This window comes from Gordionus sp. m RMFG-2023, chromosome 1, assembly GCF_954871325.1.
Source record: "Gordionus sp. m RMFG-2023 chromosome 1, tfGorSpeb1-WG-v2, whole genome shotgun sequence".
NCBI lineage: Eukaryota > Metazoa > Nematomorpha > Gordioida > Chordodea > Parachordodidae > Gordionus > Gordionus sp. m RMFG-2023.
The window spans coordinates 44,368,820-44,440,908 of NC_088775.1; the positions used below are offsets into that span (position 1 = coordinate 44,368,820).

The window sequence follows — 72,089 nt, forward strand, 5'->3', positions numbered from 1 at the left end:
TATATATCTTCCGTAATCTATATATATCATTTTCATATCAAATTCATGTTTAAATTTTTACATCAAATTAATTAACTAAGCATATGCCGAAACGAGTAAATTATGAAACCGTAGAAATAATTATAAACTGGCAAAGAATTATATTGATTAAAAGAATCTTCGTCTAAAAATAAAAAATATTGATCTACAAAAATTGAAGGTTTTTTTTAAAAAAATATAATTTTGAGCATGTTTAAAAAGATTTTTGTTCAAAATTTAAAATCTTCTTTTATAAAAAATTTTTGTGAGTAAATCTTTTGAACTACCCCTCATTCATGCGCGAATCACGGCGAATTATAAAAAATATGCTGTATTTTTGGATTCTCGGCCTCGAATTTGCGTTAATTGAAAATATTAATGGTGAAATTATGTGAACATAATTTAAAAGATCTATGATCAAAAAGTCTTTTATGAAAATTTTTTATTTTTTTGATCTTCAAATATTTGTCGTAAAACAAATATATATATCTTTATAAATATTCATAATCTCCATTTACCATTTTTTCTATGTGAAATAAGTAAAAACAGGGGCGTCTCTAGCTTTTATAGTTTCAGAGGGCTCAAAAAAATTATAAATTATTTTCAAAATTACCATTCTTAAGCGTTATTTTAAAAAATCCAAAATTTTAAGTAGGCTCTTCATATTTTTAATTGGCTCGAACCCCTGCACTCCCCCCCCCCTAGTGACACTACTGAGTAACAATGTTTATTTTAAAGGTGTTTTGATAATTACAATGCATTTAAAAACTATTGGCTAACGTTTTAATATTCATAAGGAGCTAAATATTACTATTTTACCGAGCACCAGAATAGGCATTATCCATCTCTTAAATTGTTGAATGATCCTTCTCAGAGAACTTTTGGAGGATCAATAATGGAATGCTTCTTAAATTAATTAAGGATGGATATGGGAAATATAGAATTCCTGTTTTGAGATATGCAGAAATCTGACCATAGTTTGATTTTATTAATATCAGCCAAATCTGAAAGTGTGAAATATCTTTTTTAAAGCAGAAGCAATATCATTACCAGATCTGACAGGTACTCTTTCACAACATATGCTTAGTATATCTATTTGATTCTACTGCAACAATAATGTTGTAACAGTTTAATTTTCTTTTGTGCAAAATGAATATATTTGATTGAAATAATGCAGTTACATTTTCTAAGTCTAGCATATTATTGCATGAATAGGAAGTTTATTTTCTCTATCTAATTTCCTTTCTTTTTTAGTTTTATTTATTTATTATAATCTGATATTTTTTTTATCTTCACATGTATCACATTGATCCTTTTTTAGTCTGGCAAATCTAATGTTAATAGGAAATTAAACATATGTCTAAAGATAATATTCAGGATCAAAGTGATGATCTTTTCAATAATTTAAATATGGATCATACATCATTTGTAAATTCAGTTGGAATTCTAATTACTCCCTTTAAGTATTGGATCTACTTCAATGAGATTGAAGGGTCAGTGAAGCTGTTAATTAGTTGTATAACAGCTTATTTTTTTCAAAACAAGGTATTCTTATCTGACTAATATCTGACCTGGATTAAAAAAAATTTTGCATACTTTATTATTATTGACATAAAAATGATAGCCATATGAATAAAATAATTACTTTTGAAAGACCAGTAGATTTGTTAAATTATATAAATTTGATTTTTATCATCATCTATCAAAATTTATTTTTCCCTTTATGGCTGATAAAAGACCTAGCCATGTTCGTTGTATATGTTAGCGTCAATGTGTTTTTCCCAGCAATGTGTTATTTTTTCAACTATTATTTTTTGAGCGCGTTTTTTTAAATTTAAAAATCTTATTTTACCTGAAATGTATGCCGTCATGTTTGGAATACCTACCCTTTGAATTTCAGACAATTTTCCCATGAACTTTTAAAATAATTTATATTAAATTATACATATATTTTTTATATAAATTATAAATGATTCAAAGGTGTAGGTATTCTAAAAATGATAGAATATATTTCCAGTAATTTCCGATTTTCATATTTTAAAAAGCGCGCTCAAAAATTGATTTAAAGTTGTAAAAATATCACATTGCCGGAAAAAACCCATTGACGCTAACATATATATTATAACAATGCGTAATTTTCTTAAAAAACTCGTTAAACTGGGAAACAAAATTAAGGGATATAATTATGAGAAGGACGGTCAACGTTTTTTGCTAGCCGCAATTACCTATACGCTAAACCTATTTACATAAACAAGGTGGGAAATAATAAGACAGATAAAAGGTCTATGCCCGATTAAATTGATTATGGGGAGTTTTGGCTAGGTTATTTTTACTATTTAACAATGCAAAGCAGAAATTGAGTTCTTAGAATAAAAATATAAGGTTAAATAAAAGAGACCTACGAAGACAATCACTAACTTCTCAATTAAATTAGTGCTTATATCCAAACTTTGAAGATAATCAATAATCCATATTATAGATTCAATATCCATTTACACCGAGGTAATCCTAACCCTTTATCATATTAAAATATTCCATTTTATAAAAAAATCATATATTTCATGTATTGATTAATTTTTCTATATGGAATATTATATTTACAAATAAGAAGAAATAATAGATTGAATAATCCTATATTGGATATAATTTATTTTATATTTAAAAGTTTAGATTTTTTAATGTATAAATAGATAAATAAATTCTTTACAAATAATTGTATGAAAAAAAGTCATTTTTTGATAAAAATTGGATGGAATAAACTAACTCTCAGGCGTCGATACATAAATTATTGGCTTAAATATATTTGATTAATTAAAAACGAAAAGAAAGATTTGCCTTAGTAAATTGATATTTACAATGTAATGTATTAACTTTAAATAAATATTTTGCTTAAGGATACAATTTATGGTAATCGATTGATTATCGTAAAGGTACTATCGATGAAGATATAAACATATTATTGTTAAAGTAATATCTTTTAATCTTTTCATTTTGTTAAAATATATTATATTTTATTTTTATAAAACCTCTTATATCTTAAACACCACATTGGCAACGATTGAGTTTAAAGAGACATATTATATTAAAAGATTAAAGAGGAAAAGGATATTAGACTATGCCTAATAAAGACTCGATAATTCTTAAGAAAAACGAAGAAGCATCAACATCTAGTCAATTCTAAATTCCAGAATTCTTTTAATCAAAAATTAACATTCAGGATTATATATATAATTTAGAACTCATCTTTAAATTAAAAAATATTGTCGATCATAATAATAAAAAAAAGATTTGTTACTAGCATACATAGGTAAAAGTAACCCCATTATCCAATTTAGAGAGCATTAATTACAAAACTTTACTTGATAGTTTGAAAGAAAATATTTTAGGATATCTAGTATTTTCCTACATCTTAATAATTTTTATACTATAAAAAAGGCGGAGAACTATTATAGATTTTTCGATCAAATTAGTATTTGCTTACTATGAAATTTCTTATGAACTGTTAAGAGATATTTTTATAGGATTAGGGTTGCCTGATGTTATATCTTATATATTTTAAAAGGTTATAATTTGAATATTGTATTTGTAACACAATATTATAACTTTCCTACATTTAATATTATATTATTAAGGTTAATCAAACTGCATACTATTAGAAGTAAAATTTGATAATTATATAAAAGTATATATAAAAAAGAATTACAAATAAAATTCAATATTGTTAAACGTAATCATACAATATTTGGCAACGAGGTATAAAAAAGTCTCGGTCTTCGGTCAAGTTGAATATTATATAAATTTTTTTTCTTATAAAAAAAATAAGTAATAGATCTGTTTAGAAATTATGGATAAAATTACAATACAAGAATTTAAAAAAGATGAGTGTTCTCTTGACGACTTTATCAAATATATTCTGAATGTTAAAAATATTCCTCAAACTGACGCAACTTTGAAAAAATTATTTATAGCTTATGGAGGAATAAATATTATAACTGATATAAAAAAATTACTCTTTCCAATAAAAATTGATGATGTGGAATGGGCAGATCTATATAAAATTGCAAAATAACTTTATAAAGATGAAAGAATGTTTTGGCATCGAGAATTATTTCATTAGATTAAGTCGCGGACCAACAGAATCCGTATTGAATTATTTAAAAACTATAAAGGAGCTACCCCGAAGATTCAAATTTGAAGATAATGTAGAACTAAGAATTCGCGATCAATTAATCGCCGGACTAAAGATGTCACAACTAGATTGAATTACGTTTAAGATACCCATATACTAGAGACGAAGACTAACCGTTAAGTTTAAACAAAGTTATAGAAATGGCTTAAATAAATAATACTACTAAAATGGTTTATAAAATCATAGAGACGGCCAAATATAATGTTAATATTAAACTATTAAATCAAAATGATAATAATAATCGACAGTATAATGATAATGATAATCGACACTATCAAAATGAAAATAAAACATATGTAAAAAGAGAACCAATGCAAGATTATAATAACTACCACACAAATAATAATACAAGAAAACTGTGCTATTGTAATCGTTTTCATGCTATTCGGAATTATCCATCATACGGAAAAACGTGCAACAAATGTAAGAAATCAAACAAGTTTGCCGTGTGTTGTAAAAATAGAGGAAAATTTTACGGTACAAATTACAATAGTAACGACGACGATTCAGATTTCTCAATAAGAAAAGTCTACAATTATGGACAGCACCCAACAATTACGGTAATAATAAACGATCACGAAATTAAAATGGAATATGATACAGGTTCCGCAGTAACCATCATTAATGCGACAATATGGAATAAAATTGTGAGGATAAAACTTAGAATGGCTAGAGCTCGAACTACATATGAAAATAATAGAATAAAAATTATAGGTGAAGCTTATGTAAAGTGCAATTAGATTATAAAATAAAATGACTTCCGTTATTATTACAAAAACAAATTATGCAGCACTATTTGGGGATTTCCATATACTACAGAATTTGATTTAAAGTTAGCAACAAATGTAAAAATCAATATGATCAACAATAAATATAATAATAATGATAATGGTAACATGAATATTGAAAAACTAAAAGAATTTGCTACGGTGTTAGATAATAAATTAGGATTAATAAAAAATGTCGAACCAGTAAAACTACATTTGGAATAAAATACAAAACCAATTGCACTGCCAGCTAGAAGAGTACCGTTGCCTTTAAAAGTAGAAATTGAAAATAAACTAGAACGTTTGGAAGAAAATAACATGATAAAGAAAATAGATCCACCAACAACATGAGTAACCCAGATTACTCTAATGGTAGTGGTAAGTAAAACTTCAGGTGAACTACTATTAGTGATTTCAAAGTAACATTGAATATATTTTTACTAAAAGACTATCACATTCTACCAACGTTTGAAGAATTAATCGCAAAGAACACTAATGGAAATAAATATACAACAGTAGATCTCAAAGGCGCATATCTACAAATGAGTATTGACGAAGAATCGCAAGAATTATTAACAATGGTAACACCAAATAGATATTACCGCTATTTACGATTACTTTTTGGTATAGCTACACTACAACACCAATAATATTTCAACGATATATGGACGATTTACTGACTGAATGTAAAGATATAGCAGGTTATTTAGATTATGTTATAATCACAGGAAAAAATGATACAGAACATATAGTGAATATAAAACAAGTCCTCAAAAAATGACAAAATGCGGGATTAAAAGTCAAAACAAGCAAAATAAATTTTATGAAAGAAAAAGTATCATATTTAGGATACATAATAAATCAAAATGGAATACACCCAGATAAAAATAAAATAATAACAACTCCAGATAGACATGACATAAAATCATTTTTATGTATATTAAACTATCATACACGGTTCACATCAAACTTACATGGAATCACCGCCGAATTACATAATAAAACTAGTAGAAATGTTAAATGGAATTGGACTAAAAAAGATGATACATTATTTAAAAAAGTAAAAGGAATAGTAACAGAACAAAATACTATATAGTTTTATAAATTGGATTTCGAGTTAATATTAGAAACAGATGCATCTAACCAATGATTTGGAGCTGTATTCATGCAGAAATTGATAATGGTAACGAATTTCCAATAGCTTACACCTCAAGAACTTTACAAGACGCCGAAAAGAATTATTCTACAATAGACAAAGAAAAACGGCGTAGAAAAATTTCATAACTATTTGTATGAACGTAAGATGAATTAGAAAATGATGACGGTACTTTATTTTGGAATGGCAAATCATTCCGTACTCACTTCAAAAAAGAGTTTACATATATTGCATACGAGACATCCGGGTATTACATCAATGAAATCCATTACGAGACATTATATATGTGGTAACAATTATATAAAAATGTCAAATTAGTTAATAGCTGTAGTGGATGTCAAAATGCAGAGATATACCAGGGGTTTCCGTATACCAGGGGAATCCGCCATCACAATCCTATAAAAGGGAAGAAGAAAATGAAGAAAAAAACGCACAAAATACTAAAAACAGTAGAAACAAATAGATAGATGAACTTGAACTTGGTAAACAAAAAGATTGATAGACGATTTTAACTTGGTGGGAAATAAGATATGTTATATCTTAATATCATATTTTAAAAGGTTATAATTTGAATATTATATTTGCAATACAATATAACTTTCCTACATTTAATATTATATTATCAAGGTTAATCAAATTGCATACTATTTGATGTTAAATTTAATAATTTATATAAAAGTATATAAACAAAAGAATTACAAAAAATATTCATTATTGTTTTTAAACGTAATCGATATAATACCTGAGTTGGAAGAGCTTCAGTCAAAGTCTACCGAAAACAATATCACTTATGAAAATTCCGTGCGTTAGCGATCGCGCTTTCTTCGTTGGAAAATGATATCCAAATAGAAGTTAACAAAATCATCAAACATTAGGACGCAAGGTTTCAAAAACACTTATTTTAGGAATAATAGGTATAATAATGGTTATTTAAAGAGCGAATTAGTGTGGTTGAAGAAGAATGTATTTAACACAAACTATAATTGTCATCAAGTCAGATTAAAAATATATAACTATAACTTTATTTAACATATTTCAAAATATATATCACTTCTTATAAATAATACATGGCTGTCTTTATATATATCTCTTTGTAAACAATTTAAATATGTTTAAATAAATCAATAAGTAAATAATCAATCATTTGAAGTTACGCAAAAATACAATAAAAATGTAATTTAAAAGATGATATAAACTGAATTTAAACTAAGCAAAAACTAATCGTGTCAATGATATCATCATTATTGCCATAAGACATTAAAATTTTAAAACTAAAATAAATATCATTAAAATAATACTAGAACTTAAAATAAATATATGACTCAATAACGGTAAAAAATTCAAAAATAATAATGGTTATAATGTCAGCAAATTCGATCATAATAATTATAAATCTGGTTTTAAACCTAACTTCATATAATAATAAGTCATCTGCTTTTGATGCGGTAAAGCAAACCACATAGCAAAAATTGTAGAACTCATGCCATGCACAGATGATTCTACCACGGACATCTCGCCTGTCGTTTCCTAATCAAGCTACCATAGTTACGAAGATAAATGGTTTGCGGTTTACAATTCGATACTGGTGCTACGTGCAGTATGATACATGAATTTGCCTGAAGGCGCATTGACAAACTATCACTATCGCCTGCGTATAAACTAGTTGGGTATAATAGTATCAAAATCGAAGTGTTGGATAAATGTACAGTTAGGGCTGAAGTAAAAAAAATTTCTAAATTTTTACTTATTTGGGTAGTTAAAGGAGAGAATTTATTTTTGAAATGCCTTTTCTTAGAGAATTTAATATAAAGCTTCAGAATTTCGGATAAATAATATAAATATGAATGTTCCCACTTTAAATGCTATTGCATCGAAATTTCCTAAAGTTCAAAAAAAACATTAGAAGGAATAAAACCGCAACAAGCAGTTATTCGCTATAACCGAACGCATTACAGATAGCTTTACCAGCAGGAAGAGTTCCCTTTCCGCTACGTCAAATGATTGAGACTGAGTTGAACAGACTTTTAGGCGAAGGCGTTATCAAAAAGGTGCATCCAACAACTCTAATCACTTGGGCTACCATCTATTAATATCTTAAAGAAATCCAATGCCATGCGGATATTTTCCTTTAACAATTAACAAATATTAGCGATAGATAACGATTTACTACCAACTTTCCATGACCTAACAAATAGGATCGCGGGTGGTATGATATTTAAGTCGTTAAATTTATGAGATGCATAATGTAAGGACTTTTTAGTAATATCCATCCATGTCAATTATTAACTATACCTAGGATTCGCTTTGGGTTGACTAGCTTTCCAATAATATTTCAACGCTGTATGCAAAGCCTAAAAAGGGAATTTCTATGCTTAGTATATTTTTAGATGACGTAATAATTGCGTGCGAAAAAATAGAAATTCTATTTATTACAGTATAAAATATTTTCGATTGTTGATATAAAATTATTTTGCGTCTAAAGAATAATAAATGATAAAAAAGGTTAATTAATTCATATATGCCTCAATTGATAATAGTTTTTGAAAACTACATAATATAATATAATTCTTAGCAAACTTACATTGACAAAAGGTCATTAAACTAATATAACTCCCTATTACCATTTTAGACAATGTTTTATAGAATGGACTAATAAGAAAAAATTTATAGACCACCTTACCAAATCTACAATTCTTGAAGAAGAGAATACAAACTACCAATCCAAATCATAAAACTATATGATGGATAGAGCTTCCTCTTAGATGACATGATGGAAGCTAGATAAGTAATCGAGAAAATTATTGTATGATATTAAACTTCTAAAAGATTATCTTCCATTTTCAATGTTATATAAACGACTACACAGTTGACCTATTGCTTATCTAAAATGTGCGATCATATGCTCTCAGCAGCTGTAGTAATAATCTTAAATTACATAGCCACACAAATAATAGATGCTGGTTAATTTGGATTCCTATCCATGACACTCACGATGGTAACCCATCACAATTTATTCTGTTAAATAAATTGATAAAACAAAAATATTAAAACCTTTAAAAGAAATTATGCAAATATATTGAAGCCTTGAGTTATTTACACGGTAAGGATGCCATATTAGAAATGAAACATAGACGACTACATAGTCGACCTATTGCTTATCTAAAATGTGCGATCATATGCTCTCAGCAGCTGTAGTAATAATCTTAAATTACATAGCCACACAAATAATAGATGCTGGTTAATTTGCAGTCCTATCCATGACACTCACGATGGTAACCCATCACAATTTATTCTGTTAGATAAATTGATAAAACAAATATTAAAACCCTTAAAAGAAATTATGCAAATATATTGAAGCCTTGAGTTATTTACACGGTAAGGATGCCATATTAGAAATGAAACATTTTGTAACTACAAAATAAGAACCAGAGTGATATCATGAAAGCAATTAAAATTTTATATATTATTGTCGCACTATCTCTAGTTGGCATATTATATCTTAAAATAATAGTAGTTTCTAGTTTGTAATAATATCAAAAATATATTTGTATTAAAGATTTAACTCAAATCTATTTTTCGAAGAAGAAAAATATAGCTTTTCTAAATACACGCAAAAAGAGAAGAAAAGATATCTGATTTATTACATCTATTGTGGGATGAATTTTAATTTTAATTATATTTTAAATAAATAAATGGCGTTAAATATTTGTAAGCAAATTGTTACTTATATTTATTATCAAAAGCATTTATTAGTAAAATTTTAAAAATATTAAATGTAATATATTATATAACTCAGATACGTCTGTAAAAGTGGCATTTTACCTAATATTTTATAAAAAATTATATATAATAGAGGATTATAAACTATATGTCTACTTACTTTTTATAAATAAATCTCTTATACTTATTTGGATTTGGACCTTGAAAATAATTTTAGTAAGAGACATGATAATTAAATTTAAAAATCAATAATATAGTTGATTAGTGATTTTGAACTCGGCTAAAATATTAAATTATTAATTTTCAATTAATAAATGATTATATTTATTAGGATTATATAATAATTTAAATAATAAAAGTCAATTAAGCTTCAACTGTTAAAGCTAAATTAATATTTGGTGAGTGATATTGTTATATTTTTAACATAGAATTTGATTGCAAGCTGACATAGTATTTTATATGTTATAATCCAATCTAATAATCAAAATAGTATTCATTTAATAAAAATTAAGATAGTCTTATTAATTTTTTTAATAAAATTAAATCTATATATTACTTAATAGAATTATAAAAGAAATTATTCAGAGGGCAATTAAAAAAAATTATTTTTAGCTCAAGTAAATATTTTTTTGCTTCAGGAGGCTATTCAAATTTTTCAGGGGCCTCGAGCTCCTGCGCCCCCCCCCCCCTCCACCAGCGACGCCACTGCATAACCTTCAAAATATTTATGGTTTTCCAAAATATTCGCCGAGGCCCAACCATTACAAAAATGACAATAATACCTACAACAGATCTTATAATTATAAAGATCGTGATTGTTAATCCAATACCAACTAATATTAACGTTTTATTTTATTGTATTAACATTATTTTAAAATCAATTTATTTTGACAATTGATATTTTTTTTTTGATATCAATTTTAAACGAATTTTCATTTTACATAATTGGTTATTATGTAAAATTAATTTATTGTTAAAAAAGATATAAAAGGAAAATTGTTTTTGGTTAAAAATAAAAATGTAATTTATAATAATAAAATAAAAGGAAAATTTGATTTATTTTAATATGAATATTGTAATAATATAAAAAAAGAGAATTAATAAAAATTATATGTTAATTCATCAGTTTCTTGGGATGGTGAATTATCATGAGTAGTAAATACAAAATTTACATTGACAAACTAGTAAAAATATATTTGTTTATCGTCATCCCAAGAAAATGACATATTTAATAATGTTAAAAATATATTATTAAAAGAGGAAACAATAATTCTTTATTCAACCGATATTCCTGTTATGATTTCCTATGACGCTTCCGAATATGGTATCACACAGGTTTCCTAGCATCGAGGACACTTACGGCGGCTAAAATTAATTACGCCAACATTGATCTTCAACGATCATATTTTCTATGGAGAAGTTCTATAATACATTAATGGAAGACATTTTATTTTGGTTACGGTCACAAACCTTTAAAATATATTAGGTGAAAAAGGGACCTAAAAAAATAACAAATAACCTTTTAATACGGTTAACAATGAAGCTATTAGATTACGACTATATAATTCATAGACCTAGTAATTAAAACAAATGCGCCAACGCTCTTTCCCTTTTGAAGTCCAAAATCGAATGGTTTGGCTGAGTGCTTTATACGTAAGACAAATATGAGTTTTTATGATGGAAAGAGATATGGAACTCCGGACCAGTTAATTTAGCGAATGTTTTAATTACTCACCGAAATACTCTAAATGCAACTACTCGTAAATCCCCTGCCGAAATGATGTATGAATGACCGCTCAGGACGAGGTTAGATCAATGGAAACTATCTACAAGAGTAGGGACTGAAAACGCATTAAAACAAAAATATTTAATGATAGGAACATTGAGCCCGGTGAATTTGAAGAGAAGCTAAAGGTTTGGGTAGAAATCAAAAGGACTACAGCATGGCATGAAGGGACCGTGTTTCAATGGAAAAGTGCTGTAATGTACAAGCTAAGGAGATACCCATAACAATGTCGGAAGATTTGGACAATGCAGAGCATAATGGGAATTCAACTCTTAAAATAAAAATTTTCGAAACCTCAATATGTTATCTTGACGAATTCAATTTTTAGTGGGGAGAAAGAGAACTGTAATGAATTAACTTTAAATTTATTGTATTTTGTTTGAATACAATTTAAGGTAATTCATATATTATCGTAAATGTACTTTCGATAATTTTAGACTTCGTACTACTGGAGATAAAAATAATTTATTCTTCAAAATTACAATACATTTATACATAATAACTTCTATTTACATATTTAGATACTAAAATATAATATATCATAATATAAAAAAATTCATAATCTAGTTAAAATATAAATTAGAATATAAACGTAAAACATAAGTTTTTAAGTAAAATAAAAATATTTTTCTAAGATGATGAAATATTTCGTGCAAGGCAAGTAATAATAAAAATATAATGTTTTTGAATATTTTTTGAATAATATATAAAATAAATATATAAAAATATTTTATATATAGAAAAAATAAAATAAACTATTAATATTAATAATATTTGACAATGAAGATGTAAACATATTATTGTTATGTAAAATTATCTTTTGATCTTTTCATTTTCTTAAAATTAAATTATATTTTATTCTTATAAAACCTTTTATATCTTAAATATTACCTACAACAAATTTTTAGCAACAAATATAATATGAAATATAATTTTCGAATCAAAATTTTTTTTTTATTCTAGTATTTTCTGAACGATACATTACTTATATAATTATTAAAGCATGATTAGTATTCTTTTCACATATGATTATTTATTATTTCGAATTCATATAAATATTTTGGTAACTCACAGAAACTTGGGAAATTTTTAATTTTTTTTTAAAATATTTTTTATATTTAAAAATAATAAATATGCCATCGTGTGGATATGAGTGGAAATTTTTTGATGTAACAATAGTTCAAAGTTTCATTACTCAAAATCAAAAATTTTAAGAATTTTATATTTTTTTTTTGTGAAAATTTTCGCGATTCTTTAATTTTACATTAAAATGGGAAAGACGTGTGCTATATTAAATACTACTAAGTTAAACTATGATTTTTTTTTGTGAAAATTATCCCAATTCTTTAATTTTACATTAAAAATAGAGTATATTATTTAAAAATTTTAAAAATGCTACTAGGTAAGGACTATTAAATTAAATACTAGATAATTAGGATAAATTTATTTGAATAAACATAATATATAAACTGATAATATATAGATATATATATATAATTTTAAGGAAAAACCTATATTGTTGTTCTATATAAATTTATATCATTTAAAAATTTAATTAATTTACTTAAATTTGCCATATTTATAATATTGAAAAATAAGAATATTCACTATAATTTTATTTCAGTTCTGATAATGCTTGCCTTAAGACCCCTCCATTAACGCTCAATACGTTGAGTATGGGTCGAAAAGTTTCTGCTGTGATTGACCTAGTATTGAATATACATTTACATTTTTTATAACTTGAAAAAAGATTAAATTTTAAGATTTGTCCTATAGCATATTTATTATTTTTTAATAAAAATATAAATAAAAAAAATATTTAAAAAATAAAATAATATTAAAAATTTCCTCGAGTTTCAGTGAGTTACCAATATTTTAAAAAATAAACACTAGTATATATATATATATACATGTCTTTTTGAATATGCCTCTACAAATTATATAATTATTTATAAAATTTTTAAAAAATTCACACGTATGGCAGATTCTATTAATAAACAATTTTTCCTAAGGAGACTTTAAAGTGTCAATAGTCGTATTGGCTAGTGAATGGTCTGATTTTTAAGGCAAAATGTCATCATGGTGAGTTAAATAATTATATATAAATCGGTATATTTTATATCCCTTTAACCCTTATTAAATTTTTTAAGAGTAATCCTTAATTAGATATATAAACCTTAATAAAATGTAAGTTCATTTGTTTGGACTTTTATCATTTACTACTAATATGGATTTATTTATTTTTAATAAGATTTTTCCGAAAAGTATTATGCTACTCTAAACCTCATAATCTAACGGTCTTGTATTATTAATTTGTTCCAAATAATATAGATATACTAATTTTTAAAATGCATATAATATAAAATTTTTTATTATTTTATAAAACTTTCATTTAAATTTTTTTTTTCAAATATAGCATTATTTTGCTTAGTATAAAACTATTTTATAATTTTATCCAACTAATATAATTTATCAATTTATTTAATATCTAAAATTATTTTTAAATGTATCTCTGCTTTGATATTTCCGCAAAATAATGTAAAAATGGTGTAGTCCATTATTTAATATGACCTATCATGGAGTCTTGTCATAAGAATTAAAGCTTTTTAAAATTTTAGAAACCCAACCAACATTGACTCTGAACCTGGGTTAAAAGAAATGTTGACCAGAATCGAACCCAAACTAGAGTCTAACCCAGGAAGTTGGAGAGCCTGGTTTTAATTTCATTAGAATTGCCAAGACTATCTTTAATGATATTACTTTAGGACCCAATGATAGGGGGATTAAAAATATTTTTGGGGTTTCACCCTCAAACCCTGTTTTGCCCAGCTTTCAGCTAGGTCCCTCCTATAAATAATTATTGATTTTTTGGTTGTCAATATATTATCTCCTTTAAAGTTGGCTGAACAAGCCATTATTCTAAAATATGGCAATGTTTTATACTTTATTTGTGTCTGACTTTAACCAATATCATTATAAAGGAAAAAATTATCAGTAACAGCCAATCTTAACATTAGCATTTATTCAGTAAATTTTATCAATGTTTAGATCATAATTATATAATAATTTAATCTGTTTGTAGACATATGGAAAAACTAAAATTGCCAAAATATTTAGTTAAAATTGAAATATAAAAAACTATATATATTATATGCATTAATATTTAATGCCTTACTAGTACTTACAGTTCCTAACTCAAATATGGGAACCACAAACAGAAACTGATCTATAAACAAAATGAAAATGATGTCATGAGTATGAAGTGCCAAGCTTTTAGAAATACTAATTTTGAAACTTTTGCTAAACCATTAAATATGGCTTTATTAGTATATTTTATTGCTTTATTCTCTTTGGAAGTTGGTTTAAAGAGGAAAAGAATTAATAGGTAAAAAAATAAAATTTGTCAATATTAACATCATAATATTTAGTTCATTAATTTCTTAGTCAATTTCACCAGCTAGTATTGTTAAACAGCTCTTGGCTATCAATATTTTATCCAGTAAAATATTACACAAGCCTAAAGATTTTTCTCATAGATACAAAGGTTTAGACATCTATTAATATATCGAGGCAATATTTTTCTAGTTGAAATATTGAGTTTTAAAAATCGGCTCAAATCAAGCCATTTAACAACACTATCACCTGCCATTAAAAAATTAAATGAATTATGAACCATAAACTAACTATGATATCATGTCTTAAGCGTAAAGTTAGCCAAAATCTCGAAGCATTATCTCTGAAATTTATGTCAATAATTAGTGTGTATTTCATACTTTACTGTTTTTACCTGTTTAGAAAAACATCTTTGGCAAAATAAAATAAATTAACATTATGAATTAAACTTATTGAAGAATAAATAATATGTAATGCATAATTAGTACCTACTAGTTCATTGATCAGTTTTTTTAGCTTATAAATAAAAACCAGTTATATAAACAAAATATAAATTATGGCCTGAATCTTAAATAGGGCTTTGCCGATCCACATATTTTTCACCAATCCTATATTTTCTGATATTGGTTACGACCCGATCTAATACCACCTATATATATATTGATTTTTCACTACCCCTCTTTTAACTAAATGTTATTAAGAAATCTATTTTTTATGCAAAAGAATTATGCATTTTATTTAATTTTTTTATTTCAACAATAATTTAAAAAAAATTATATTATAATAGATAAACTAAATTTAATAATATATTCATTTTATGTTGGTTTATAAAATTGTAATATTTAATATATAAAATTATAATATTAGATTTTTTAAAATAAATATAAGAGCCTCTGAATTAGGCTTCTACGATGAGGACTATCAATATCCCCTGGAAGGCAGACTAATATGGGACACTTGTTGCTGGCACCAAAAATTTACATGCAAGTTTTGATAAAGTTGGATATTTTACAGCATTAACTCTCCAATATTCAAGTGGATTCAGGGGATATAATATCAATATCATCATGTTATTCAAGTTTTCTAAATAAAGAACACAAATATAAAATTAGCATTTATAAAATAGTGGGTTTCATACAAACCCAATCTTTTGTTGATTTTGAAAAATAATCAGATATCACCCAAACAAATGGGTCAATCATAACCCAACCAAGCAATATTTAAATTAATATGAAAAATATGTTATTATACTTTCTATATATAAAGATTCTTTTAAATATTCCTTGATTTCTATCAAGTATGGCAAGTCATTTACATTATTATCATTTATTTTATTTGTTACTAGTTTTTCTTTGATTAGCATCCCTTAAATTAAATTTGCATTTTTTAATGTTATGTGGAACATTTTTCTCATTGTCATTACCTAAGTTAACAATAAAATCTAAATTTATTAAAAAAAATTTAAAACCTGGTGAATCTTTATTGGAAGTTGAACATTATCATCACCTTTAAAAAAAAACTCACATGCAGTCCTGAGCTTTTAATATATGAAATTTTTGGCAAAAAGAAATCCTTATATCAAGGACCAAGTAATATTGTGATAAGATAATTGTCATCATCATAAATATCAAAAAACCTAGTTGTTAAAATATTATTAATGGTAAATTTCATGATCTGCACACCTCTATCTGTGTCCCCATTAATCTTTAATTCACTTTTCAGAATTTCAGCAAAGGGTATAACATTGCTAATTGAACATGATTCAGTACTTATTTCTTTTGTTACTCTCTGAATTACAGAGTTGTTAAAAGATACTTTTTAAATGGATTTAGATACAGATACATCGTCTAAAAATTTATCTAGATACAGATACAGCTTCTAAAAAGTATATTGATACAGATACAATTTAAAATGTATCTATATACAGATACATTTTTTATTATACTCTTAGATAAGTTTTGAATAAACCTAAATTAGAATTCTATTGTGAAAATTCATGAAATGATCTAAAAAATTTATTGACTCGATATCACATTTATCAAAATATAATAATGATTTTTAGATATTAATATAATATATGATTAATATAAATAATTATTATATATCATTAATAAAATAATATAATATATGATTAAATGATTATAAATAATTATTAGATTTCAGTAACAACCACTGTCTGTTGGCAAATTATATTTTTTTGTGGAGCTAATGTTTTGATCATTTTTATAAATGAAGGATTTTCAGCAATTGAAAATGGCTGAATGCTATCTATAATAAAATAATTATTAAATCATCTAAAGTGGTTTGGGTTAAAGTCTGAGATCTTTTGGAAAAAAATCAATAGACGATGAACCTAGTCTCATATTTTCTTTAATAGATTTTTTTCTCCTTCCCCTTTTTATTTGGATTAAGAGTGTTTGATGTTTTCTCTTAAAATTTAAAATTATAATTGTAAACATTTATTTAGTATCTATACCCTTAAATGTTTTACAATGTTGCAAGTTGAGGTAATGCTAAGTGAAATTTGCATATTTTTTGGTAGACATGGCAAAGATTTTACTAACAGAGATTTGTTTTCCTTATTTTGAAATGTTATTTTAAAATATGGTCTATAAATTGGCCATGGAAGAATGTCGTCATTTTCGTCATCAATATTAATATAATAATTAATTTAATAGAATTAAATAAAATACCAATTCCATTGCAATTAAAAATGGCGAATTCCTTGAGATGGATTGTAATATCAGAATTTGCTTGTTATTGATAACTCGGACATAATATTTAATTAATATTTATATATTCTTTTTTATATATAAGTTTTAATATTTTACATATATATATATGGTGAATTCCATATCAAATCAACAAAAAAAAGTCGATTTTCAACCCGACTTCCTTCAATTTTTCTTAAATTTTGTATACTGGTAGTATATACTATAATTAAGAAAAAAATGAAATTTTACCTTCCAACACTGTTTACACGCTAAGATATGGCCGTTTAAAGCGCGGAAGAATGGTACATTTTTGACAAAATGCACCTCATTTATTTTCAAATATCTCGAGTAATAATTAAGTTAGAAAAATAATTTAAATTTTATTTTGTAGCTTAATAAAAGTTCTTTAAAATGACATAAAAATAAATATGATGGACATTTGATTAATATCGAAAACCTAATGTGTAAAACCGGAAAGATATCATACTGCTTTATATTTGTACAAAATCTTAGACTGGGATGAACATGAGTTTAGGAGTTATCACTCTTTATATGGCTAAAATTGAACAAATTTAACATTAATATTAGTGAAGGTCACGGTCCGGTCTTTGGTCTAGACTGGACCGATACCCTCAGACCGGACCGGACCACGGTCCTTAAGAAAAAGATCGATCCAGACCGTGGTCCTAAATAAAAAGACCGGTCCTAGACCGGTCTTTTTATTTGTTTAAAAAACATATTTTTTTAACCTAATTTGATTTGTTTTATCATTTTATTAAATATAAGAGTATTAATAAACAATAAAATTTATCCAATGGTATTGAAAAAAATGATTTTGTGCTTGTAGAGGGCATATTAAAATTAAGAGTAGATTGTGTTTTTTGAGATATTTTCATTTTCATCATTAGAAGTATATATTTTATGTTTTATCAGATGTCTGTTGAAGGTACCTAATTATTTTATTAAGAATAAGGTTAAGTAATTTTTACAATAAATTATACAGACAGTTTCTTTAAAAAAAATAGAACTATATTAAAATATTTTAATAATATTATTGCTTATTTTGATTAATTTATTGCTTAAAAAATTATAATAGGTGCTGACGATACATTAAATTTGGTACTGCAGTGAACACATACTCTATGTTTTTATTGGGACTATAAGTAAAATGTTTCTTGGACAAACTTATGGTTTTCATATTGTAAAATAAAAATTAACAAAATCTAAAATGACTCCTCTAGAAAAATATCATAAAATAAAATATACAAAAAAATTATATTAATTGTATAGTAAAGCAAACTTAAACAATAATAAAAGACCGGTCCGGACCGCGGTCTGGACCGTAAAAAATAAAAAAGACCGGTCCGGACCACGGTCCTCATGAAAAAGATCGGTCCGACAATCGGTCCGGTCCGATCCCGGTCTAAGACCGATAGGACCGGACCGTTGACCTTCACTAATTAATATCATATATTTTAATTTAATGAATAGTTATGAAATAATGTTAATTTAAAAATTATGTCTAAATGATAGGCCCTTACTTTTTTTTTATCTTTATAAAAAAAATTTGAGAGGTGGCTGGGAAATGAGCTGTTTAAAACTTTAGTTAAATTTTATCTCGAAATTAAAATTACTTGACAAAATAATTTTAAATATTTTATTTAGCATAAAATAATCTACCAAAATTGAAATTCAACAATAAATTTTCCCCCATATATTCAAAATTAAAAGAAAGGCTTAATATATTATTTGACGAGAATTCTATAGATTATAAAACATTCAAAAAATGGATAGCCGTTGATCGAACTACCCTCGAAACACTGACAAAATCCGCTGACGAATTTGTAGATTATTTAATTGACAATTTAATTCCTCATTTGTTTATAGCTTCACGATAATCATGAATTCGAAACTTTTTATAATTCAATTTAAATGTTGGCCAATTCTAGTTATTGCAGGCTTTTCAGAAAATTATGCATTTGTAGTGCAGAACCATGCACAAGGATTAAATCAGACCAATAATCAAGCCACTACTCTTATAATTTATTACCGTGAGAACAACATAATAAAACATGTAAATTTATTGGTTATATCAGATTGTTTAAAGCACAACACATGTGCATTTTATTTATTTTAAAATTGATCGTAAATAGAATGGCTAAAATTTAATAATTTTTCTGATGGAGCAGTAACCAATATAAAAATAAAAGATTTCATTAATCTCTACAATCATGAAAATAATTTTGGGATAAAGGCTGAGTGACATTTTTTGAAACCGCACAAGGTAAAAGTCCATGCGACATTTTGGGGGCCGTTACTAAATGGTTGGCAGCTCGAGCAAGCTTGCAACGTCCATATGAACATCACAAATTGACAACAATAGATTTATTTAACTATGCAAGAAATAATATCAAAGGGGTAAATTATATATTTGTGAGCAATAATTATATGAACATAGAAAGTCATCTTGAAAGCAGATTTTTGAGAGCAAAAAGAATTTCTGGAACACAAAGTTCTAAGCTTTTATTCCCCTAGACGAAAACAAAAGTCATAATTTATTAAAATTCCTTGGATAATTATAATATATGATATATTTTAATTATAAATTTTTGATTATTATATGTAATGCCAAATAAAGTTATAAATATGTTTAGAATTATTTTGTCAAGTAACTTCTAGACAAAATTTAACTAAAGTGTTAAACAAAGCTGATTATTCCAGCCGCTTCTCAAAAATTTTGATAAAGATTAAAAAAAGAAAGGGCCTATCATTTAGACATAATTTTTAAATTAACATTATTTCATAACTATTCATTAAATTAAAATATGATGATATTAATGTTAAATTTATTCAATTTTAGCCATATAAAGAGTGATAACTCCTAAACCCATGTTCACCCCAGTCTAGTATTTTGTACAAATATAAAGCAGTGTGATATCTATCTATAGAAAAAAAATCTTGAAAAAATAACTTTTTTTTCTATGGCCATTTCCGGTTTTACACATCCGGTTTTCGATATTAATCAAATGTCCATCATATTATTTTTATGTCATTTTAAATAACTTTTATTAAGCTACGATATTTGAAAATAAATGAGATGCATTTTGTCAAAAATGTACTATTTTTCCGCGTTTTAAACGGCGATATCTTAGCGGATAAACAGGGTTGGAAGGTATTTTTTTCTTATTCATAGTATATACTACCAGTAAAAAATTGAAGGGGGTCGGGTTGAAACCTTGGTTGATTTGATATGGAATTCGCCATATATAATTTTTTAATATATATATTAATATTAAGTTATATATTTTTTTTTTCTCTTTAGCTTTCACCTTTTCTGGTGGTAAGCTCCTTCAACATCTCTCTCCACTTTATGTTATTTATACAATCTCTTTTATCTAATTTATATTATATTGGCTCTAACTTTATAGCCCCATTGAAGTTTTGGCCTTCCTCTTTTACGTTTGCCCATCACTTCCAAACTCTAAACCTTATTTCCTATGTAGTTCATAGGCCTTCTCATTGTGTGCCCATACCACCTAAGTCTGTTTACCATTAACTCAGTCTTAATCGGCACTACCTTTAAACTACTTAGTATTCTTGTACTGCGCACTTTATCCTTTCTTGTTACCCCAGCAATCATACTCAGCATTCTCATCTCCATAGTTTGGAGACTTCTCTCGTCTGATTCTTTGGTTGGCCATGTTTCTGAACTATATAGAATAGTTGGTTGTACAATGGAACTGTAAATTTTTCCCTTTAATTTGTGTGGGATTCTTTTGTCAAATAGCACTCCAGATAAAGATCTCCACTTTAACCACCCATGATTTATTTTACTCTTTATCTCTTTTTCTATTGTGCCGTTTGTTTGTATAGTGGATCCCAAATATTTGCAGCTTTCAATTGCCGATATCTGCCATTCATTTATATCAATACTCTCTGTTTCATCTCCTCCTATCAGCATATACTCCGTCTTTTCTCTATTTACTTTTAGTCCGTGCTTTTCTAGTATATTTATATTTATCCAACTCACTAATCTTTCTTTCATTTCATCCTTGGATTCGGCAAGTATCACAATTTCATATTCCACGGGACTGTTTGAGGTATAGACTGTGCTAATACATCTATTACTGTAATGAAGAGAAGTGGGCTGAGAGCCGACCCTTGATGAACTCCTTCGGCTATTGTGAAGCCTGCTGAAGTACGTGGTGTTACGGACCATTGTTGTATGGCCCATATACATATCCTGTATTATTCTTATATATTTTTCGGGAACCTTTTTGTGATGTAGCGCCCACCAGATATGTTTTCTTGGGATTCTATCGAAGGCCTTTTCTAGATCGAGAAAGACCATGTGTAGCTTTTTGTTCTTTTCCCTGTATTTTTCACTCATTTGCCTAATTGCGTGGATAGCATCAGTTGTTGATCTTCCAGGCATAAAGCCAATCTGAGTCTCTCCTATTTCGATTATGTCTCTTAATCTTTTTTCTATTATTTTTTCGTATAGTTTTAGACAGTGTGACATTAGTTTTATGCCCCTGTAATTTTGACAATTGTGTGGATCCCTTTTATTTTTGAAGATAGGAACTAGATAGCTCTGTCTCCATTTTTGGGGAACCTCTTCATTTCCAAGTATTTTATTGTACAGATTTGTGAAGAGACGTATTCCATCATCTCCTAGTGCTTTAAGGCTTTCTATTGGAATATCGTCTGGACCCCTAGCTTTGTTGTTTTTCATATGCTTGAGGCATGTGATTATTTCTTGTTCTGTTATAGGTTGTACAAGGTTTTGACATGGGGAGTGTTTGTCTAGATGTAGTATGTGGGGATTAAAGTTGAGAAGCTCCTGAAAATATTCTTTCCATCTATTCATTATTTCTTTTTCCTTTATTATCAATTTCCCATCTTTATTCTTGATTAGAGCTCCGTTTATATCCCTAGAATTCTTTTCTCACTGTTTGGCTAATCTGTATATTTTATTTTGCCCTTCTTTGGTATGTAGTTCTTCATACATGTCATTGTATGCCATAGATTTGGCCCTAGCCACCGCCTTTATAGCTAATCTCTTGGATTTTTTGTATCTTGGCTTGTCATCTGGGTTTTTGGATTTGTACCATATTTTATAAAGGGCTTTTTTTCTCCTGTATAGTGGTTTGTACCTCTTCATTCCACCACCATAGTTCATTGTATGATTTGTTGCCTCCCCTTGTCAAGCCTAGTATCGATTTGGCAGTGTCTATTAATCTGGATGAAAGGTCTGTCCACATTTCTTCACTGACTTGTGCGGAACCTATTGTTTCAATGTTTACATTGATTGCAAAGGCATCTGTCATTGTTTTTAATTTGCCCCATTTGATGCATGGTTCCAGTTTTATCTTGTTTTGAGTGGATTTATTTGAGATGTGTAAATTCATGACTAGTAGTTTGTGTTGCGCGGCGATATCTTCTCCTGGGATGACTGCAGTCTATTACATCTTTTAATCTTCTGCGAGAGAGCATGCAATCTATCGTTTTCCTTGTACCACTTTCATATGTTATTAGATGACTGTCTTTTTCCCTATAGTAGGTGTTAGGCAAGGTCGAAGGCTTGCGCAAATTTCAATACATGCTCTCCTTCATCACTTCTTTCTCCATATCCAAAACCACCATGATGCTTTTTGTAGCTATCTCTTGCTTTCCCCACATGCGCATTTAAGTCACCACCAATTATGACTAGATCATCCTTAGGGATTTCCTTTACAGCTTCATCAAGGATAGCTCTAAAGTCATCTTTCTCTTCTTCCTTGCAACCCGTTTGTGGAGCATATACTGAAAGGATGTGTAGTATTGATTGACCAATGCAGAGTTTTATCTTCATTAGTCTATCAGAGATCCTGTTGACTTCTACTACTGAGGAGGTTAGATCTTGACTGAGGATGATGCTGACACCATTCCTATTGCTAACAATTCCATTATAGTACAATTTATACTCATCTCCAATCATCAAAGTCTTCTGTCCCTTCCATTTCGTCTCTTGTATGCACGCTATATCAACTTTTCTCTTGTTCAACATTCAATACTCTCGTCTTACCTTTAAGCAATATTCAAACTTGCTAATCTTATTTTCTTTGCTTTGACCTTTATTTTACTTTTCACAGGATGGAGGTCTACACCCTGCGCGTCGCTTGGAGGGAACGCCCTAGCTTTCATATTCATATTTACATTTATTTCCTTCATTTTGTTTATTAAACAGGTATCCTTAGCACCCGGCTGTCCAGGCCTGTCGGTGACCGTGGTGTCATCTCTAAGCTCCGAAATTCATCTTACCATATGTCATTACACATCAGTCATCGAAGAAAAACTTGAAAATTTTATGCTCCTTACCAGGATTGAACCTGGGTCCTTCTTCGTCCTTCTGTTTCTAAGCATACATCTAACCCATTAGGCCACTCCGGCTAGTGTTGTTAAACGGCTCGTTTTGAGCCGATTTTTTAAAACGGCTAACTCAATATTTCATCCAGAAAAATATTACGCAAGCCTGAAGATTTTGCTCACTGAAGGAACAAAGGTCTAGACATATATTAACGAAATATCGAGGCTCAGATAATATTTTTCTGGCTAAAATATTGAGTTAGCCGTTTTAAAAAATCGGCCTAAAATGAGCCGTTTAATAACACTAACTCCGGCGATATTATTAAGTTATATGCTCATATGGAATAAAATAAATTTTACATTCAAGTATTTTTATTTATAATATAAAAAGGCGTTAAATAGATGTATATCAAAATGTATCTAAAAACAGATACAGATACCTCTAAAATAATATCTAGATACAGATACTTTAATCAAAAATCTATCTAGATACAGATGGGTCATTCCATGTCAAATGAGCAAAAAAAATGAGATTTTCGGCCGACCCCCTTCGATTTTTTTGAAATTTAGTAAGCAAAGAAAGGTTAGTGTAGTTAAGAAATAGCCAAAATTTTAGCGTCGTAACATTTATATTTTTGGAGATATTAGGGTTCAAAGTGGCAAAAATGACGTATTTTTACCATTATCTGCCTTCATTCAATTAAGCATATCTTAAAAACTATCTAATTGTAAATAACAAATTTAATATCAAAATTACGTACAAAGATTCTACTTTTAGATAAAAAAATTTTTTTTTTTCAATTTCCGGCCATTTTATTAATTATGTAAGGACTAAAAACGATTTTTTAGAAATTATACGACCTTCAATTTTTTTAAAAAATTTAGTAGACAACACTGAACTCTTCCTTTATATTTATAAAAAAAAATTGGTCTGGGACGAAGCCATCTTCATTCTCAAAATCGATAAAAATGTTTAGAAAAGTGTATAAATATTTTCCCGAAAGGGGGCGTCTTTGCATAAATTTATATTTAAATCAGTTTTTAATGGTTTTTCTTAGACTATTTGATATAATTTAAAGGAGTATTTATCTTGTAAGTGAAAATAACAATAAATGGGGCTTTCATTCAATTATAGAAAATGCCTATCGATAAAAGAAATTCAATTTATTACTTTATTTATAATTTTTTATAAAATTTTTTGCTAATATAACATATATTAATATTAATAAAATATATTCAACCAAATTTATACTTCTTGAATATATGAATCAGAATCTTTAGCATTTCATATATGGCGCCCTAAATATTAAAAATAATTGATATAATATATATTTTAAAATCTAATATATAACTCACTTTTAAAAGATTCTAATTTTTCGGTAGCGCATTTACTTTCTTGTGACGACAATGTGTAACTACGGCCAGTAGCAGTTAACGGTGAAACTAATGTTAAGATATGACATTTTGGCAAGTAGAGAGTGTCGTCTATACTTGGAAATGTAAAGGAATTAGAAGGTCCGGATGGGTGTAAAAACTTTATATATATTTCTTCCTCCTTTTGATTTTTCCCTAAAACTAAGGCTAACCACCAATTAGAATCATTAACACATGTTATATACCCTGATATCTCTCCAAAAATGATACTTTCATCATTATATGATAAATATTCTATATTACTTTCTATTGAATTGGAATACATTTTACTCTTAAATTGATGTAGACCTGTGGGAATCACCGTGTGAATTTTCTGTGTTCCAGGTATAGGTCTCGTTTTTAAAAACCTTTCCCTGAGTAATATTTCTTCGTGATCATAATTTTCTTGGGTCATATATTCAAAATATATGCCATTAATATTTTCTTTAGCGAACTCGTACAATTCATATGATGTGGTTATTTGCTTTGAGTACTTTGTAAACTAGCTCTAGCGGCTAATCTTTTAACAGTGCCACCAATCCCATCACAAACACTTTTCCCATGTGCTGTAGCAGAAAAATGCCATTCCGCCTGTATCCCGAAATCCATCTCATGATGGCAAATATTAATAAAATTTTTACGATTTTTATACTGTGCAGCAGATCCATCGGAAAAATAAAAAATTTTATTTGGCATACAAATTTTATTAATTAAAAAATTTACCAATGTTTTTTGGAAATAATGTACTGCTATTGTATTGTGTTGCAAAGATTCGGATATCATTACATAATTTAGGCAACAAATATTGGCTAAATTATCTTTATAATATAAAACAAAAGGGTGATCAGTGGATTGAGCTCTATTCCAATGATAACTTTGTACTTCATCCTGAAGTATAAAGCTATAGTTTTCTGAAAAATCACATAAAATTAAATATTGGCCTTTGTCTAAGTTCAATTTTAGATTTTTTTGATACAATGATTGTTGCGTTGAAATAAAAGAATGGGGTAATAAAGATTCCATTTTTTCAAAAAAGGCATTGATAAATTCATCTACTGGCTTGGTTATTGTTTCAAGAGTGGTTCTATCTACGGATAGCCATTGTTTGTATGTTATAAATTCGATGTCCTTAGAACGAAACAATATTTCTATTTGGTGGCGTAAATTTGTTGACCCTGGACAATTATCACATTTGCCCAAATAACAGGATGGTTGAGACGGATTACAAATTATTAAGGGTAAAATAGGTTTATATGTTTTAATGGGCAACATATCATCTTTGGTTAAATTGGGTAAATTTGATCCAATGATCATTAATTTAAAATTTTGGTGGTAGCTGCAAACACAAACATTATGTGTACCACTACCTCCTACGAGTATACAATTTTTTGGGCGAATGCTTGCAAATTTCGAAAAACCGATTTTAACATCAGGCCTCATTTTTTTAAAAAATATATAAATTTCTTTCAAATTATCTAAAATTAATCTCTTTTGTATTGTATTCTTTTTTCCGTCTTCGGTCAAAATTGAAAGGCAATCTTTCTTACCTGGCATGATTCTGCTTATTTCGTCCGTACAATAAAATTCTTGTACAATTTTAACTGTACATTCGTCTATAGTATTTCCAGGCTTGGGGTTAGGGGTTGATAAAAATCCCTTTTCCGCTATCAATAATTTAGCTTGTCTTGCCATGTATTTTGTTGTATTAAATTCATTCATTATTTTGGACACTGTTCAATTCTTTGGTAATATCGTCAAAATTTTATATTTATCAATTTTAGATAAGAGTGAAAATTTTTTTTAATATTGCTTAGAATACCATCATCTTTATCGATAGTAGCTGGCTCAATCGCATTTATATCTAAATGAGTTTCTATAGCCTTTTTTATTTTGGTAATTTTTTTAATTGGATATCTTTTTTCTCTCAACCTTTTCTTTTTTATTGGAGATTCTTTAATTTCTATCAATGGTGTATTAATTGATTCATAAGCCAGGTTCTCTTCGATATGATGAATATCAGGGTCTTTAAATGCGTCATTTGACTTACTAGCTGTTCCGAGTTTTCTTCGACATTTATCACATATCTTATCATCTGAGAGAAGTGACATCCAAGATTGTACATTTCTAAGATTTGTAGTTACATTATTATGTTTTAGTATTTTAAAAGGGTTACAGCATCTAGTTTTTCGAATAAGATTTTTGTTCATTTTATTGAAATTCTATATGATAAAACAAATTAATTTATAAAAATATCACCGAATATCTAATAATTACAGGTGTACCGAGGGGGTTAATCCAATACGATATTGCAGATATTATATTGATATCGGCCAAATAACCGATATCACTAATCTGATTTTGCTCGCTCTACATATTATACATTTTATCATAACTTAAAACAAATAATTATAATTTAAATTAACCTTGTATTTCAGGACTATTTATTCATGTAAAATTCTATATAAAATTTAGTAAAAATATGGTATAATCATTTTTTGTTCCAAAAACCCTATTTTGATGTAGAAAGTAACTGGTTAATTTTTGAAAAAATTATTGATTTAGTTTTAAAACCAAAAATATCCTTATAAGACAATATTAATTATTTTCATTTAGTTTTTTATAAAATTTATCGCTTCGATTAAATAATTTTTTTACCTTTGATATTATAAGAATAATTAGAATTTATTATAAGAATAATTAGAATTTATTATAGTTTTTTAAAATACCAAGAAATTAAAAAAAATGAATTAATATAGTGAGCATGTGTTATTGAATGATTAATCAATTTTAAATTTTTCTTTATTTTATTGATTGAAACACTCATTTATTCTTATTCACAAGTAAAGCTATGCCGATTTTAGAAAATCCGATCCAATATTTATATTGTTTGGGTTATTGATGATACTTTTATTTTGTATATAATTTTATAATAATAATAAATTAATATTTGTAATATTTTATTAGCTTTTCCACGTCAATGGAAGAATTATAATTCTTCATATATTATTTTTTTTTGGTAAAAACAAAACAATAAATACAATGTACATAATATGGAGACACAAAAAAAATATAATATATCTTGACTTTGAAAAATTTATTTTTTTTGCGACGATCACATTAGTTTAAAAAATTGATCGATATTTGGTGGATCATATTTTATTAATATTCGTTAAATATATGTTATATGGGCAAATATATAATAATTATAAATAATAATGTAATAAATTGAGTTTCTTTTATCGATAGATAATTTCTATACTTGGATGAAAGCCCCATAAGTGAAGAAAATATTATAATTTATATTTACAAGATGAATAATCCTTTAAATTATATCAAATAGTCCAAGAAAAACCATTAAAAACTGATTTAAATATAAATTTATGCAAAGACGCCCCCTTTCGGAAAAATATTTATACACTTTTCTAAACATTTTTATCGATTTTGAGAATGAAGATGGCCTCGTCCCAGACCAATTTTTTTTATAAATATAAAGGAAGAGTTCAGTGTTGTCTACTAAATTTTTTAAAAAAATTGAAGGTCGTATAATTTCTAAAAAATCGTTTTTAGTCTTTATATATTTAATAAAATGGCCGGAAATTGAAAAAAATTTTTTTTTTTTTATATAAAAGTAGAATCTTTGTACGTAATTTTGATATTAAATTTGTTATTTACAATTATATAGTTTTTAAGATATGCTTAATTGAATGAAGCAGATAATGGTAAAAATACGTCATTTTTGCCACTTTGAACCCTAATATCTCCAAAAATATAAATGTTACGAGGCTAAAATTTTGGCTATTCCTTAACTACACTGACCTTTCTTTGCTTACTAAATTTTAAAAAAATCGAAGGGGGTCGGCCGAAAATCTCAGTTTTTTTGCTCATTTGACATGGAATGACCCCTCTGTGATAAAATTGCTGCCTGTGCAATCAATTGCAAACTATGTGCAAAACACGAAACGCTTTGAAATTTTCCGTTTTTCATGGCCAGAGCTATGTTGCGTGCATTATCTCTAATGATTAGGTGTATTTTATTATTTTTTTAACCTAATAATTAATCATTTCATCTAAAATTTGAGCAATATTTATTGCTGTATGCGACTCATTAAATGTTTAACTTTTAGAACTCTATTAATTTGTTTAAAATTTTGGTTTATATAGTGGCATGTTAATGAGATGTGAGAATCGCCACCTGAATTTCTAGTTGATATATCTAGGGTAAAGGAAAAATAAGAATCATCAACCAAAATTTCTTTACGATTTTTTTCGGAGAGTTTTTCATATATATATCTGGAATAACTCCTTGCGAAAAATACTTTCTAATTAGAATTTTGTAATTTGGACATAAATGATGTAAAAGCCTTTTAAAGCCGATATCCTCAAAGATAGAAATCGGCTGGTGGTCACACGCTATCATTTCCCCTATAAATTTAGAAATTATTATGGATTTTCAGAATATTTCCAAATATTAGTTTTATTAAGAATGGCTGATATTGTTGGCTGACTTTCAGGGCTCTTTTTTTAAAAAAATTTGATTTGTTTTTTTTAATATTTATCGTTCTTTTTGTATTAGCTCTTCGAATTCCATTTGATGGAATTGCTTTAAACGTTTACGAATATTTGTTATCCGTGAAATTAGAATTCCGCAGATAACTCATTTTGCAAAATTATCTTTGTCATTTGTAAAGTATTTCCACAATTCCGATACCATATTTAAAAAAATTCTTTTATTTATAGTATATTTTTTTAAATTGGCGTTATTTTTAAAAAAAATTTAAAATAAATAAAACTTTGGGTGTTCCTAACTTTTAAAATCTATTTAAAAAAATAAATAACATTTGCATTGTGTTACATTTCCGTATTATTGTAATATATTTATTGAAGGATTTAAGCAATGCAAATTACCGAGCTTATTATATCTAAAAATAAAAATGAAACTTTTAATAATTTGTATAAACTAAGAAAAAGACTATTATAATTAATTAATTTAACAATAATTCTTACGACTTTATTTACGAGAGATTTCAACAATTTACACCAAAAAGATTTTATTCAGGAGAGATTTCAACAATTTACATTAAAACTTTCCAGATCAAAAATTTTTTTTTATTTTTAATTTGTTGCGTATTATATAAATTTTTAAATATGCAAAAAAAATTAAAAGTAAATTAAAGTTCATGATATAATAATATATTCAAACAACTTAAATATTCAAATATGTCTAAATATTAAATTATAATCGTCGTAAACAATATTTAAAATGAAATAATTATTTAACAACATAATTCTTGTTCAAATATTCAAATTACAGCGTAATTATAAAAAATTGAATAAAACACAAATATAACATCTCCCCCCTTGAAAACTAACTACAGCGTTTTTCGTCTGCTCTCCAGTTTCCCGCACTGGTAAAGCTGCATTATTATCTGACGTTTCGACTGCGATGGGACAAAATCTTAACTTGTGCATCCCTCCACAAGACCAACATTCTAAACAGCTTTTCCTTACCCAAAATTGTTCAGTCATAACGTTCATTACGTTGTCTCCTGGGCACCTTCTGAAGCAATTTTCCATTTCGTTGTTGGGCTTCTGTTCTTGCAGCTTATATCCATTTGTTTGATTCTATTGACCCATCCACTTCTCTAATTTCGATCTTATAATTTTATTTCCTATTCTGAAGTTGGAAGCCATCTAAAAAAAATACTATATAAATATATCTATATTCCTCAATCTTCTAATGTTCCTTTATGATCCATTGTATTCTATTAAAATCATAATTCTTGTAACTGTTTAATTCCTTTATAAATTATGATTCTCATAATTAGGTCTATCATCAATTTTATTTCATCAAAAATTATGATTCTTCTAATTAGGTCTATCATCAATTTATTCCTTTAAAAATTATGATTCTCATATTTAGGTCTATCATCAATTTATTTCTTCTGATAATTTTAATATAATTATATCTAATATCCCTTTATTGCCTTAAGCTTCTAAGTCTTACTTGTTTAAGGTGCCTTGTACATTTAACAACATAATTCTTGTTCAAATATTCAAATTACAGCTTAATTATAATAAATTTAATAAAACACAATTGTTTAAAAAAAAATTAGAAAATATTATTAATGTAAAATAGAAACTCGGGGAAATTTATTATTTTTTTAAATATTTTTTTTATTAAAAAAATAATAAATATGATGTAATAATAATTCAAAGTTTCATTACTCAAAAGTTTTAAGAATTGCATTTTTAGTAAAACAGGTATAGGCCCGATCCGATATTTGGAAAACGTTAAATATCGGTACAGCTCTAATCTTAAATATCGAATTTTAAATTATCAAAATTGCTCTGAATACATTGAGATTTCTCTTTCCCCAATTCAAGATATTTTTGTTATTTTTTCTTTTCAGTTTGTTTAATAAATATAGAAATAATTTAAATCTCATCAAATTTTAAATCAAGTCATATTTTCAAAAATTTGATATAAATTAGATATTACAGTTCTATGCATGAAATTTGTAAAACTCTTGAAATACTAATTCCAAAGCTTAGGCTAATGTGTAATACAGAATATATTTTAGTTTAATCCTCAATCCGCTTGATAAATAGTATAAATAAAAAGGTTATTAGCAAAATACGAGATTACAAAAATTGATATCAAGATTCAGGAAGCACAAAAGCAATTAAATAAATGAAATATCGAAAACAAGTTGTTTACATTATAAAAAATCCTATCATCTTTTAAAATATGAGGCTTGATGTGATTGCAGCTTTGTTACTTTTATATAATGGCATAAAAAAGTAGTCAAATAGACTTGTGGCATGTCATTCTTAACAAATTTTGAGATTATAGCAAATATATGATTGTATCTTCAAAATGAAATTGACTAAGTAGATATTTTTAAGAAAATATGACAAATGAGAAATTTTTTTTTCAAAAAAATTAAAAAATATATAAATTTAAAAATTAAAAACATAAACAGTTGTTTTTAAAATTCTAAGCATTTATATTATCAATAAATTTATAATTGTTTTATTCAATCATTCAAAAAAGAAAAAATAGAAATAGAAAAAATGAATTTTTTTAAAAAACCAAAGGTGGGAAATATTTACTGTTTATTTTCATATCATATTTAGTAATAAATAGTAATATGTAGGCATTATTTAATTATTAAAGTTACTGTTGAATATTTAAATTTAATGCATAACAATAAAATATAGAATAAATATTTTGGTTTGAGATTTCTTCCATATAAGTTTATTAAAAAATTAAGGCTGTCAGCACTGACCAGGTCTAGATCTAAAAAAATTTGTTAATGGATAGCCTTAAGCTGAGAAAATTAATTTTGACCAAACCTGGTTTATAATTTTAAAGAATTCACCCTCAACCCCCCCTTCCATTCTCATCTTTTTATTTCATATCTATTTACCTCACAATATTTCAATCCAGATTTGTAAAAACTGGGTTTAAAATTTTTTAGAAGGGCTTGGGTTTGTTTGGTTCAAGATATAATTAAAAACTGTTGATTCGATCTAAGTTAACACAGTCCTGATCATGACCATTTTTTAAAAAATATTCAGAATTAAACCAAAAATATGGCAATAATGACCAAAAAGTTTTGTTTATTAAAAGTGTACATACATTGATGTTAATGTTGGTATAGATATATAACTTGGACTTCATGAATTCTTTATTGCAATCAAATAAACCATTTATTCAAATAATATTAATAATTTATGTCATATAACAACATTATAATAATACAATCATAAACATCCTCATCCCACAATCCGCAACAATCATTCTTGAATTCTCCTCTGTCTCCAAAACCATGTGTGTGGATTCATTATTCTTGTCCGCTAATCACTACAAATGTTATTTTCTATAATAGACACCATTGTGATGCCTTTTAATGGCAACATTTAATGCATGTAACTAGATACCTATAAAATGAAAATTTTTGTCCCAATGCCTGGTGCTAATTTTTTTAAAGCTCTATGCTTGACCAGTTGCAGTTCACACTTGGTTTTAAAAAACATAGGGAGGAAATCTCAAACTCATAATATTTATTTTGTTTTCTAATTTAATACTACGCGTTATATTTACTAGCTTAATGATGTTTATCTATTTTATTCTATTTACTACTATAATTTAAAAATAAATAGTAAATATTTCTAGCCACAATTTTTTTAACATTTATTTTATAATTATTTTAAAAAAATTAGGACTGGGCCTGCAAGTCTGATATATATATAAATTTAAAAATATAATGAAATGAAAAAGACAATTGTTTACTTGCATTGCTATGTGGAATCATGAATAGCAATTATAATATATAATTTTCGATAATCGACCTGTCAAGGGTCTAGGGCCATAACAATTTTTTCTCATAAATTTTATTATGATTCAAAATGTATATTTCGCCTGGAATCGACCGAAAATTGCATGGTTCAATCACTTTTTGTCCTCAAAAATGTTTTATCTTGCAATTTTAAAATCTCTTCCATAATTTGGAAATTTTGGCCTTGCAACCCTGATCCCAACAGACATTAACACATTATTTATCTTATTATGAATAATAGGGGAACTATTTATATCTAACAATTACAACAATGGTAGAGTTGGTGGTTTAAACTTTTTATAACATATTTTAATAAAGCTCATAATCTATAGAGATATATTAAATTAAATTTTCTTTAAAATCATAAATGGATAAGAAAAATATTCAATTTACTTTATTTTTTATAAGGAAATTTGCCTTACAATATTTGGCAAGTAATCACAAATTCCTTTCATGAAGAAAGGTTTGAAAAAAGCATTATCTAATAATTTATATATTTTTCTAAAAAAAACAATTGTTTCTAGTGAAGGTGAACATCAAAAAACAGAACAGGACCTATTTTGAAAAGGTATTTTGGCCCTGTCTTTACAATCGGTTTTCTGTCCGAATAGTTAATAAAAAATTATATAAAATTAAATTTAAATAGTATTTTGTCCAAAATGAAATCGAAATGACTTAATTTAATAAGTAGGGCTGATAAAATTAAATAATTCATTTAATTTATTTAAAAAAAAATGATATTGTTATAGATTTTAAATAATATATGTAATAATGTATGCATTTTATTTTGAATAGTATATTTGTTGGTATGAATAATCCAAATATTTATATTTAATATATAACATTATTTTAGATCCTTTAAATTTTTTGGCAATATAATTTTACTATGTAGACCTAATATATCCCCTGAAAATTATCTTTTGTTTTCTACAAAATTTCCGTAACTCAAATGCCATCCTAAAAAAATTTAAAAAAATGAAGATTCTTAATGTATGAATAATAAAATGGGCGAGTTAAAAATAAAATAAACAATATATCAAATCCTGAAGAGGTACCAATTGCACAGTCTCTGTTGTAGAAAAAATAAATCTAGACACTTTTCATATTTCGGCCCAGCCTTGATTATTTTAAAATAAAAATTTTGGCTTGGCCCAAATTATTTTTTAAAAAAATTCTGGTCTTGGTGTATTCAAAAATTTATCTATTCATTATTTTGTCGACAGCGCGAATATGATCATTTAATATCTAATAACTTTTTAAATTATCTTCTTTATTCTAAAGTGATAGAGATTTAGTATATTAAAAATTATACTATAAAAAATTTTTATTGGTAAAAACATTTATTATAATTTTCAGTTTTGTAAAGAAATTTAAAAATTGTATATAAATATATTTTGAGAATATAAATATTGTATTAGAAATATAATAAGTGAATACAATTATTAATTTAATAATCGCGATTTAAAATAATCGCCTGCCCGCTGGTCTTGACAATATATAACTATACAAATAAATAAAAAGATCAAATCGAATCGGGGTTTTAAAGGTTTTAGCCCGATCCGACATTTAATACAGGCACAGCCTTAATAATAATGACTATCTCCTAATTGTTTTTATTCTTTCTTAATATGATTTGCCTAATATAGACCAAAATATTAAAATATAACCTCCATAAAATGGGCATTTAATGGTGGTAGGGCTGGGGGGAAAATCAAAAAGAAACCAGCATACTTTTTGAAAGATGCAAAAGCAAAAAAACATAATTGGCAATTTTTGTCGTGACTTATAACCAAATCATTTGAGTCAGGGAATTTGGTGATAATAAGTATATTATATGGTTTGATTTTATCTCAACTAATTGTAGAATCCTATACGTCCAGGGCTCGTGAGCCTTGTTTAATATAAAAACATATTGACTCAGCCAATAGCCCGAAAAAAATAGTTAAATGTTCCATTATTCCTTTCATTAATTATCACAATAAAAATGAAAAGTTTTAAAAAATCAGGAGATGGAGCTGAATAGCATGAATTAACCCTTCAATCCTCTGGTAGGGTATATGAAACCCCAGGCATGCTAGAAATGATATTACATAAAAACGATTAAATTTTCAGTAGCTTCATCAAATATATCTTAGAATCTATATTCCAAATTTCATATATTTTTGTTGAGTATTTTTTAAGGTATAAGCATTTTGTGGATTGGTGTGAGACCCCACCAGAGTAAATTTGTAATTTTTTAAGAAATTTTTTTAAAAAAATTTAAAATTATGAAATTTATTAAAACAAAATTTAGATATCTTATATTTTGAATGAGATATATGAAAAAGAAAACGTAAAGATTTTCTCTGGTGGAGTTATTTTATTATTTTTCACTAGCTGACTCATTTCTCAAAATATTTTTATCATTTATAATGATTTTTGCAGATTCTGAAACTAAATATATAATTATTTAAGATGTAATATCATTTTATTTGAGGTGATTATGACAATATAATTAATAGTGATGATGAAGATTACGATAGTGATCATGATACACAATCTGAATTAGATGAAGTAGAAATGTTAAGACAATATACTTAATATTATTTAGGTATGAAATCATTTATCATAGTATATTTCTCTTTAAAATTAGCTAAAAAAATAAGTTTACTAAATGGAAAAGGATCTTCCTAATCATAGAATAAGAACTCATCGACAAAATTTAGTTATTCATCTGCCATGAGTAAAAGAATAAGGGTAAGAAGCTGACATTCCAGAAAAATGTTTTGACTTGTTCATAACATAAAAATGATTGAAGAGATTATTTATCATACCAATTAAAATGATATGTAAAAACTATACTGACCAATATGAAAGTTATACTAAAGAAGTTGATGTAACACAATTTAAGACATTATCGGGAAATCTTTATTTAGCTGGAATTTTTAAATCTAACCATCAAAATAAAATATTTTTTTTCAAATATGTAAAATAAATTTATGTTTAAAACACATTAATGTTTTGTGTAATAAATGTTTTGCATGTCAAATTTAACATTCAATGTTCTATAAATTTTTTATGTTTAAATGTATTAGTGTAATTTTTTTTTATATTGAAGAATAAAGACCCATATTATGATGATTATATGATAGATAAGTTAATTTTTTAATTTAAAATTTTAAAAAAGTAAGCTTTTTTTAGAAAATTTTGGCACAAATTATAATTATCCTCATCATCTTTAATCGCTTAAGAAATAAAAAATAAATAAATATTTTATCAAGTTTGACGTTAGTTCTATCTTACATCCAAATCTTAAATAAAAATAAAGAATATAACTGGAGATATATACATTTGAAATCGGGGTCTATTGAACCCCATCCGAGTACTAACGTCATTTTTTTCACCGGAGTATTGAAGGGTTAATTATAAAGTTATTTGTTATAACGTTTTTTCAACAAGCAGGGAAATTTTTTCAAATACCAACCTTATTTTAGATAAAAGAAAAGCACGTCTAAATCTTGATATATTATAAGAATTGCTAAAAGTTACTTTTCAAGCGTATCCATATGGTTACAATTTTAAAAATGTTTCGAAATACAGATACAATTTTATTATACTTATATAAGGCAGGGGTTCGAACCAAACCCGAACCCGGAGATGAAAACACGGGTTTTTGGGAAAAAAATTTGAACCCGAACCGAACCTGGGAATTTTATTTGAACCAGGGTTCAACCGGGTTCACTAATATAAGATATTTGTATAATTATAAATACAAATATTAATAATTTACTTGACATTTTTTCATATTTTCAACTCCATTTTTAAATTTATTCTCAAAGATTCCTATTGGAATGTTGATAAATTTTAAACAATTAAATTCATTTACGCCATTTATTTTTAATGATTAACTTATTCTCAAAGATTATTAATTAGAAGAGGAAAATGAAAGTGAACAAGTCAAAGTAAAAATTATTATATTGGATATTGTTAAATTAAAGAAATACGTCTAAATAAAAATTTTTAAATCTATACATAACTGCTTTGTATTTTTAACTATATTTTGCCTATAAGGGTAATTCCATGACAAATCGACCATTGATTCGGCCGACCATCTCAAAAATGAATGAAACTTTGCATGTTAGTTATTTATGTTGTAAATGTTAAGAAAATCAAAATTTTAGAGTGCTAGCTCAACCAGATCTAATGATATACATCTTCAAAATCGCGAAGTGCGTGATTTCTTTAAATCGTGTTTTTTTAAAAAATACTTAAGATAGAGTTACAAATTATATATCATTTTATAGCCCGTAAAATTTTACATTGGAAAATATAAAAAAAATTAAAAAATTTCAAGTGTTTTCTTATTTTCGGTAAAAATAAAAAAATTAACATTGTTAGGAAGGGATTTTTTGGGTGTTAATATTCACTAAAAATGTTTATTACCTTTATATTAAACGATTTAATAAAAGATCTCGATAGCCATTTTTGTTTTTTTAATTTTATCTGATTTTTTATTAGTTTTATAAATAAAAAAATGCAATATAGATGACGTTATATTAAAATTTTTTATAATATATAATTTTAAATAAAAATATATATGAATAGTATTGTGATTAAAATTAATAAATCAATTGAGTATAACCAAGAATGATGTCCTGGGGCGATATGTAAGCAGGCAGCTCATACAGGTATTATTTATTGACGCTATATTGTATGTAAAAGCATTTTTTGCCACACTAAAGTCTTTCTTCATGGGTACTTGATGGGAGAGTGTTATATTTAATATAACAACCTTATATATTTTTTTTACATTGGGACAATCATATATATCAAATTTAAAATTTGATGAGTGTCAAAACTTATATAATTATTTATATTATCTAAGGGATCCCCAAAAAATTCTTTTCAAAGATATTAGAGAAATGTTGATCTAAAAATTATGATATATATTTTTTTAAATTAATATGAATTCACCTTGTTATCATCATCCATTGTGTAAAATAAAAAAATATCTAGTTTTCTTTTTGTAATGAAATAAACCTGACAGGGTGTTTAAAGAATTTAAAGCAAGTATTATTTTTAATATAAAAAAACCTTATATAAAATTATATTAAAAGTATCTATAATAGATACAGGATACAGATACCACATTTTTATATCTAGATACGCTTTTTAAAAATATCTATATATTCTATTATTTTTATGTCATAATTGGGTCATTCCATGACAAATCAACCACGATTCGGCCGACCCCCTTCGATTTTTTTAAAATTTGGTAAGCAAAGAAAGGTCGATGTAACTAAGAAATAGCCAAAATTTTAGCCTCCTAACATTTATATTTTTGAAGATATTAGGGTTCAAAGTGTCAAAAATGACGTATTTTTACCATTATCTGCCTTCATTCAATTAAGCATATCTTAAAAACTACATAATTGTAAATAACAAATTTAATATCAAAATTACGTACAAAGATTCTACTTTTAGATAAAAAATTTTTTTTATTTTTTTTCCCAATTTCCGGTCATTTTATTTAATATATAAGGACTAAAAACGATTTTTTGGAAATAATACGACCTTCAATTTTTTTAAAAAATTTAGTAGACATTATTAAACTCTTCCTTTATATTTATAAAAAAAAATTGGTCTGGGACGCGGCCATCTTCATTCTCAAAATCGATAAAAATGTTTAGAAAAGTGTATAAATATTTTCCCGAAAGGGGGCGTCTTTGTATAAAATTATATATTAATCAGTTTTTAATGGTTTTTCTTGGACTATTTGATATAATTTAAAGGATTATTCATCTTGTAAGTGAAAATAACAATAAATGGGGCTTTCATTCAATTATAGAAATTGTCTATCGATAAAAGAAATTCAATTTATTACTTTATTATAAAATTTTTTGCCCATATAACATATACTTAATGAATATTAATAAAATATATTCAACCAAGTTTATAGTTCTTGAATATATGAATCAGAATCTTGTTCATTTCATAGACGCCAAAAATAATATCAAAATTTTCTCTACTCAATTTTTTAAAATAATTTGAAATTTTTAAAATATTACAAATATTAATTTATTATTATTATGAAATTATATACAAAATAAAAGTATTATCATAAAATTACCCAAAACAATATAAATATTGGATCGGATTTTCTAAAATCGGCATAGTCTTTCTAAATTAGAATAACAATAAATAAGTGTTTCAATCAATAAAATAAATAAAAATTTTAAAATTGATTAACCCTTTCGCGCCCAGCGAGATCATTTGTCATTAAAATTTTTAATCAATTAATTTTTATATTTAAAGAAACTAATGGTTGGTACTTAGAGATATTAATTTATAAAACAATATTTATTATTTCATATTTTATCATTAACCTGTCAAAATCATTATTTTATTATGTCAAAATGATTATTTTATTATATCAAAGTACAAGTATTTTTTGTTTATGGGAAATATTTCAAGCGCGAAAGGGTTTTATTCATTCAATAACACATACTCACTATATTAATTCATTTTTTAATAAATTTCTTGGTATTTTGATTTCTATCAACACCTAACCCCAAGCCTGGAAAAACTATAGACGAATATACAGTTAAAATTGTACAAGAATTTTATTGTATGGACGAAATAAGCAGAATCATACCAGACAAGAAAGATTGCGTTTCGATTTTGACCAAAGACGGAAAAAAGAATACCATAAGAGATTAATTTTAGATAATTTGAAAAAAATTTATATATTTTTTAAAGAAATGAGGCCTGATGTTAAAATTGGTTTTTCGAAATTCGCAAGCATTCGCCCAAAAATTGTATACTCGTTGAAGGTAGTGGTACACATGTATGTGATTGCAGCTACCACCAAAATTTAAATTAATGATCATTGGATCAAATTTAACCAATGATATGTTGCCCTTTAAAACATACAAACATATTTTACACTTAATAATTTGTAATTCGCCTCAACCATCCATTTATATGGGCAAATGTGATAATTGTCCAGGGTCAACACATTTACGCGATCGAATAGAAATATTGTTTCGTTCTAAGGACATCGAATTTATAACATACAAACAATGGCTATCCGTAGATAGAACCACCCTTGAAACAATAACCAAACCAGTAGGTGAATTTATTAATGCCTTTTTAAAATAAATGGAATCTTTATCATTTTTTTATTTCAACGCAACAATCGTTGTATCAAAACAATCTAAAATTGAACTTAGACGAAGACCAATATTTAATTTTGTGATTTTTAAGAAAACTATAGCTTTATACTTTAGGATGAAGTACAAAATTATCATTGGAATAGGGCTCAATCCACTGTTCACCCTTTTGTTATATATTATAAAGATAATTTTGCCAATATTTGTTGCCTAAATTATGTAATGATATCCGAATCTTTGCAACACAATACAATAGCAGTACATAATTTTAAAAAAACATTGCTCAATTTTTTAATTAATAAAATTTTTTATTTTTCGGTGGATCCGCTGCACAGTACAAAAACGTAAAAATTTTATTAATATTTGCCATCATGAGATGGATTTCGGTGTACAGGCGAAATGGCATTTTTCTGCTACAGCACACGGGAAAAGTGTTTGTGATGGGATTGGTGGCACTGTTAAAAGATTAGCCGCTAGAGCTAGTTTACAAGGCCTTACTCAAAGTACACATCATATGAATTGTACGAGTTAGCTAAAGAAAATATTAATGTCATATATTTTGAATAGATGACCAAAATAAATTATGATTACGAAGATCTATTACTCAGGGAAAGATTTTCAAAAACTAGATCTATACCTGGAACACACAAAATACACCTTGATTCCAACAGATCTACATAATTTAAAAGTAAAATATATTCCAATTTAATAGAAAGTACTTTGGAATAGTTATCATATAATGATGAAAGTATAATTATTGAAGAAATATCATGATACCTAACTTATTTTTATGATTCTAATTGGTGGTTAGCTTTGTTTTAGTGAAAAATCAAAAGCAGGAAGAAATATATATAAAGTTTCTACACCCATCCGGACCTTCAAATTCCTTTACATTCCCAAGATAGACGACACTCTTTGCTTGCCCAAATGTCATATCTTAACATTAGTTTCACTGTTAAATGCTACTGGCCGTAGTTATACTATACATTGTCGTCACAAGAAAGTAAATGCGCTACCGAAAAATTAGAATCTTTTAAAAGTAAGTTTAAATTTAAATTATAGTAATTTTTTTAATATTTAGGGCGCCACATATGAAATGCACAAGATTCTGATTCATATATTCAAGAACTCGAAACTTAATTAAACATATTTTATTAATATTTATTAAATATATGTTATATGGGCAAAAATTTTTATAATAAATTATAAATAAAGTAATAAATTGAATTTCTGTTATCGTTAGACAATTTCTATAATTGAATGAAAGCCCCATTTATTGTTATTTTCACTTACAAGATGAATAATCCTTTAAATTATATCAAATAGTCCAAGAAAAACCATTAAAAAATTATTAATATATAATTTTATACAAAGACGCCCCCTTTCGGGGAAATATTTATACACTTTCTAAACATTTTTATCGATTTTGAGAATGAAGATGGCCGCGTCCCAGACCAATTTTTTTTTATAAATATAAAGGAAGAGTTTAATATTGTCTACTAAATTTTTTAAAAAAATTGAAGGTCGTATTATTTCCAAAAAATCGTTTTTAGTCCTTATATATTAAATAAAATGACCGGAAATTGGGAAAAAAAATAAAAAATTTTTTTTATCTAAAAGTAGAATCTTTGTATGTAATTTTGATATTAAATTTGTTATTTACAATTATGTAGTTTTTAAGATATGCTTAATTGAATGAAGGCAGATAATGGTAAAAATACGTCATTTTTGACACTTTGAACCCTAATATCTTCAAAAATATAAATGTTAGGAGGCTAAAATTTTGGCTATTTCTTAGTTACATCGACCTTTCTTTGTTTACCAAATTTTAAAAAAATCGAAGGGGGTCGGCCGAAAATCTCATTTTTTTTGCTCATTTGACGTGGAATGACCCAATTAGGAACTGGGTTTAGTTTCATTTAAATAACTATGTTTTTTTCTCATAATTTTCTTAGCATTTTTTTGTAATAAATAGAATAAAATAGATAAACATAAAATTTTCAGATTGGTGAATATTTAAATTTAACATAACATTATAAATAAAGAGATTAGGATTAAAATAAATATTTTGAGGTTAAGAAATATTTTATAATTTTAAAAAGGGCCACAGATCATGATATTGTTGCATAAGGCAAAAAAAATTAATTTTGCAGGATTCTAAGATATGGACAAAGGCTAGTATTAAAAAAATTTAAATGGTAAAAGAGCAGAATAATTTTGAAGAATCATTTTAATATAAAATTATTTTTTGTCTAAATTTATAAAAATATTTGTGCTCATTTTGAAGTTTTTGTAAAAATTTTTTTACAGTTTTTGTTATATTTGAGATTAAGTTACTACAAATAACATTTAAGCAAACTTTTTAAATGTTAAAAATGGATCATATGGTGAATAATTCCTTGACAAATCAACAAAAAAAAGCACGATTTTCAACCCGACCCTTCAAATTTTTCTAAAATTTTACAAAATATATATTCGCCTCCAATTTCAAACAATGTCTGAGATATGAGCCTCTAAATGTAAATGGGGCATGGCGAAATACCCTCCTTTTAATTTTAGATATCTTTGGATATAATTGAGCGAGTAATGTTAAATATTGTTTAAAAATTTAAATGTCAAACCGGAAATGAGCATAAATCAAATCGGGGTTTTTATCTCTCAGATTTTTTTATGTATGGATATAAAATCAATTAATAAATATGCAAAATAGTTGGACTGAACTCACGTTTAGGAGATATGTGGCATTTTAATCATTATTCTATTGCAAATATTCTCTATAAATATTTGATGTTATAGGAGATATGGCTCTAATCATTAATCTATTGCAAATATTCTCTATAAATATTTGATATTAATCAATAATGGCAATATAAGTCAAAAGCTATCAATAAATATTTAAAAATAGTTATTAAAGTTCTAAAAAGCTTTTTTTGAGGGGGACTGGTTAATTTAATTGTTGAATTGAATTTCTCTCCTTATAAAAATAACTTCAAAATACAAATCTATTTTTGATAATAATTTTCAGAGACCTGCAAAGGTACCATTTGTACGGCCCGGCTCGGATTTTTTTTCAAAAATTTTTTACGGCCAGGCTCGGCCCGGGTTTAAAAATTTTAGGCCTGGCCTGGCCCGGCCCGGGTTTAAAAATTTTAGGCCTGGCTTGGCCCGGCCCGAATATTTAAAAAAAATTTTTGGGGGCCCGGCCCGGCCAGGATTTTAAAAATAAATTTTTTTTAGGCCCGGCTCGGAATTTTTCAAAATTACATTCAACCTGGTATATACAAAAAATTCATTATTTCGTATTTTATCATATTTTTCGGAGAGTATTATCATTTAATAAGCAAGTATAAAAACGGCTAACTCAATATTTTCGCCAGAAAAATATTGACTAAGCCTTGAAATTTCGATACTATATGTCTAGACCTTTGCTCCTTCTATGAGCAAAATTTCCAGGCTTGCTTAATATTTTTCTGGATAAAGAACTGAGTTACCCGTTTTTAAAAATCGGCTCAAAACGAGCCTTTTTTAACATATTTTATTCTAAACAGATATTTAGTATATTACAAATTGATACAATAAAAAATTTGTGTAAATAATATTTTGAGAATATAATAATGTATTTAATCCTTTGCGTATTTATTCCATGGCAGGAAAACTATAATTTTATTATATGATAGATACTATGAGTGTTAGCTAGTGTTAACTTTCACCAAACATTATATTAATCATAACTATATATAATCATTATAACCATATCTAATTGACGAATATAATAATTTATGTTGTATTAATTTTTTAAAAAAATACGGCCCGGCCCGGGTATTTTTTAATTTCAGGCGCGGCCCGGGTATATTTAAAAATTTAAAATACAGCCCGGCTCTGGTACCCGGGCTTAGGGCCGGGCCTGCAGGTCTCTGATAATTTTATTGAAAAAAAATTTTAGTTCTTATATTGTAAATTGAATAATTTTTACAATATTATTATAATTTTCCCTATGAATAAAAATATGAAACATTAAAAATTTAAATGGCTCTTCTAGCTCAATTATATCGAAAATTAAAGTGAGTGCATTTGCCTTAATTTTTTGACCTTAAGCCTGTATCCCAACTGCTATTCAGAGTTCGATGCTTAAATTTTATTTTTTCTTAGTTATAGTATTAGTAAAAATTTTAGAAAAATCTAAGGGGATTAAGTTGAAACTCATGTTGATTTGTCATGAAATTCACCATATATAAGAAGTCATACCAAATTATTTCCACACAGAGAAATAAGCTATATTTATCTGTAATTCGTTTAATAATATATTAATTTGATTGATAAGGATCATTCCATTTGATTCTTAATATTTCATTCATTCAAACCTACATAATTAAATACACATTTTTTATTTCAACGGATAATAAGCCTCAATTATGATAGTCTTTCACAAACATCAAACTCCAATACCAAAAGCGAACCCATCACTGACGATTATGGCTACTACTCTGCTGCTACAAAGAACAACAATTCTACATATCTTTCTTTGCCCTCACCATCACCCCATTCAGAACCATTACGAATTTGTGCTTTAACTTCAGGATCAGCTGACGTTGGGGTTGTTCAAAATTCTTTGGCCATGGGAATCTCTCAGCAGGTGCCGTCACTTATGATGATGGTGGACTCGCGAATATGCCGCGATTTTCTGCGGGGTGTGTGTAAACGTGGACCCGCATGTAAATTTATCCACCACCACATCATGGATGCAGCCCCCATTCCACTAGTTTGCCGCGATCATCGTAACGGTATATGTGTCCGAGGATCTACTTGTAAATATCAGCACATTCCGCTTTCGCCTCTACCTTCAGTTGGCACTTCATGCAATGAGGACTGTGGTGACGAAGACTCACTTATGATGGTTATGATGGGTGGCGGGATCGGTGGGGGTCCTGTTGGTGTGTCTTTGGCCCCCTCAACCTCTTTTTACTTATCGGATTCTCGGGCCACCTCTATGACCATCCCATCGTCTCTCTTCTCTTGTGCTAAATCCATTGGTCTCGATGATGCAGTATTAACATCTCGTCGTTGGGATCAGGTCTGTGGTGATATCACCCCTAATACGGCATCTTTCTCACCCCCATACTCATCTTCGGCCTCTCATGCCCAATTGAGTACTGCGGATAAGATTATTCCCGTCTGCCGGGACTACATGAAAGGAAAGTGCGACCGTGGTTTTCGATGCCGCTTTCGACACATTACTATGGCGGATTATCGTAGCGACTCGAAAGAGCGCTCTCGAGGTTCCATCTTTAAGGAAGGACCCTCTATTTTAGGTCGAATATTACCAACGGTATCACTGCCCACAGTCGTCGTCAGCGCAGCCTCTGGTCCGCTCTTTATATCGCATCAGCCCCATCACTCAGCCCTGCAATATTCTCTGTCTCCCCTCTCCATGCAGTCATGTTGTCCGCTGACTTACGTGACCCCGGCTTCAGCAACTATCAATATCTTGGATCCCGGCTTAGAACTGCCTCTTACGAAGCGCCGCCTTCGTCAACAGGCTCAACAGATAGGTAATGCTGTCGTCAGCATTATTGATAACCCCCTTTCCAATTCGGCTTCTATGGACGGTTTGAACAATTCCAACGATTCCATTAACACTTTTAATAATGTCAAACTCAGTGCTGGTGGTAGCGCGGGTATTCTCAACATGATACCACTATACTCTGGTTCCGATTTTAACAACATTAACAATTCTTCCGGTAACCATAATCTTCATACCTTGTCCCACTCGGAAAAGGCTTTGGTAGAGGAGAACGAAAGCCTGAAGCAACGACTTAATACTCTCAAGAAACAGATTGCGGAACTTAATGCCACAGTTGATATGCTTCTCGAGCAGAATAGGAGGTTACGGTTGTGCGGTATGGGTGGAGGTATAGTCGGAAGTGCTAATACCCTTCTTGGATCGCTCAATAACACAACCTCTATGACTCTGGGTCAAATCGCTCAATCCCCTTCCGCTGCTATAGCCCCATTGACTCTTCTGGCCGCCCACCAGCCTCACCAGCAACTTCAACCTCTGACACAATCTACCCTCATGATAGGAAACAATCACCAAATAATTCCACACTCTTTCCAAACCAATATCAGTGGTAATCAATCATTCAACATCTCTGATACCTCGTTGGCCGGCACCCATCTTAGTAATATCCAGGTCTTGCCATGTATCAACCAATCCCATAGTTACCTCCAAAGCGGCGACACCACTTTCCTTCAGAATCAGCTTTATCAGCAACACCAACAAATGCTGAACGTTACCCAGATTAACCCTTCCCTGCAATCTCATTCTACTCACTCTCACGTTCAACAACTCGCCTCCGCAAACTCTATATCTCTCTGCATTGAGACAGATCAACTTACTCAAAATCAAATAGTTCCCAATGTATGCGAAACAGTCAACTCTCGTGCAGCCAACCACGTAAACGACAGAGAGACAATAAAAATTAAGGAAGATATCACGAAATAGAAAATAATTTTTTCGAATTACTTATACGATATTAGCGTTTAATTCCACACTAATTTTTAATTGTATTTATATATTTTATTCTGTCGTTTATATTAATTATATAATGCATCATGTTATTGTTTTTTGTTTATTATGATGAGTAATAACCGAAATAATTGTTAAACATCGTTATTTCATTCTTCTACCTGTATGACCTTTATTTATTAATTAAAAATTGTATTGACATATTTGTTTTCTCTGTAACTATTTTGAAATGATAATAAAACATTATTTAAAAAAGATTAATTGCTCTAAATTGAAACTTGTTTTATGCGAATCTTTGTCAGACTTTTCAACAAACATTACCACTCCGCTTTATACTGTTTTAAAATGTAATTGTACACTAAAAATGAATTTCATAGAATCATTTATCCTTATGGTAAAAATGCGAATTGATTAATTAGGTTATTCATATGAATTGATAATTCAATATTTTGATTCCATCAACAAAACGTTTTTTCAAAGCTGTTTTTAGGTAATGTTACCAGCAAATGATGTGTGAAATGCAGGGACCTGAACCGTTCAGTTTGGTAAAGGTTCAGTATGTAAAAAATTATAGTGGTTACGCTTTGGTTCAGAAGAAATTTATAAAGGTTCGGTTCAGCTAATTATAAAGGTTCATTACGGTTAGAAATTTTTTTTTATTGAAGCAACACCATCTTCTAATTTATTTTTATTTTAAGTATCTATGAATTATATATAAAAAAAAATTTATAAGATTCAAAATAACTCATTTTTAAATATATTATTTGAACGTATTAGTAAAATATTTTCTAATATAAATGGATTCCTTTTTGTTCGTTGTGACGATAACACAAATTTTAGCCCCGAAAAAGTCCTTTCTACAGAAACTTGTGTTGCGGGAACCGCCAATACTATAAGAGCAAGTTTATATAATTCTGGATATTCAAATTATTTCCATTTCTAAAATATAAAAACTGACCGGTTTAACCGTTTTTTATAAAGGTTCATTTTACTCCTTCAAAAGATAATTATATCGGTTATGTTTCAGATATTTATACCGGTTTATAATGGTTTAACGGTTTGTTACGGTTCACTCCGGGTCCCTGGTGAAACGGGGATCCGGATATTTTTAAAAAATGAATTCAACAAGTTATCCTTTGTTTGGAAATATACAAAAAAATTGTTGGTAACATTGCCCAATAACCGCTTCCAAAAATACGTTTATCTGGAAATGTCCGAAGAAAGAATGACCAAAAAATTATGAAGTAATTTTATATATAATAATTCAATGAAATTATTTTTCGTAAAATAGTATAGCGAATCGTGTAATTCGGGTTAATTGTATAATAGGAATGATATATGACCGATATCATTCTTCTCATAATGGAAAGAAATTAATTTCTAAATTTTTAAATAATTTTTAAATAAAATGTTTTAAAGAAAGGGATATTATTTAAAAAAGTAATTTTAAAATTTGATAATTTGTTGAGTCTTCCAAAATAAATTGAAATTAGTTTTGTACACTGTTTTATTTTTGACGCTAAAAGGTAAAAATATAGATTGTAAATATGTTAAATTAAAATTTAAGTGAAGATTTCCCCTAAATAAGTGACAATTGTCAATCGTTATTTTTAAAGTTTTTTGAATTTTTTTAAAGCAAATGGGTAAAAATATATATTGTAAACATGTTAAATTAAAATTTCAGTGAAGATGTACCATAGAAAGTGACATTGTCATAATCGTTATTTTTAAACTTTTTTGAATTTTTTTAAAGTAAATAGGTAAAAATATATATTGTAAAAATGTTAAATTAAAATTTCAGTGAAGATATACCATAGAAAGTGACAATTGTCATAATCGTTATTTTTAAACTTTTTTGAATTTTTTTAAAAGTAAATCGGTAAAAATATATATTGTAAAAATGTTAAATTAAAATTTCAGTGAAGATATACCATAGAAAAATGACAATTGTCATAATCATTATTTTTGAACTTTTTTGAATTTTTTAAAAGAAAACTGGTAAATATATATATTGTAAACATGTTAAATTAAAATTTTAGTGATGATACCACAGAAAAGTGACAGTTGTCATAATCGTTATTTTTGAACTTTTTTGTTAAAACGAGGTGACTTTTAGCCTACGCCCGTTTATCTTATTAGGCGAGGAGGAGAGCACACTTTTTAATTACATAACCATTTAAATTTGAAAGTAAGGAGATTGATTTGTAAATCTACACGTATAAATAAATTTCTTGATTTGAAAACTATCTAAATAAAAAAAAAGATTAAGTTTTGTTAATTGGTTAGTTGTGTAACCCCCAGACCCGTGGTTTGGGTCTAAAAATTGACTAAACCAGCTCTGATCACGAGCCCCTGGGAAAGACTCGGAGTTCACACACTTAATCGCCACGCCTAAAAAAATGCGAATATGTATTTTCTTTAAAAAATATTACAAAACGATGTAATTATTTATATAAAGTATTTAAGAATAAATGTGGGGGGGGGGGGGGGTTTAACTAAACCTTTTTTCGCAAAATCGATTTTCATAATTCTTCCTAAATTTTTCTCGCAATTGATCAGACGTACTATGTTTTCTTTAAAAGTCAAAACAAATCTTTTCCTCTTAATAATTTTTTTCAAAAAGGCAAAAGCATAGTCAATGGCACATTTCCCCTTTAATGTCAATATTATTTTTAATTTCATATAATAAAATATCGAATCCCGGATAAAACCCTCGAAAAAACCTCGGAATAAAAACCTCCTGTTAGGACCTAATAATATCGGTATATTTTTATTTGGATTTAATAAAGTATAGGCAAATTAGTATTTTAGAAAAAATTATTATAGAAATATAATTTAATAATAATTTTTTTTAGGCCCCAATTCATTACTTAAAGATTACTTATACATTACTTAAAGATTACTCATATACCCTCCTGGTACTGGGACAAAAAATTACCCCAGTAAAATAACCCATGTATTACTAATTTTCGTAAAAATTATTTGTTATTGTAATAAATACAATATCCATCCTTAATTACTATATTAAGTAGACTAAATTTGACAAAATTTGCAATAAGATCTGTTTATTTAATGAAAAATCATTATGTATATACAAATTTAATAATTTAGAATAATAATTTTATCGGTTGACATCAAATAAAGGTGAAAATCGCCCTCATAAAATCTAATCTGGAAGGCTTTGCACCCTATCACGGTATTCCTCGCAAAGTTTCTTTAACCGAATCTGAGTATTATAACTCTACGATTTTGTTTTGGTGTCCAACTACCTACACGCCATCGTTCAAGTTTGGTTTCATCGGCAGCAACCTCGCATTTCATTTTATTAATCAATACCCAAATTGATGGGCGTTTATTCCCAACCAGATATGAAAAATGATGATCCCAACCTTCGTATTGATTATTTGTGGGTTCTTCATCAGATAGGGTGTTCTCATTCACGTTCCAAGTTTCTGGAGGAAATCGAGGCCCAATTTGAAGTGTCTGGGATTGAGAATTGCTTCTTGTGGCCTCCCTTGATGTAATTTTTATCGAAATATTCAAGAATATCTTTACCATGGGTCGGAGTAACTGATCTCAGGAATGCCATTGCATTGCCCATATCACATAAAGGAACAAATGTTAAGCCGTCCCTCATGCCACAAAAGAAGCTTAGTGCTTCATCGGTTCTGTATTGGCTTTCCAGACCTAGCTTTTGTAGTTTTCTTTGGGTACTTTGACACAAATGGTAAATCATCCTCTGATTTAAATAATTTAATATTAATTTTTATTAGGCATACTAATATAAAAGTAAATAATACAGAATACTTATCCAATATATACAAATAGTTTACATGTACAACTTAAAAATATATTAAATCAAGTATATTAAAATATTTAATTTCGCGTAAATATACATTTAAAAAATAATAATACTGTATTTATAAAAATAATAAATATATATAATTATAATAAAATATAAGCAATTTTTGTTGTACATAACGGAATTTAAGAAAAATATATAATTTAAAAATTCTAGAAATTTTAATTTAACATGATAATATTATTTCTATTTTTTCGTAAGATTTTGTGTTGGGGGGGGAGGGGGGGGGGTACTGATATATAATTGCAGAAAATTTTTTGGGGACATAAAATTTCCACCCATATTAATATAATATGCCATGAGCACTCACTTATAAATTTATTTATCAAAATTAATTATTGCTAGGTTATACTAAAAAAATTAAATGAAAATTGAGAAGAAAAAAATTAAGAAAAGATCCGAAAAACAAAGATTAAAATAGAAAATAAATGACCAATCTCTCCCCCGTCTCTCTCTCCCATTGTTATTTAAAATTTGTAACAATAGCAAGATTTTTTGGTTCTTTAAATTATTTCAATTTAAAATGTATTATTTATATATTTATTCTTAAATTTCAATGATTATAGTGCCTCGATGGCACCAGTAAGTTTTTTTAAAATTTTTTTTAAAAAAAAAATTCTTATTTTAATAAATGGTTCAGTCTCAACGCTACACCCTTACTAAAAATTTCATAATTTAGTAAGCATAAAAAAATATTCGATTTAAATTATGATCAAAATATTTATGATAATATAAAAAAATTTTTTTATTATTTACTCATATTATTTGTTAATCATGCAAAATGAATCCAAATTTTTTGTGTTCAAAAGCGTTCCTATTTTTTTTAAAATATCATTTAAAAAAATTTAAAATAACAATATTTATATATTTTTTAAATGTTTTTTTTATATGTATTACATGATTTTTAAATAAAAGAATTAATATATAATTTTTACGTTGATAAATCTCATTTTGAACCTTTGCGCAAATAAACAAGAATATCTTTTAGTTCAATCTCCACTAAAAGTTCTCATACACAGTGGCGTAGCCAGGATTTTATCATGGGTCATGGGGGGGGGGTTAAGAAATTTTTTGGGGGGCTTCGACCCCCATACCTTTCATTTTTTGAACTTTCATATAACAAAATTTTAGGGTATTTTATTATATATTTTACATTCCTTTATTTAATCATGTATATATTTTTATTAATTAAAATACTTTCAAAATGTTGATATTTTATATAATATAGATTTTAATATTAAAAATTATAATGTATAAAAACTCTATTTTAAAAAGAGTAATTTTTTACAATTATATAAAATATGTAATTATTATGCAAATAATGATATTTAAAAAAATATGATAATATTATCTTATAAATAATACTTTTTTTACAAAAAAAAATTGATTATATATTAAAACTAATAAAATTTTATTGCTATTTTTTGATTTTAATTTAAAAAGAGCGATCCACTTTTCTCTGAGATTTTGCTAATTCATCTATAGAATCAAATTTTTATCTAAAATAATCTCCTTATAAATATTCAATAGGGCTAATCCATTTAAACGTTTTTCACCAGTTGTGTTTCTTAAATAGGTTTTTAACCTTTTTAAAGTTGAAAAAGACCTTTCATTAGTGCAGGTACTAATTGGCAAGGTAGCTAAAATAATTAATAATGTTTTGATATTAGAGAGGGAATCTAAAATGCAATTACACATGGAAAGGGCTAGCAGAGCATTTTTTGGTCTCAAAGAATACCCTATTCTGTCAAGATTTTTATACCAAAATTCGACATCACAAAGTAACTTATATGAACCTACTAAATCATCAGCATAAAACTGAGATTTTTTTAATATCATCTCTTGTTTCAAGTGTAATCAACAGTTTAGACTCAACCGGCAAAGAAAATAAAAGCTTTTTAAATTATAATTATGACTAATAAATCTTTCTTTTAATTGAAATAAAAATGTATCAATAAGGGGAATAAAAATGTTTATTTTATAAATCCTCAATCGTAGATGCATCAATATTTGATCGATTGGATTGTCTAGAGACTACTCTAGGTTTAAAAATTTCAATTCCAAACATATTAGCAATCTTTACTTTTTCATATATTTCATGAAAATTTTCATCCACATTCTCTCTGATATTTGTTAATATTTTAACAATATCCTTTGCTCTATTCATAATCTCCCTTAAATCCAAATCAATTTTTTGTAGCATTTTGCTAAAATCATATGTATAATTAAATAAAAAATAAACACATTGAATTGAAATTAAAAATTGTGGCTTAATAATAGCCTGCAAAAGATTTCCGGCATCTGCTGAATCTTTTTCCTTGCTTGATATATAAAATTATAGTGCTGCAAAGACAACATCATATATTTCAATAAAGAGTTTCACCGACTCTTGTCTTTCGATGAATCTGGTCGGACAAAATCTTTTTAGTTTTTTTTTTGATTTTTTGAGTCAATATCATGATACGTTTGAATAAATAACTCCCTTTTTTGGGGTGGTGTGAAATAGCTGCAAACCAAAAAAATATATAAATAATCAAATGTGTATATCTATTATTATTTATAATTTAAAACATAAAAATTAAGCGTTTATTAAGAATTTATTAAATTAAAAAAAAAAATTTTTTTTACATTTTTCATGGGGGGGGGGGGTTGAACCCTTAACCCCCCCCCCCCCCCCCCCCCCCCCCCACATGCTTACGCCATTGCTCACAACTAACATTAAAAACGATCCAAATTTTTCTTCGTCTATATTATTTCTCAGCCTATTTTTTATTAAATGTTCTCTCGCAATTAACTTGAGTAAATGATAAAGAATGCATATGTGAAAAATAAATTATATTAATCAATTGTTACATTTATTATCACAATTCACATTCTGTTATTATCTTATTCTACTTTTTCATTAGACTCCTCACCTGCTCATACGATATCATCGTCCGTTTCATTTAATTCTGCTATTAAATCCTTGAATTCACAGGCAATGAACACAATTCGTTACGTTATTTAACATTCAATATATTTGTTGTGTCACTTTTTCCAAGGCCTTTTCAGAAATACCTTTACTATTATTTTTATCAAAATGCCTAGGATAATATTGAACATTCAAAATAAACTCTCTTTTTGCGGAAAACCATTCTGGTGTTTATAATTTGATCAATTATAGGACGAAATACTTCGACCCTATAATTTCAAATCAAATCCAACAAGTTTTTTTTTATCTCATTAATTTTCCCGACGATAACATCCTCAACAGTTATCGATAATCTGGTATTTAAAAAAAAGTTATAAAGAATATATTTTTTAATGTTTACCTAATAAATTTAAAATAACAAATAAAAGTTGTTTATTAGCCTGCCCATTGTTAAAATTTTTCAAAGGTCCGTTAGCACTTTTTAACCCTTTCGCGCCCATGGATAATATTGGAATCATAATTTTTCAATAAATTTTTTATGCATTAAAAATAACCACTGATAACTTTTGAAATCATATTTTTAATTTTTAATATTTGCTGTTTCGTATTTTATCAATAACTCGCTTTGTTACATATGTTATTATATCATATTATAGTTATAAAAAATCAATTTTTTCGTACCAATTTCGCGCCAAAATTTTAATTCATATTTCTGGTTATCAAATCTTGCTAAAAATATAAGTATTTATTATTAATATATATATATATTAATATTTTTATTTAAAAATTATCATCTTTTTAATCATTTTGTGTGTTGGAAATTGAACATAATGCCATTTGGCATCATTGGTCATTTCTTATGCACTAAAATATTTTTTATCAATAAATGGAAATTTTTGGCAAATTATTTAGGATATTTAGATTTAAAATTATGAAAACGGAAGGGGGGGGGTAATTAGATTAGATTTTGATAATAGTTACCTATATTGATTATCTAATATCTATTAGTGGGTTTTCTTGGATATAGGGAGAGGTTCTAATAAATATTTTATATAAATAACATGTAATATGAAATGCTTTTTATATCAATATGCATTTAGATATGACTACACTTATCCCCGAGGGTGATATATCTGAGGCTGATATAGAGGGCTCAGACGAAGAAGATAATTATTATTCTTTGCTGGCAGATGATTTGCCGACTTCATCTTATATTACAAATCAACTAGGCCTTGATGTGGAGGATATAATAGAAGATACTTCTATAATTAAAATAAAAGATAACCCCATGTGGTCTAAGAAAGACATAGGAAATATGAATACAGAATATATCCCTATATTAGAAATTCCTGAAGAGGATTCAACTCCACTAACATATTTTCGTAAATTTTTTGACAATCAAATAATCAGTAATTTTGTATCGGAAACAAATAATTATTCATTCAAATGTTCCGGTAAATCTATAAATACAGATAGTGATGAAATTGAAAAATTTATTGGGTTACATTTATATACTAGTATAGTTAAGATGCCTTCTATACGACAATATTGGTCTGTTGAAACATCTATTCCACAAATAGCGGAAACTATGTCCCGCAACCGTTTCCTTTTGATCCGGGAATTTTTCCATGTCAATAATAACAAGGATATGGTAGCTAGGGAAGACAAAGGATACAACAAATTCAAAATTCAACCCTTCATATTCCAATTAAAACAAAATTTCAAAAAAATTAAACTTGAAGAGAAGCTAGCCATCGATGAATTCATAATTCCCTTCAAGGGACGATCAATATTACGACAATATATCAAATCAGAGCCCCATAAATGGGGGATAAAAGTGTTTGCTTTATGTGACTCTTCCGGGTATATGTATGATTTTGAAATATACCAGGGAAAGTCAACAAACATCATAAATTATGTTTGGGTATCAGTGGGTATATCGTTCTTCGGCTATCGGAAATTATACCTCCAAACATAAACCACAAATTATATATAGATAATTTTTTCTCCTCATATCAATTATATTTGATGCTTAAAAAAAGGGATATTTGGTATCTGGAACGATAAGATCAAATCGCTTATCAGGGTGCACACTTAAAAATGATAAGGCTTTAAAAAAAGAAGGAAGAGGCGCCATAGATTACAAAAGCGAAAAGAATGGTATTATTATCTGCAAGTGGCAGGACAACAAAGCTGTTACTACTATATCTAATTTTATAGGTGTTTTACCTACAACCAAAGTTAAGCGATGGTCTGTTTCGGATAAAGTCTTAATAAATGTAGAAATGCCCGCAATAATTAAGAACTATAATGAGGGAATGGGTGGAGTAGATCTTCACGATATGCTGGTGGAGTTATATCGGACAGATATTAAATGGAAACGATATTATATGCGAATGGTTTTCCATTTATTGGATTCTTGTGTGGTAAATCCCTGGCTCCTATTAGACGCCATATGAAAGCGTTAAATAATATAAAATTTATGCCTTTACTGGTATTTAAATCGCAGATAGCAAAAGGGTTGATGCTTGCAGGAAAGGATAATACAAAGAAAACCGGCAGACCTTCCAGCATAGATGTTAAAAAAGAAAAGCTATCAACATTGCCTCCATATCGGATATAAGATATGACCAAGTAGGTCATTTCCCAATGCCCGTAAGTATTAAGCAAAGGTGCAAGTATTGCGTAGAAGCCTATTCAAGAATTATTTGCAAAAAAATGTAATATTTATTTATGTTTAAATAATAAACGAAATTGTTATTTGTCATTTCATATGAAATAAAATATTTTTTAAATGAACTTGCATTTTGCCCATTGATAACAATTGGAATCATTAAATATCTTTTGATAGAAATACTCGAAATAAGTTTTTTTGATGAAAATGTGTTATTTGTGTCTATAATAAATAACTCTTAAAAAAAAAAATTTTTCATCGAGGGAAAAAAAGTTGGGCGCAAAAGGGTTAAATTATTTAGCTAGCCAGCCCAATTTGATAGAAGGGCGTGGGCTAAAAACCAGATCATTTGGGCAAAAAAATTCAAAAATATTTTAAATAACGATTAACTGAAATTTTATTTTAACATGTTTACAATATATATATTTACAAGTTTGCTTTAAAAATTTTCAAAGTTCACAAATAATGATGACAATTGACACTTTGTTATGGTCATCTTCACTGAAATTTTAATATAACATGTTTATAATATATATTTTTACTTATTTTCTATGAAAAAATTCAAAAAAGTTCCAAATAACGATTATAACAATTCTCACTTTTCTATGCTACATCTTCAACTTAAATTTTTAATTTAACATTTTTACAATATATATTTTTACCGATTTACTTTAAAAAAATTCAAAAAAGTTCAAAAATAACGATTATGACAATTGTCACTTTCTATGGTACATCTTCACTAAATTTTAATTTAACATATTTACTATATATATTTTTACCTATTTACTTTAAAAAAATTCAAAAAAGTTCAAAAATAACGATTATGACAATTGTCACTTTTCTATGGTACATCTTCACTGAAATTTTAATTTAACATGTTTACAATATATATTTTTACCCATTTGCTTCAAAAAAGTTCAAAAATAAGGATTATGACAAAAATTTTAATTTATCATGTTTACAATATATATATTTTTACCCATTTGCTTCAAAAAAATTCAAAAAAGTTAAAAAATAACGTTTATGACAATTGTCACTAGAGATCTGCAAAGTTAGGCCCGGCCCGAGTCCGGCCCTATTCAAAATAATCGGGTTCGGGCCGGGCCTAATATTTTTAAAAAAAATTCGGGCCGGGTCGGGTCGAACCTTGGATATTTTTTTAAAATATATCTAAATTTATCAATTTTATATTGAATTTTTTATGTCAAATAAAATTATTTGATTTTATTTATTGAAACTAAACTACATATAACATATGTCTTTTATTTTGATTAATTATAAAGATTAATCTATATATTTATATAAATTCGGGCCGGGCTGGGTGGGTAAATTTTTTAAAAAAAATTTCGGGTTCGGGCCGGGCTGGCAAAACTTTTTAAAAAATTTTTGGGTTCGGGCCGGGCTTGAAAAATTAGGCCCGATGCAGATCACTTATTGTCACTCTTCTATGGTACATCTTCACTGATATTATTTTAACATCTTTACAATATATATTTTTACCTATTTACTTTAAAAAAATTCAAAAAAGTTAAAAAAATAACGATTATGACAATTGTCACATATCTATTATGTCAAAAAATTTCAAAAAACTTTAGAAATAACGATTATGACAATTGTCACTTATCTATGATACATCTTCATTGAATTTAATTAAACGTATTTACAATCTAAATTTTTACCTATATGCGTCAAAAAATTTAAAAAACTGTAGAAATAACGATTTTGACAATTGTCACTTATCTATCACTGAAATTTTAATTTAACATATTTACATTCTATATTTTTACCTATTTGCGTCAAAAAAATTCAAAAAACGTTAGTAATAACGATTATGACAATTGTCACTTATCTAGGGTACATCTTCACTAAAATTTTAATTTAACATATTTACACTATATATTTTTACCTATTTCCGTCAAAAAAATTCAAAAGACTTTAATAACGATTATGACAATTGTCACATATCTATGGTACAACTTCACTGAATTTTTACTTAAACGTATTTACAATCTATATTTTTACCTATATGCGTCAAAAAATTTCAAAAAACTAAGGAAATAACGATTATGACAATTGTCACTTTTCTAGGGTACATCTTCACTGAAATTTTAATTTAACATATTTACAATTTATGTTTTTACCCATTAGCGTCAAAAATAAACTAATATGTTTAAAAATACAGATTATGATAATTGTCATTTTTAGAAAGGATCATCATTGAATTTATAATTTAACATCTTTATAATATAAATTATATTTTTATCCTTTTCTGTCAAATATTTCATAAATGTTAAAAAATAACATGACAATTATCACAAAGACGATCATGTAAAATGGTTCCACGTCTTTATAGAGAAACCATTATAGAGAATGTATTTTATAGAGAAACATTTATAGAGAAAACAATTATAGAGAATGCATTTATAGAGAATTGTTTTATAGAGAATGTAATTTATAGAGAATGATTTTAAAGAGAATTATTTTATAGAGAATGTCCTTTATAGAGAATGACTTCAAGGAGAATGATTTTATAGAGAATGGTTTTATAGAGAATGTCGATTATAGAGAATGATTTTAAAGAGAATTATTTTATAGAGAAGGTCCTTAATAGAGAATGACTTCAAAGAGAATGATTTTATAGAGAATGTTGTTTATAGAGAAGGATTTTAAAGAGAATTACTTTTATAGAGAATTACTTTTATAGAGAATTATTTTGTAGAGAATTTCATTGTAGAGAATTATTTTGTAGAGAATTACATTGTAGAGAATTATTTTCTAGATCTTGATTTTATAGAGAAATATTGTATGTTCAAAAAATTTATGCGGGATTTGAAAATATATCAAAATTAACATTTTAATAATACAATTCAGTTTATTTGTTGTTTTTTCGATGACTTTATTTGTTTCAACAATGGTTTTTTTGTAAAATCTTTTTAGTTCATATCAAGGTAGCTTGATTATTAACTCAGCAAAACCAACCCTGAAACGATTTGTTAAATATGTATTAACCGTTATTAAAGAGAATCTAAACTGAACCAACCATTTTTAAAATTTTTATATATTGCATTTATATGTCAGCTATCTAAATTAGCCTTTAGAAGGGTTCTTAACTTTACCCTTATGGATATATGACGGACGAGAATCTTATTCTAATTTTAATTAAGAAAAGGTTTTAACCAGTTGTTTGGGTAAAAAATATGTCACATTCCCGTTCGTTCTGCGTTTCGGAACACGTTTCTAAATATAATTTTCTTTCTATTTTATTATACAAATTTTATTCATAAATCTTTTTAATATAGATAACTAAGAATTCATTAATCTCTAATGATACACATTTAGTGTATGCGATGGCTTTAATATATTGAGTGTCGAAAAGTGCCGATCTCTAGGGGTTCCACATATTTATAGAGAAACCAATATTTTTGATTAATTAGAAGCACCACAATTTTGTCCTACCTAAAAAACCAAAACCGTCAATTGAAGGTTTCTATATAAGATATTATAGCGAATGCATTACCGCGAATGCACTATCGCGAATGTATTATAGCGAACGCATTACCGCTAATGCATTATAGCGAGTATAATATAGCGAAAATATTATAGCGAATGCATTATCGCGAATGTATTAGCGCGAATGCATTATCGCAAGTGTATTATCGCGAATGCATTATCTCAAATGAATTACATAAGTTGCGATATCTGGAATGGAGTTTGATGAAAACTACAATTTTATATTTATCGGCCTTTAGACAGACTTAGTTGAACCTGGAAATTAAGTTAAAGTCGGGCTTGGGTCTAAAAATATTTTTTTTTAAAATAGGGTTATTGATTTTTTTGACTCAAAAAATGTAAAAAAGATTATAAGCAATAAAATAGATTTCTCTAAAGATTAGGGTAAAGGAATTAAATTTTTATATTAATTGATTGTTTAAATATGCGTTTAGTTATATTTTTCAATTAAATTTGGGACAGGACAGGCTCAGGCCTAAAATTTAAAATTATGGCTAGGGTCCTAAAAATAAAGATTTTGGATGGAGCTTTGGCCGAAATAAATAAAATTTGCAAGGCACTAAGAAAAAAAGTTTTATTTAAAACATTGAGCCAAACAGATAATTAGACCTTGGATTTATATTATTCTTTGACAAAGAATGCTTTAATTAGTGAGGGATTTAGTATTGACTTGATAAGCATTTTATGATAATAAATTTGTATTAAGTTCTCTTATTGTTTAATCAAAACGACAAGGTCAAAGCTTATCACAACAAGACATGAAACAATATTCAGCATCATAGGTAGATTGTTGAATTGAATTTCTATCCATCTCAGTACTTAATTCGTGTAATCTCTGATGATGAAATTGCCACTATTGTGACTAAGGAATTATGAAAAAAATAGATTATTGATTTCCTTAATTGATTCTTGCTAAGTTCTTGCTTCCTGACGAGTCTTTTTTCTAATTATGTGATCAAAGACAAAATTGTATAAAAATGGATATAGAAATATAAAAAATATAAGTAGAGCTAAAATTGAATGAATTGAACATGCCTCATATATTATTAAAAATAACTTAGCTATTTTTAACACAAATTACAGTATATTTCCATTTCAGTTCAGTTGCTATATTTTATTAATCTGATGAATGTCATAAATTTTATTAATGTGGCGATAATAGTGATTGGACATTACTATCATCGCTGAAGATGAGAAAATTTAATGGAATAAAAAATTTACTTTGTGAGTTGTACTTCAAGGAGTAGATACAACCCTAAAAAATCGAAAGGTGGAAAATATCTCTTTTTTACATTTTCTATGCCTTCATTTTAAATGTGTATTCTTCAAGACTAAAAGAGGTTTAGAAAGATTTAAAATAAAAGTTTTAAAAGCAAGCATTGATGGATATAAAAATTAATTAAACAAGCTGAAGCGATCATTTATGACTCCTCTTTTTACAGTAGAAAGCAAGGCCCTATAAAAAATATATAAGAAAAGTAAGATATCTGTCTCAGGAAGCGTAGATAATGAAAATCCTTATGTTATGCTGAAAAATAAAAATATTGCTTTTATCATGAAAATTTTTTTATTAAGAAACACCCACCCCTTCCCCCCCCCTCCCAACAGAAAAGTTTGAATAAATAATTAGCCCTAATGATACGAAGTTAAATATTAATGATAATTATACTTGCTTATAACCAGATCTATAGACCGACTACCAATAATAAAAAGACGCTTAACCATTCAAACAATGTTAAACAGGACCTTTTACCACAGGAGAAGGGGTTATAACTCAAGATTGGCATTGAAATTAAAATGGGTAGTTTGTATTTGGTCCGTTGTTCTAATTTTGATGTGGTATAGGAAATGAGTGAAGTGGGGGAAGAAGGTGGTAGTATTATAATATATGATGCAAAATCTTTTGATAATTAGGTATTTAAAATATCTTCAGTGTAAAAGAGTTAGTAAATATTGTGCAATCTGCTGCAAATATCAAGCTTAGATATTTGCTAAAGAAAGACATTACAATGCGATGGAAATCAGTGTATATCATGATACAAAACTTCTTATAATCATATGATGAAATTCAAGTTTGTCTGTGAACCAACCATATTTAAACAAATTGGTATCAATAAATATAATCCCTATATGCAAATAAAAAATTTCTTATAAATAGTAAAAGTCTGATCTTCGGAATGTTTAACAAGTGCAAAAAACCTATAAAACATTTTAAAAGATTCATCTTTCTCTACACTGCTAAGGAGTTTAGGCTTGTAATAAGAAATTTTCATTTTACTAAAATCAATTTTGAGAAAAAAGTGTATTATTTTAAATTTTGTCGGTGTATAATTTTTAGGTAAGGGTTTGAACTATCATCTTGTAAATTCAAATACAATTATTTTCGGACCTTTGACGATTTTGACAGAAATGATCCAACCACCCCCTGGTCTTCCTTGCTTTCCCTGTGAATATTAGACAGCTCTAGTGATCTTTTAACTAAACTTAATTTTGGTAAGGCTATAGTTTGATGGGTATTGTTTTTTTTTGTTATTATTTGCATTTAAAATCATTAATTTAGTGCGTTTTATTAAATTTAAAAATCTGATTTTGTCAGAAATGCACCTGAATAAGTGTAGAATGCCCACCCTTAATGTTGCGCAATCGGTTAATTTAGGCAATTCCAAAACGGTTAGCCAAGTTTTTAGGTTAAAAAATCGGCTAAGCATAATTAGGTTTAGCATTAAAATAGGCCAGAACTAATTATTCAAAAATTAGGCATCGGCTAAGGAGCTCGGTTAATCGCCCTTCATATATCGTTACATAATAAATATATTAAATAATTTTAATAAAGGCTAGGCTTAGTGATGCGTAACGCTGACGGGCGATTAGCTTAGCTCCTAGTCCCTACATTTTGTCTAATTAGTTTTAGGCGATTTTTCGGTTAAGCCAAATTAGGTTTAGCTGATTTTTAGGCTACTAATATTACTTATAAATTTCAGATTAATGTAAATTAAAATTTCTTCAGAGGTTCAATATAAGATCTTCTGAAATTTATAGGGTGGGTATTCTATACATATTATAATGCATTTTCAGCGAAATCAAATTTAAAATTTAATAAAACGCGCTCAATTTATGATTTAAAATGAAAAAATAAAACAAAATAAAATTATTAAATACAAAAAAATATTGGCGCAATCGTATGAAATTCCCAGGGTAGATTCTCTTCGGAATTGGTAAAATCAGATTTATTAGGGAAATTATAAAAGCGCACTATAAATCAGAGACCTGGCCCGACCTTAAGCCCGGGCAGTATTTTAATTTTTTTAAATATACCCTGGCCGAGCCTAAAATTTTATTTTTTTAAATACACGGGCCGGGTCAAAAAAAGCTTTTTTTGAAAAAACTCGGGCCGGGCCATATATTTTAAAACCAAATATTTTAAATCACCATTATTATCTAGGCAAATTAAAAATATATAATATATTTTTAAAAAATCGGGGCCGGGCTAAGCAGATTAAAATAATGCACAAAGCAACTAAATATTGACAAAATTTTCTAAAACAATTGGTGTAAGGCTGGCTTTGTTGCAATAGTTTTTTTTTTAATGGCTACTCTACTAGTTAAAGCAAAGCACTAATAGAAACTGATAAAGAAGGAAACATTTTCATAATTTTAGCATTACTACTTCTAATTGTTCAGCATATTTTAAAAAAAATAACAAGAGGAAACTCAAAAATATTATCATAATTATTCATAAGCAATACAAATCAGGAACGTGAATAAATTTTTTTATGATTATTTTTTCCCTTTTTCTATTCAAGGGTTCCGAGAATTTATATGACGGCATCTGGCTTTTTTTGAGAAAAATTATTTCGAAAATAATACTTAATTATTTTCTATATAATTCTATAAAATTCTATAAAATTATTCTCTATAAAATCCTTCTCTATAAAATAATTCTCTCTAAAACAATTCTCTGTAAAATATTCTCTATAAAATAATTCTCTGTAAAACAATTCTCTGTAAAATATTCTCTATAAAATCATTCTCTATAAACGACATTCTATATAATTGTTCTCTTTAAAAGTTTCTCTATAAAATAAATTCTCTACAAAATCATTCTCTATAAATGAGATTCTCTATAAACGACATTCTCTATAATTGTTTTCTCTTTAAAAGTTTCTCTATAAAATAAATTCTCTATAAAATCAATCTCTATAAACGATATTCTCTACAAAATCATTCTCTATAAATGAGATTCTCTATAAACGACATTCTCTATAATTGTTTTCTCTTTAAAAGTTTCTCTATAAAATAAATTCTCTATAAAATCATTCTCTATAAACGTTATTCTTTATAAACGACATTCTCTACAATTGTTTTCTCTATAAAAGTTTCTCTATATTTGCATTCTCTATAAAAGATTCTCTGTAAAGACGGGATACCATGTAAAATAACTTATAAAAGTTTAATATAAATATTTAAAAATAAATTATTTAAACTAGTTCTTATATACTAAAAAAATAGATTATTTTACAAAAATGATAAAAATAAACCTATATAAATAAAAGATTTCGACTAAAAAATTGTTTATTTATTAAATAAAATTTACAAAAGAATTAATAAAAAAGTTTATTAACAAAAAAGAAAAAATCATTTAAAATTCAAATCAAATCAAATTTTGCTTAAAATTTGGGCGTGAAAATCACTAATTAATTGTAACAAAAATGATATTACTTAACTTACATTGCAGCTTATCATTTTTTATTAAAAAATATCAAATAAATATTCATTTTCATAATATATTAATAAAATAAAAAATATTAAATTATATCATAATATTTAAATATAAATAAAATAAAATAAATTATCTTACTAAAAATAAATAATTTTACTAAAAATAAAAAAATAATAATTAATGCTTGTAATTTTTATTCACGACTTACTCAAGTTGGTATTCTAAATTAGAAAAAATAATTGTATTGTTAATTAATAATAAAAACTAATTTGAAATCACGACGTCAATTTGAGTTCACGACTTGAGTCGATTTGAGTTCACGACTTGAGTTCATGATTCGAGTTCATAACTCAAGTCAGTTTTCGTCGATTTTTTCGACCCAAAACTTAGACTCAGTTTTCGACTGAGTCGACTAGACTCAGTCGTTTAGCAACACTAGTACACTGTTATATCTATCAATTTATAATTGACATTTATGGAGGTTTTGCTAATATACTTTAAAGAAGAATTGATGCTAATTATTCGAAATCACATGATTTATTTTTCCTTTATTGTTTTATGTTTTAGTATGTTTTAGGATAAATAAAAACAAAGATTGGATAGATATAGATATGGGTATAAATAAATATAATTTCAACAGGATTGAAAAATATTGGGATTACATATGACAATGATAAATATGTAAAGAAAATAACAATTATATGAAATATTGGGTTTAAATATGACTGATAAATATTATAAGGGAAGAATTTGACATCTACATTTAGAATTAAGGATTCGTTCATCGTGTATGTGCAAAAATCGAATATCTTGTTCAACTCATTTATAGAACAGGGAATCAATCTAGTATTAAAAATTTAATATATTATAAATTATGCCAAATAACTATTTTATGAGTAGGCTTAGGGATGAACGTTTTAATCGGTTTCAAGTCAATTTAGAAAATTATTTTAGCGAAACATTTGTCAAGTATTGACATTCGCGAATACTATTCCACGAAAACAATATCGCAAATTTTTTTATAGCGAAGCAAATTCTTTAGAGCGAGTTAATTAAAGCGAAATTTACGAATCAATAATTGGGAAAATTACATAACGAAGTAATTATCGCGAAAACTATTTTGCGAAACATGATTATGAAACATTTATTTTAAGATAATATAAATTAACTAATATTTAAAAAAAAATAGCCTGTAAAATGAGCACTGTGAACCCTTCTAAAAAGTGGGTTTGGGTTCAGAGATTTTAGGGTTCGGTGTCCAGAAATATAATTTACATAAAATATACACTCAAAAAACGATTCCACTAAAAATGATTTTCACAAAAAAAAATTTAATATTGAAAATAAAAATAAAATTATGTTTTAAATATTTTTTATTACTGTTTTTTATAATTTAAAAAAATCTAAAGAAAAAAATCAAATACATAAAAATTTTAAAAAAAATATAAACCCTGAACCCTACATTTAAAAAAGTTCAGAATTCTGTTTCCCATAAAGTATCAGGGTTCAAAAGGTTAGAATTCTTAGTCCTGTAAAAAATTGATTCAATGACATGTGTTTCGATACTTATAAATTTAATTGGGTTTTGGTACTTATATATTTATAATTGGGATTCGGTACTTTTAATTTTTAAATTGTGATTTGGTATTTATAAATGTTAAAATTAGGTTTTGGTACTTATAAATTTTAAAATTGGGGTTTGGTATAAATAAATGGGTTTTGGTACTTATAAATTTTAAAATTATGTGTATACTCATAAATGATAAAATTGAATTCGATATTTATAATTTTGAAATTGTGTTTTGTTACTTATAAGTTTTAAAATTGGGCTCCAGTGACCCCTACACTATCTGAGCGAATGAAGCAGATTACCCCCCCCCCCCTGAAAAGTACCCCTCCCCCTTGAAAAAATGATAATTATTTTATGACACCCATAAATTTCAAAAATAATTTTTATTGCATCAATTTTTAATATATAATATAAATAAAATGCAAAAAAAATATACTTTATAAATATTATTTTTAAATTAATAATTTAGATAAATTAGGGGAAGAGAGAGCGAATTTGTAATTTCATCAATATTTAAGTTTAAATAAATTTTTTTCCATTGATAATATGGTTAAATTATTGAGAAATAAATCTTTCATGGTACTAAGAAGTCTTGTTTTAATTAATTTAATTTTACTCATGACTATTTCGGCAGTACATGAGGTTGTAGGAAGTGCAGCATAAAACACACCTATTTTAAAGCTAAAAAAAATTTCTATATTTAATGATGAAAGTATATATACCTCTCCTTTTTGGATTGTAATGTTTGAAGTCTAGAACTTTCAAAATCAATAGGTAGATTCCTCTCCTTCATAAAATCTTGTGCATTTGAAAAAACATCCAAAAATTCAGTGTTATCTATTAGATTAAAAAATAATTAAGACAATAACTTATATTATACTTCTCAAATTAATCAAGCAATCTTTTGCCAATTGAATTTGATTTATTGCAAACCCTATATCCTTCGAAATGATTTGCAATTTTGTACAAGCCAAACTGTTATCAACGATATTTTATCCAAAACACAAAGTGATAAGATAAAATCAAATTTTTCTATTCTAAAGACTATAGCACTAGCCATAGTGGAAGTGGCAGGATCTTCAAAATCCTTTAAATTAGCTGCCCTCAGGGCATCATAAAGTAAAAAAAAATTTACAATAGCTTTATATAACGTCGCCAGCTTCTAAATGAAAAAACATTTTAAATCTAAATAAATAAAGTACTATTACCGAATGGTATTCTTGATGAGTAGAAATCGTTTTTCCAGATCATTACAACATTTTTTGAGTACCTCATATCTTTTTACACCATTAAAATAGATATAAATCTCATCTAGTATTCCTAGAACATTTCGAAGTTCTTTAATTGATTGGCATAATTGAACAATGATTTTTAATCGATGACAATAATACCAAATAAAAGCTGCCTTTGGCACCTCTGCTCTAATCAAGGCCTGCACACCATTGATTCTTTCACTCATGTTTGAGGCGCCATCATAACTTTGCCCAACTAGAAATTTAAGGGGTAAATTCATCGAGCCGAGTTTGGATGTATATTATGCTTAATATCGAGACCTGTGGTATTTCCCGTACAATATATGTCAATCAGTCTTTCAACAGGCTTCGGCGTCTCACTATTTTCAACATATCTTACTATCAAAGCTATTGCTTCTGATTTCGAAACATCGTATGTGCCATCAACTATGATTGAAAAGCACCTGTTAAATGTAATCTCATTTTGAATTTTTTTATAACCATATTTTTCATGGTTTCAATGAGAATGTTTATGTTTTTATATGATAATAGGTTTGAATATAATTTCGTTTTTAATCCCTTATTTTTTTTATCCTTTTTTTCTTTCTTCATTTTGCTGTATATACATTTTTAGTATAGGTTCAAAATCTGCAATAAGCTTAATAAGGGCCATCATATTGCCTTCTTGTTGCCTGTTCCCCCAGAAGGCTTGGTTACGAGATATTAAATAATCTAAACATCTTATTATAATTCTTATGATAGAACGGTTATTATCTACACATTCTTTCTGGGGTGTTATAAATTTTAATATCGAATTTTTATTGTGAGAAAGCCTTCAATAATCGACCATCATTCAGGGGCCCCTACAACGGGTGGGGGGGTTCGAAGCAACTGCTTCAGTAAATTTGAGTGGGGGTACTTTTTTTTTAAATTTTTTTATTTTAATTTTTTTAAAATTAAAAAATTTTTTTTTTTTACATCCATCATGATCATGTGATTTCTGGTTTGTAAATGTAATAATAAGACCCCCCCCCCACCACTTAATATTTAATTTAAAATATTGACGGAAATTTTGGTCGATGTTTAGTAAATTTTATTTAATATCTCGTAACCAAGCCTTCTGGGGGAACAGGCAACAAGAAGGCAATATGATGGCCCTTATTAAGCTTATTGCAGATTCTGAACCTATACCATATATACAGCAAAATGAAGAAAGAAAAAAGGATAAAAAAAATAAGGGATTAAAAAACGAAATTATTTTCAAACCTATTATCATATAATAACATAAACATTCTCATTGAAACCATGAAAAATATGGTTATAAAAAAAATTCAAAATGAGATTACATTTAACAGGTGCTTTTCAATCATAGTTGATGGCACATACGATGTTTCGAAATCAGAAGCAATAGCTTTGATAGTAAGATATGTTGAAAATAGTGAGACGCCGAAGCCTGTTGAAAGACTGATTGATATAAATTGTACGGGAAATACCACAGGTCTCGATTTAAAGCATAATATAATATCCAAACTTGGCTCGATGAATTTACCCCTTGAATATCTAGTTGGGCAAAGTTATGATGGCGCCTCAAACATGAGTGGAAGAATCAATGGTGTGCAAGCCTTGATTAGAGCAGAGGCGCCAAAGGCAGCTTTTATTTGGTGTTATTGTCATCGATTAAATTTAATCGTTGTTCAATTATGCCAATCAATTAAAAAACTTCGAAATGTTCTAGGAATACTAGATGAGATTAATGTCTATTTTAATGGTGTAAAAAGATATGAGATACTCAAAAAATTTCAGTGTAATGATCTGAAAAAATCGCAACGATTTCTACGCGTCAAGAATACCACTCGGTAATAGTTCCTTATTTATTTAAATTTTAAATATTTTTTTTATTTAGAAGCTGGCTATCGTCATATAAAGCTATTGTAAATTATTTTCAACTTTATGATGCCCTGAGGGCAGCTTTAACAAATTTAAAGGATTCTGAAGATCCTGCCACTTCCACTATGGCTAGTGCTATAGTCTTTAGAATAGAAAAATTTGATTTTATCTTATCACTTTGTGTTTTGGATAAAATATCGTTGATAACAGTTTGGCTTGTACAAAATTGCAAATCATTTCGAAGGATATAGGGTTTGCAATAAATCAAATTCAATTGGCAAAAGATTGCTTGATTAATTTGAGAAGTATAATATAAGTTATTGTCTTAATTATTTTTTAATCTAATAGATAACACTGAATTTTTGGATGTTTTTTCAAATGCACAAGATTTTATGAAGGAGAGAAATCTACCTTTTGATTTTGAAAGTTCTAGACTTCAAACATTACAATCCAAAAAGGAGAGGTATATATATTTTCATCATTAAATATAGAAATTTTTTTTAGCTTTAAAATAGGTGTGTTTTATGCTGCACTCGATTTAATTATTATGCAGTTTAACGAAAGATTTAATGATAATTCAATGAAATTTTTACATCAAACATCATTTTTTAAGCCAATAGGAATGGCAGAAAAATCAATTATTAAAGCAGATATCGAGGATATCTGTGAATTTTACAATTTAAATTCAAGTCAAATTTTCGAAAAAATGTTGAAGTTTAGAAATATTTATAAGATGGCCAAAATGGTGAATGTAATTATTACTCATTACCTAGAGGTCCAAGAATTTAAAGATTTGTCAGATTCTGAGAATTGTAAATTTATTTAATTAAAATATTTTTACCAATACGTTATTTAGCTTCTTCTGATGATGATGATTACGATTCAGATTGGAAAAACTATTCATTTATTTTACCTTATCGTTTACTTTTAAATTTTTCTGCTTTCCCTAATTTAAGAATTTTATATAAATATTTATTAACCATTCCCACAACCTCATGTACTGCCGAAAGAGTCATGAGTAAAATTAAATTAATTAAAACAGACTGCGCAATACCATGAAAGATTCCTTTCTCAATAATTTAAGCATATTATCAATGGAAAATTTTTTATTTAAACAATTAAATACTGATGAATTTATAAATTCTTTCGCTTTCTCTTCCCCTAATTTATCTAAATTATTAATTTAAAAATAATATTTATAAAGTTATATTTTTTGCATTTTATTTATATTATATATTAAAAATTGATGCAATAAAAATTATTTTTGAAATTTATGGGTGTCATAATTATCATTTATTCGAAGGGGGGGGGGTAACTTTTCAAGGGGGTACTTTTCATGGGGGTATTCTGCTTCATTCGCTCAAAAAGTGTAGGGGCCACTGCCATCATCTGTGCCTGTGAAGATTCATGCAGAATAATATCACGATTAATATTCTGTCATTTATCTAGATCTTCACATGTCCACTTTGAATTTGTGTGTGGACCTCCAAATAAGAGACATGTTAAGCAAAAAACTTTATTTACTATAAGTAATCCAATTTCTAGCAATTTTGCTATTGTCAATATTTTTTTCATAAAAGCTTTTATTAAAGGATCTGTTTCTATTATTATTATCTTTGGGGAATAAATAATGTGTAGGTTGAAGAGCTCCTAATTCTAGATATTTAATTATAAATTTGTCAATTCTTTTTCCAACAATATTGATGGGATCATTTGATTCCTAAGAAAAGGGAGGGAGGGAAGATAAGATATTTAAATTAAAATATGAATACAACTATCTATTCATATTATGCTTAAAAAAATAAGTAGAAAAATTTCCATCAATATATATTAAATTAAATATTGAGTGGGGGGGGGGTCTTATTATTACATTTATAAACCAGAAATCACTTGATCATGATGGATGTAACAAAACTGTAAAAGAATTAAATAATAAAAAAAAAAATTTTTTTTTAAATGTACCCCCCCCCCCACTCAAATTTACTGAAGCAGTGGCTTCGACCCCCCCCCCGTTGTAAAGGTCACTGTTGGGCTCTAATACTCAAATTTTATAATTTGATTTTGATATTTACAAATTTCAAAATTAGGTTTTGGAACCTATAATTTTTAAAATAGTTTTGCTATTTATAAATTTTAAAATTACCATATTCAAAGAGAATGTGCTGAAAGTTTTATATTTCTAATGAAACTGTTCACAATA

The 72,089-nt window shown here is 27.1% G+C and overlaps 2 protein-coding genes across 2 annotated transcripts; both read left to right on the plus strand.

The window, feature by feature from the left end:
* Positions 1 to 13,647: 13,647 nt before the first annotated feature.
* Positions 13,648 to 47,723, plus strand: LOC135931064 (uncharacterized). The gene is made up of 2 exons (XM_065467928.1): positions 13,648 to 13,718; positions 45,402 to 47,723. Exons 1-2 carry the CDS (start codon positions 13,708 to 13,710, stop codon positions 47,497 to 47,499), a joined length of 2,109 nt encoding a protein of 702 aa, XP_065324000.1. The 5' UTR covers positions 13,648 to 13,707; the 3' UTR covers positions 47,500 to 47,723.
* Positions 47,724 to 55,386: 7,663 nt separating this feature from the next.
* Positions 55,387 to 56,919, plus strand: LOC135926057 (piggyBac transposable element-derived protein 3-like). Its single transcript, XM_065461723.1, has 3 exons — positions 55,387 to 56,220; positions 56,339 to 56,722; positions 56,806 to 56,919. Exons 1-3 carry the CDS (start codon positions 55,387 to 55,389, stop codon positions 56,917 to 56,919), a joined length of 1,332 nt encoding a protein of 443 aa, XP_065317795.1.
* The last annotated feature ends 15,170 nt before the right edge of the window (positions 56,920 to 72,089 follow it).

Coding starts and splice junctions, on each gene's coding strand:
- LOC135926057 (XM_065461723.1), top strand. CDS start 55,387: ATGCATTTAGATATGACTACACTTATCCCCGAGGGTGATATATCTGAG. Junction 56,221..56,338: donor ACATCATAAATTATGTTTGG/GTATCAGTGGGT, acceptor GCTTAAAAAAAG/GGATATTTGGTATCTGGAAC. Junction 56,723..56,805: donor ATTTATTGGATTCTTGTGTG/GTAAATCCCTGG, acceptor TTTAAATCGCAG/ATAGCAAAAGGGTTGATGCT.